The 69798-nt window shown below is 50.0% G+C and overlaps 5 protein-coding genes across 11 annotated transcripts; 3 read left to right on the top strand and 2 right to left on the bottom strand.

The window, feature by feature from the left end:
* Positions 1-209: 209 nt before the first annotated feature.
* Positions 210-3853, bottom strand: LOC124648466. Its single transcript, XM_047188232.1, has 3 exons — positions 2852-3853; positions 2383-2460; positions 210-1946 (listed from the first exon to the last, which is right to left on the bottom strand). Exons 1-3 carry the CDS (start codon positions 3851-3853, stop codon positions 450-452), a joined length of 2577 nt encoding a protein of 858 aa, XP_047044188.1. The 3' UTR covers positions 210-449.
* An 11801-nt stretch (positions 3854-15654) lies between these two features.
* Positions 15655-23358, top strand: LOC124707368. 4 transcript variants are annotated; one of them, XM_047239027.1, is made up of 4 exons: positions 15655-15987; positions 21150-21217; positions 21348-21423; positions 22058-23358. In XM_047239027.1, the coding sequence occupies exon 4, from the start codon at positions 22361-22363 to the stop codon at positions 23351-23353; it is 993 nt and encodes a 330-aa protein (XP_047094983.1). In that variant the 5' UTR covers positions 15655-15987; positions 21150-21217; positions 21348-21423; positions 22058-22360; the 3' UTR covers positions 23354-23358. The 4 variants fall into 4 exon arrangements, 3 of the variants coding, with proteins under 3 accessions (XP_047094983.1, XP_047094985.1, XP_047094984.1); XM_047239028.1 differs by lacking the exons at positions 15655-15987; positions 21150-21217 and adding exons at positions 20253-20349; positions 20487-20710; XM_047239029.1 differs by lacking the exon at positions 21150-21217.
* Positions 23359-25767: 2409 nt separating this feature from the next.
* LOC124649970 lies at positions 25768-27536 on the top strand. 2 transcript variants are annotated; one of them, XM_047189542.1, is made up of 2 exons: positions 25768-25897; positions 25975-27536. In XM_047189542.1, the coding sequence occupies exon 2, from the start codon at positions 26056-26058 to the stop codon at positions 27334-27336; it is 1281 nt and encodes a 426-aa protein (XP_047045498.1). In that variant the 5' UTR covers positions 25768-25897; positions 25975-26055; the 3' UTR covers positions 27337-27536. The 2 variants fall into 2 exon arrangements, with proteins under 2 accessions (XP_047045498.1, XP_047045497.1); XM_047189541.1 differs by having other exon boundaries at positions 25972-27536.
* Positions 27537-54183: 26647 nt separating this feature from the next.
* On the bottom strand, positions 54184-61150 carry LOC124707366 (putative disease resistance protein RGA4). 3 transcript variants are annotated; one of them, XM_047239023.1, is made up of 3 exons: positions 60776-61150; positions 55052-56277; positions 54184-54470 (listed from the first exon to the last, which is right to left on the bottom strand). In XM_047239023.1, exons 1-2 carry the CDS (start codon positions 61027-61029, stop codon positions 55059-55061), a joined length of 1473 nt encoding a protein of 490 aa, XP_047094979.1. In that variant the 5' UTR covers positions 61030-61150; the 3' UTR covers positions 54184-54470; positions 55052-55058. The 3 variants fall into 3 exon arrangements, with proteins under 3 accessions (XP_047094979.1, XP_047094980.1, XP_047094981.1); XM_047239024.1 differs by lacking the exons at positions 54184-54470; positions 55052-56277 and adding an exon at positions 58735-59447 and having other exon boundaries at positions 59523-61150; XM_047239025.1 differs by lacking the exons at positions 54184-54470; positions 55052-56277 and adding an exon at positions 58735-59929 and having other exon boundaries at positions 60059-61150.
* Positions 61151-66893: 5743 nt separating this feature from the next.
* On the top strand, positions 66894-69088 carry LOC124707367 (disease resistance protein RGA2-like). Its single transcript, XM_047239026.1, has one exon. The coding sequence runs from the start codon at positions 67017-67019 to the stop codon at positions 68484-68486; it is 1470 nt and encodes a 489-aa protein (XP_047094982.1). The 5' UTR covers positions 66894-67016; the 3' UTR covers positions 68487-69088.
* Positions 69089-69798: the final 710 nt, after the last annotated feature.

The raw sequence follows: 69798 nt of genomic DNA, 5'->3' as shown, positions 1-69798 counted from the left end.
TTGATATTGAGATTTAAAAAAAAAAAGATAGCAGCACGCCTGCAGAAATGCTGCATGATCTCAACAACTGGATACATCAACTGAAAGATACAGCCGAAAGAATGTATAGCAAATTCTACTTCCTCTGATACTGATGTAAGACGTTTTAGATGTTTCAAAGATGCACGCATTTACCAAAAAAAAAACTAGAATGTTTTACATTAGTGAAACGAGTGAGTATATAACCAAGGCTTGTCAAGAATCCAATCTCATATGAGAAGGAAGCCAGGATACAGTGCTGCTGCTGCAAGCACTATAAGTGGATTGATGGGCACCACAACAGAAAACAACATGCATATTACAGCAAACCGGTTACACATCTCTTTTGGGAAAAAGCAGCATACTTGAAATAAACGAAGTTCATTCAACATGAGTCAAAATTACACCCGGCGTAAAAGTATCACCATTAACTACCTACGATGCCTGCCACCACCAGCACCACCACCTCTCCCAGGTGAGTGTCGGCCCCCACGCTGCTGTGGCCTTCTGCCGCGGAAGGATGAGCTCCCTTGGTTAAACTGCCCAGAATTGAATTGCATAGGAGGCTGAACTCCATTGGCTCCATCTCCCTGCGGTGATGGGAGGGAATTGAATTGCATAGGCGGCTGTCCTCCATCTCCATGTGGTGATGGCATGCGCCCATATCCTTGCATGTTAAATCCAGGAGGCTGGTCTCCACCATCTACATGCGGTGATGGGAAGCACCCAAACCCCTGGGCGTTGGGAAATCCAGCAGGCGGCCCTTGGTCGCCTGTCATGTGTGGTAGCTGGCCACAGTTACCTTGCCCCATAGGCAATTGAGATGCCAGACCAAATGGATGATTTCCTGGCTGTCCACCAAAAGGCATCGGGTTTCCAGGCATTCCATTACCTGGCATAAATTGTGGTGGGGCCATGGGCATTCCATTTGGGAAGCCACCAAAATTCTGATTCTGTAAATACTGCTGGTATTGGCTGGCTCCAATAAGTATATTTTGCATAATATTGGCTGCAAGAGCAGCTCCGTCAACTCCCATGTTTGGCTGCGGTGGATGCGGAAGACCGCCAGGCCAAACCATGTTTGGCTGCTGATGAGAGAACTGTTGTGATGGATTGATGAAGCAACTACCCATCTGATTGGCAAGTTGAACAGCTGATGGCATAGAATGATTCATTGAGATCGGTGGCAACATTGTTGGTGCACTCATAGGGAAGTTTTGAGGACCTGGTGGACGTGTCATGCTATCAGCCCCAGTAGGAGCCATATCTGACCGATGAAAATGATATTGTGATCGGTGATCTGGTGTGGGTGCATCATGGATCCTTGGTGGCATGTCCCTTGATGGTGTACCCATAGAGAAGTTTTGAGAACCTGATCGATGAGTTGGGCTGTCAGCAACAGCAGGAGCCATATTTGAGCGCTCGAAACGACGCTGTGATTGGTGACCACGTGTCGGTGTATCGTGGATCCTAGGTGGCATGTCATTCCGGAATCCGGTATTTCTGGCCTGCCCCCTCTTCTTATCGCCAGAAGGTTTTTTAGAATCAAGCTGCCTATCAGTCTGCCTTTTTGCTAACCGTAGTGATCTTTTGTACTCAGCTTCCGCCTCGTCATCAGAGAATTCAGGTTCATCTGCCTCCTCGTCATGGTCTGCAGATTCATCGTAGCCTTTGGCATATAACTCCTTCATATTTAGGATATGATCTGCAAACTCCGCAACAAAAGAGATGGTCGTTCCTGCACTGATCCCACCAGGTACTTCTTCCACGGAGTTGTACCGCACAAGATAGTATGGGTTCTTTACAGGTCCAAATATATCATCGACAATGCCAAGTGGTGTCCTGCTTTCAGTTATCCAGAGTATAGAACCCTCAGTCAGGGGACTGTGTTCCACTGACCCTTCAACAACCACCCTCTCGCCCATGATCTGGATGAACAGCAAACAGGCAAACATTCAGAATATGGATCTAATAATAGGAAATATACTATGTGTATTTTAACAGTCATAAATGAGCCTGTTCACAAAATCTCAAAACAGCATAACGGAAAAGTGTGCTTCTCAAAACAATAACTGCGGTAAAGGAAATATATATCACCCAAAAAACTTGCAAATTCCAGAACGAACTACTAATAAAGTACAAACAAATCAGGGTGAATACAAGTTCTATATAGGGCATTTTTTAGTTCTTACATTCAAATTATACTGCTTTTAACACCTATAAATGACGGGAACTGATAGTTTCTTCACAGATGTCATCTAGAAAAAGCAGGTATTCATAAAGTGCTGGAAAACCCCAGTTTTTGTTCACCGACAAATGCTAATAAAAGTTGGATGAAAATTCAGAGTTCAATACAAGACTTACAGCTGAAATTGTTCCCACTGGGAGTGGCTTATGATGTGGTTCCAACTGCACTTGAATCTTTGGAACTGGAGGAAGTACCTGCAAGGTATGATGGTACATCTACTTCAGAATATATACATAGAAACAAGTAACACTGAAATTTAACAATTAAATGTGTGGTTTTTGGCAACTGAGCACAGAAGTGCATGGGTGTAGCAGCTTCGTAGTAGTAGAGAATATTTTGTTGCTATAGTGCAGCTACAGAAAGTGCAGGATTTTTCACAAGAGCAAATGAATAGGTGGGTATTAACTTTTAATGGACCATGGATTAAAAACATTGAGCATGAAAACGGACATTTATACAAGTCAGTGGAACTAATTAGAACCGAATACTAACTCACTAGCAAATGATTCACACTATGACATGCAAGAAAAGACACCTAGAAATACTTGACAGGCGAGCTGCAAAGCGCGGGATACAATTTAATACCTCTACTTCATGTTTGGACTTGGCAGGACCCTTTGGTGTCTCATCCTCGTCATCATCGTCGGCTTCAGCCATCAACTCACCCTCTTCCATGATGGCCTCCAGGTCAATAACTCCACCCTGTTTCTTGGGCACCGGCTCTTCCTCATCACTGCTCGACGAGGCTTCACTCGACTCCTCGTCACTGCTCGACGAGGCTTCGCTTGACTCGTCGTCGTCGCTAATCTCCAACACTTTGTGATTGCTGTCCACCTCACCCTTTCCTCCTACACGCCCCACTTCCTTGTTTAGCGAGGCCCCTGAACTCATCTCCGCATCAACCGCGGGTACGGTACTAGTATCAGCATCGGCATGGGCTATGGTACTGGTATCAGCATGAGCAGGAGTCAGTGTTCCCATCTCTGCATCAACAGAAGCTACGGCACTCATAGCAGAATCAACAGCAGCTACGGTACTCATCTCCGCATCAACAGGAGCTGCGGTACCCATCTCGGAGTCGACAAGAGGTACAGAACGCATCTGGGCATCAATTGCTCCCTCCAAAGTATCCCCTTTTGCAACCGAATCGCTATTCCCCAACACCGGGAGCTGATGATCCGGGCCGAGCTCCCCGCCCAATCCAGCGCTCAGCATCACAGCCTCCTTCTTGACCTCCAATTCGACGCCCCTCGGGGCATCGAACGGGCCGAGCATCCCGTCCTTCTCCGCCGTGGCCTCCAACTCCTTCACGGGGTCCACACCCAATCCGCCGCCTCCGGACACCGAGCCGTGTTCCTCCGGGACAGGGACAACAGCGCTGATGGGGCCCACCGGCTCCACCGCGCCCGGAACCTCGTCGCCGAGATTGAAGGTCTTGGCCAGCTCGGTCGACATGGCCTGGTCGAAGTCGAAGTCGAAGTCGTCGAGGAGCCACGCGTCGACGGGGTCGAAGTCGGCTGGCGCGGGCGCGGACGGCGGCGGCGGTGCGGAGGGGGAGGGGGAGGGGGGCCTAGGATGCCGCGCCATGGGTGGTGGGTGGGGGCTGGCAGGGGTTTCGGGGAGGCGGCGCCATGCTTGATTTTTATCTGGCGCTTGCTCGTGCGTGCGTGGGGGTTTAGGGTTTTAGCGTCGCGGGTCGCGGCGGCGCGGGGTGCGGAGGAGGAGGAGGAGGAGTGTGGAAGCGTCCGCAGTCCGCAAATCGGGCGATGCAGGTCCGACGTGCACGAATCTCAACGCTCCGAGACGGGCCCGTTTGCTGCAGCCACATTTCGCAAAAAAAAATTTCTCAACTGGCAAATTATTATTCGGTAGAACCAGGGCTGGATCTATAAAGAATTCTGAGCATGTCACTGGGGGCACATATGAGTAATGCTACACCTACGGATAACACTTACGGAAAAAATCTTACGGACTCAGCAGGCAGAGGAAAGGATGAAAACGTGGCCCGATTTTTTAGGGCGGAATCAAAACTGAACCAATCAACAGGCTACACATTTGTCCATGTACTTTCCGTAAGGCCAGACGTAAGTGTAGGATTATTGGGCACATATATAGTGTAAATTCTCATAATTTAAACATTTTGCATTCAAATATGAACAAATTTTAGAGGATTTGAAAAAATTGGGTGGGGGGCTATGCCCCCACAAAGCTATACCTGAGTCCGCCCATGGGTAGAACCCATTTCAAAAGTGAAAAGACGTGTCGCAAAAACAAGTACGAACCGGTACGTGCCCAGGAGGCGGCGGAAAAACACACAAACCCATCTAGGGTTCTGTCCTCCTCGCCGGCGATACCGCCGGTCCGCTCCGTCTCCGGTGGCCTTGGGGCCTTGGAGGTGTGGTGGACCACGGTCCCTCGCCAGCGGGGAGTTCCTGTTCTTAATTTAGTTTGTTTTTCAGTCTCTTTTTTGGGATGGTGAGGCGGCGGCTACCTCCTAAGTTAGAATAAGGTACTCCCCGTCCTATCCTCGCTCCGGTGGTGCATCTAGCACTGACGGAGGGCGCGTGGAGTTGTGTGCCCGTCGGATCTCCTGGGATCCGGTCGGTTTTCGTGTTTGTTAGTGTTGTTTCATGACAGTCTCTTTCGATATACGGTTGTCATTATTGGCGATGGTTGATGCTCTGGTGCGCTGATCCTTTGGGACCTTAGCACGATGACTTCCCGTCTGTCTACTACGACAAGTTGTACCTGACTCCGGCGATGGAGGGGCGAGGACAGCGGCGCGCCTTCGGCTCTTGCTAGTGTTTCTAGTCGTCGCTAGATGGTCCGAGTACCAATTTGTAATTTTCTTTACTTTTTGGATTATTTGTACTATTGTTGATGATTATTAATAGATCCGTGGATTTCTCTCAAAAAAAAATGAAAAGACGAAATTACACATGCATGCTTGGCAAAAATCGACTCCCTTTCCCCTACAGCCGTTGGTGGCTCGGTGTGGGCAAATCTAGATGTTTGCCCGTGTTCTTGTGAAATACATCAAAGCGAGAGAAACAATTTTTTTTATTTTGCGAGAAAGCGACCGTGAAGGATAGATAACTAACCTGTATTTGACCAGGCGGATCCAAGAAGATCTAACCCCACTTGCTACACGACGAGCCTACATTGGCTGACATGAACCAACTAGCCAAAACACGAACACCACCTACAAAACGAGAACACATCGATCTAAGAGCGCGACAACTTGACGATTGGACATGTAGCCTTCGCTAGTGGGCAGTGGTTGAACGGATCACCTCTTTCGCCTGTCTCAGAGAGAGAGAGAGAATAGCCAACTCTTATCACGAGTTTGGGTCGCAACAGGACATCTCTAGTTTTAGATAGGATCAGTTACATTGGGCTAATCTTGGCCTTTCTGGATGAATTTGTCACACTTTGCTCATGCAACTCCAAAGTGAATAACAAGGAAGACGGATGGATAACTAAACAACTCCATTGAGCTTGAGTAAGTGTATAGATTCAGGGATGGGTTGGCAACTATTGTACAAGAGTACGTAGAACTAGCCCACTCTATACAGTCATGTGTCGTAGTATTTCTTGATAAGCATTGAGATACCAATCACCAACACTTCAGAATTTTATGATGACTAGTTGAGCAGGATGCTGCAACGTAAGCCTCGACACTTATAACACCCGGCTTGTTTCTTATGCACTTGACGGTCATCTTGGTCCATACTTTTCTATTTCTTTAATTCCTTTGTTGGCAAACACGGACTTACCGTTCGGGCACCTAGGCACGTCCCCAGGATCGACAACGGCGCTTAAAAGAACTTCGGCGATCTCTTGGTGCAATATGCTGCTGGAACGGCAATAATCAGGTGAAAAACACACTGAAAATCACGGGTATCATTTTAACTATGCCAGAGCCCTACAAGAAAGCTCAAAGTGTCCAGTTTTAACTGAAAAAACTTTCAATTATTACCACACCTACTCTTATTTGGTGCATTATTTCCTAGCTTCACACGGCTACACATTTCTATCTCTATATACATCTACTATCTGCATCTGTTCGGAAACCCAACGAAAGTCTTTCATGTGTAGTAAGTTAAGGTAAAAAAGAGAACGTGTGCTTGCATGCGACTAGACTTCATCTAGCAATTAGTAATGAGAGGTATCCGGAAAAATACCTTGGGCCTCGCCCGTTCCCTAGCAGCAAACTGACTTGGCCCATTACGTTCCAATGTCCATACTTTGGGTTGATCAGATTCAAGAAGCCACATCCATTGATTGAATCGATCGGTTCGTCTCCAGAGTCCACACTCCAGTCCCGTTTGAGGCACCGACTTTTCCCCTGCTTGCACTCTGCAGCGAAGATCATCTCAAAAAAACAAAACGACAAAAAACTTGGCAGCGATGATCGAAAGCGCAAGCGGTGGGAGTTCCAATATGGGGGACGGTGGTTCTGTGGTAGACCAAAGTACTGTAGTTCTTTTTTTTAGCCTTTAGACCAAATTAAGTAGTTTGCAATGTGTATAGGCTTCGAAAAAATTCTAGATCCACCAATGTTGACAACCAGTTCAAGATTTGATCTGCCGGTTTTGCTTCCGGGCCATATGCTTTTGCACTCTTTGGCGGACAGACTTTACACTAAAGTTTGTATAACCGCACCAAAAAGAAAAAAATACAAAAGGTCCGAGTTAATGGAAAACTCTCTGAAATGCAATACTTCTAAAGGACTCTTGGAAAACTTAGAGCATCTCCAACAAACGATGTATAACACGGCGTTGTAAATCGGAATTAGAGCGCGCGCTGCGGATGCCGCGCGCGACGCCGGCGAGAGCTTCGCCGGGTGTTCTAAACCGCGGCCCCAAAATCCAGCGTTGAAATGGTTTTTTTGCAGATGCGCTGAAATGCAGCCCCAAAAACCACATTTTCACACAATTGCACATCTAAATGGATCAAACAAAACTCAAAAATAGACTAAAAATATAAATTCGGCGACGGTGGCGGAGACACCGCGGGCAGGGTGTGCTCGCGGTGACGGCTCCCCGGAGAAGCCATGGCAGTGGGCGACACAAACTCAGGCCATGTCGGGCGATGGAAGGCGAGGACGGTGTGGATAGGTTCCGGCGTTGCGCCCGTCCGCCCTGGCTCGGCGGAGCTCCTGGCGTGGTGGTGTGCAGCGGTGATCTGGCCTCCTTGAGTTCGGATCAGGGCAGGGGCCCTAGGCCCGTTTCAAGTCCATGTTCGCCCAGATCTGCAGACATCCGGCAGCCATGGGGGCTGGAGGTTTCACTCAAGTCCTCGTCATTCTTGTCTTGTTGTTCTTCCTCGTCACTGCTTTTTTTTTGCGGGCTTCGCTTGACTCCTCATCGTCGCTAATCTCCAACACTTCGTCCTTGGTCTCCACCTCACCCTTGCCTCCTACATGCCCCACTTCCTCGTTTAGCGAGGCCCCCGAGATCATCTCCGCATCAACCTTGGCTATGGTACTAGTATCAGCATGAGCAGGAGTGACTGTTCTCATCTCTGAATCAACAGGAGCTGCGGTACTGGTATCAGCATGAGCAGTAGCTGCGGTGTTCATCTTTTTTTTTTTAGATGGAAGGCATCCGCCCTGTTCCATTTCATTGAAATGAAACAACGTCTCCAGTCACAGATTTTTAAGCCCAGGTTCTACACTTTTGTCTCTAAAGAGACTGAACAGTCTACCAAAAGGACCAAAAAAAGGCATTACATATTAAGTTGCTGCTCCAACATAACATAACTGACTTATATTCTTATCTAGACAACTGCTGGGTGCACCCTAGGTCTTGAGGCGGTTCTCAAAGCGAGCTTCCGGAGTCCCAGGGCCATTAGCCACCAACATCTTCCTTCTCTTCAACGCCATCCTAGCAGGGGAATCTCTTGCGCTTTTTTGTCCAATGCCAGTATCCATTCTTCCAGCATCAGTTTTGCCTGGGGAGAGCATAATGGAGTCCATTTCATGAGTAGTTGTACCACTCTCCTCCACATCATCTGGATATTACTCCAAGTTAGTCTTCCAAAAAATATTTCATTTCGCATTTTCCACATATTCCACATAATAGAAGAAGCAATCATATTAATTGCACAATTCTTCTTGTTACTTATCCAGAGTCTAGCAACATTTTCATAGCTAATGCCAACAATAGTTTTAACAATATCAGACACATTTCTCCATATTAATCTAGTAACATCACAACTAAAACATAAGTGTTCAATAGTTTCAGTTTCTCCACAGAAAAGGCAACTAGGATCATTAACATGTTGACGTTTAGCTAGATTTTCTCTTGTCAAAATCTTGTTATGAGAAACTAGCCACAGAAACACTTGTACCCTGGGGGGAATGTTTAACTTCCACACCGCTGGTACGAACACATGGGTAATCCCTCTAAAATTCAGTAACGCATATAAGGACTGAGAACTATACACCCCTGAATCGCTCATCTTCCACACCATTTGATCTTCACCATCAGATAAGGTAAGGCCCTGTACAATAGCTACCAAATCTTCCTAGAGGCTCACTAGTTTTTGATTAAAACATCTCCTAAAAGAGAGCTTAATTTGTCCATCAACCCACACCTCGCTAATTGTCTTGTTCTGTTCATTGCAGATTATATAAAGATCCCAAAAGTGAATCGCTGGGCTAGTGCCTCTGAACCACTGATCTTCCCAAAACTTTATTTTTTTTTCCATTCCCCACTAACCATAAGTAACCAAATTTAGCAGCATTCATGGCCCACAATACTCCTTTCCAAAACGGAGAGGCTTGCACATCCCTACAGGCAAACAGATTTGGGTTTTGAGTGTTGTATTTAAATTGGATAATTTTTTTCCACGTTTTATGTTCATCAAGATTGTATCTTTTAATCCAGGAACAAAATAAAGAGATATTTAAATCTCTTATGCGGTGTTCATCTCAGCATCAACATTAGCTTCAGTAGCCATCTCGGCATCAACAAGAACTACAGTACCCATCTCGGCATCAAGCCATCAACTGATCCCCCCCAAACTATCCCTTTTTGCAGCGGAATCGCTATTCCCCAACACCGGAAGCTGATGACCCAGGCCGAGCTCCCCGCCCAATCCAGGGCTCAGCATCACAGTTGACAGCCTCCTTCTTGACCTCCAATTTGACGCCCCTAGGGGCACCGAACAGGCCGAGCAGCTCGCCCTTCTCCGCCGTGACCTCGACCTCCTTCACGGGGTCCACACTCAATTCGCCGCTTCCGGACACCGAGCCGTCATCCTCCAGGACAGCGACAACAGCTCCGATGGGGCCCATCGGCTCCACCGCGCCCGGAACCACCGCCGCCTCGTCGCCGAGATTGAAGGTCTTGGCCAGCTCGCTCGCCATGGCCTGGTCGAAGTCGAAGTCGAAGTCGTCGAGGAGCCACGCCTCGACGGGGTCGAAGTCGGCTGGCGCGGGCGCGGATGGCGGCGGCGGTGCGGAGGGGGGGGGGAGGGGGCCTAGGATGCCGCGCCATGGGTGGTGGTGGTGGGTGGGGGCTGGCAGGGGTTTCGGGGAGGCGGCGCCATGCTTGATTTTTATCTGGCGCTTGCTCGTGCGTGGGGGTTTAGGGTTTTAGCGTCGCGGGTCGCGGCGGCGCGGGGTGCGGACTGGAGGAGGAGAGTGTGGAAGCGCCTCCTTCTCGCGGTGGGGAACCGGGGTTGTGTCTTGGTCTGCAGATCCGACGTGCACGAATCTCAGCGCTCGGAGACGGGTTTTTTTTTTTAACTTAAGACGCCCACTTTATTCATTGTTCAAACAAAGAAACATCGTCAATTACATCACTTAAAACCCACGGTGGAGGTTCACCATCCCACATGAAAGAAGAATTCGAATCAAAACTACGCCTAGCTAGCTTGTGCGCCGCCTTATTTGCCTCCCTCGGACAATCCTGAAAAGATATCTGATCAATTCTGCTTGCAATCTGGAAACAGTCCAACAATATCGGCGTGAAAGGGCTCCAAAGCTCGATCTCACCAGTGCGTGCTTGAATAACTTCCATATTATCTGATTCCACTATCACCGGAACGCAACCGATATTTTCTAGGAGTTGCAGACCATATTTAAGAGCCAACGCTTCAGCATATGTAGCATCAACGAGATTTACCATCGGTTTAGCACTCCCAGCAACAGCTTCCCCTTTAGAATTACGGAGTATGGCTGAAGCTGCGCCGTTACCATCTGGAAAGAAAGTAGCATCCACGTTTAGTTTGTACTATGGGGGAGAGGGCTTCGTCCACGTGACTACCTTTGGAATCGATTTAGCAGAAGCCGATCCATAATTATGTGTTAAGACCTGAACTGAGAAGGCAGCACTTGTTGGCGATGACACATGCTCGTGCTCCACCTTCACAGCTTCCCTTCTCTGCCACCATATAAACCATGCAGCAACAACAATAGTCTCTTGCAATCCCAAATGGCCTAAAACAGGTGACTATCGTCTAGGACTCCTCGAGATCTCTTCTAGTACGACTGAACCCAATCTGTCATTGAAGAAGCTTCGTTTTGTTGCAGACGCATTTGGCAAATTATTTGGTACAACCGTCTAACAATTGTTCATATATACACCTCTGATTCATGTTATTTGTCACTAGTAAGATGTATCTGCAACTATAATAAACAGGGTTGGCATTTGGCAAGCGTTTGATTTTAACCTATACTAATAGTTAACACTTTCCTAGTCTCTTCCCGCATTGGCCACGGGCTCTTTCTTTTTCTTCTTCTTCTTCTTCTTCTTCGAAGTAGGCTTTCGCCCCGCTATATTAATATAGCAAACGACCCGATACAACGAACGCGCTGGGGCCGCAGCACAACCAAGCCCAAAAGAAAAGAAAAAGAAAGGAAAGAAGAAAAAATGCCGACACCGGCAGATCGACGAAAACGAAGATGACCCGCAACCGCTGCGCCCTCCGGAGAAGTACCACCACGCTCCTAGCACGCCGAGGCACCGCATACCAAGCAACACCTTCACCAAGGAGACGACGATGACGCCGCTGTTGCCCGGACTAGTCCTAGGGTTTCCCCTGGTATGCGGAGGGGATTGGGGAGGAGGTACACCCGACGCCCTTCAGGAAGGAAAGGTGACACCCGTAGGCGTCACCGCGTCGGTGTCGAGCATGCCGACAGGGATTTCTCCCGACCACCAAACCGACCACCCCAGACGCTCCGACGTGCTCCACCTAACATGCCGCCCACCCGCACACGCCACCACGGTCTTGTAGCCATCCTCGCCGCCTAACTGTGGTCACCGGAGCAAGGCCTAGACGAAGAAAAGGGATGCAGCGGGGACGGGGTAGCAGCACCGCAGCCACGCGGGAGGGAACTGCCTCCACCGCTTTCGCGGTAGCCGACCGGACGAGGCTACGAGGCGGACCAGGCCCGGACCGGCCCGGCCGGACCCAAAAGGGCCCGTAAAGCCCCGCTGCTATGCTGCAGCTGGCCGGCCGAAGTGCCGCCGCCGCCCACCCACCGCCGCCCTGTCTTCTCTTCCTCCAGGGAGCGCCACCGGCGTGCCCCTCCGGGCCCCGCCTGGGCCCAGATCTGGGCCGAGCGGCCCTGCCATGGCGCCGCCTGTGCAGCTCCGCCGCCAACGGCCGCGCCGCCACCCTCCTCCCACCCGACGTGGGGATCTCACCCCGCCACGCCGGACCGCCGCCGGCCGAGGAGCACCTCCCGGCCGCACCTACCCCGCGCGCAGCGCCGCGCCGAGAGGGAAAGTCGAGGGCCGCCGCCGCCGGCGCCGCCCGGGCCTTGCCCGGCGACGCACGCCGACGACGGCGGAGGAGGAGGGGAGGAGGGGGGAGCTGGACGAGGGGGAGTGGCGGCGCGGCCCCGTCGCCCGCGGGGGACGATGCGGTCGCGAGAGCGTTTTCGGTTTTTTCGCTCTTTCTTTTTCATGATCAACCTTATAAGTGAAAAGGAAATTACAAGCTTGTGCTCAGAGAAAATCGACTTCCCATCCTCCTTTAGCCATTGGTGGCGCATTGTGAGCACAGGTTGCATGTGTTTCTCTGAAACACATCGAAGCGAGAGAAACACTGTTGACGTGGTCAATCGCGGTCCTGGAGAAGAAAGCGGTAGCGAAGGCTAGACGACTAAGCTGGATCTGGCGAGATAGATCCAAGAAGACCTAACCTCACTACCTCCACGATGAAGCCTAAATTAGCCGACATGATGAACCAAGACATTTGCTGCAACGTATATAAGCCTCGACATTTGCAACATACCGCTTGTTTCTTATGCACCTAACAATCATCTTGGTCCATAGTATTGTTGATTTCTTTAATTCCTTTGTTGGCAAACACGGATTACCGTCCGGGCACCTGGGCGCACGTCCACAGGCTCGACACCGGCGCTTAAAAGCAATTCGGCAATCTCTCGGTGCAATATGCTGCTGGAACGGCTATAATCAGGTGGAAAACACACTGAAAATCACGAGTATCATTTTAGCTATGCCAGAGCCCTACAAGAAAGCTCAAAGTGCCCAGTCTTTACTGAAAAAACTTTCAATTATTTGGTACCACACCTACTTTTATTTGGTGCATTATTTCCTAGCTTCACACGGCTACACATTCTATCTCTATATATACATCTACTATCTGCATCTATTCGGAAACCCAACGAAAGTCTTTACTATGGGTTGCATGCGACTAGACTTCATCTAGCAATTAGTAATAAGAGGTATCCTGAAAAATACCTTGGGCCTCGCCCGTTCCCTAGCAACAAACTGACTTGGCCCATTACGTTCCAATGTCCATACATTGGGCTGGTCATGTTTCCCAAGCTCCACACTCCAGTCCCGTTTGTGGCACCGTATGCTCACGTGCTTGCCCTCGAAGATCAGAGTATTCCTATGGCGGTTGGCACAACAGTCTCTTCCATCGGCGGATATTCTGGAACACCGCAATATGGCTGCATCTAATTCATGTTCTCTGTGCGGAGGTGCTGATTCGTGCAGGTACTCCTTGATAGAATGCAATATGGCGGCCAGTGTTTGGGCCCTGACTAACCATGAGCTGGTAGAGCACATGATTTCTATTGGAGAACCAAATGCAAAAAATTGGTTGTTCAAGATGATCGAGACTATCCCTCACGAACAGTTCATCAAGGTAGCAATTACGCTTTGGGCTATATGGACAGCGAGACGTAAGGCTATTCACGAGGAAATCTATCAGAGCCCTTTGTCGATTTTTGGGTTTGTGAATTCTTTCATGGATGAACTAAATTGTTTGCCTCAACCAAGGGGAACTGTCCAGGCCCCAAGACCTGCTGCTTGCCGGAGATGGATTCCCCCTTCTATGGCTATCCCAAAAATCAATGTAGATGCTGCTGTGGGAAAAAATTCGAACAAAGGAGTTGCAGTTGCGATCTGTCGGGATCACACGGGTCTTTACCTTGGAGCTTCTGCGGTTGTCTTCTCAGGGATTACCGACCCTGCTAGTCTTGAAGCGTTGGCGGTTCGGGAGGCTTTGGCGCTGGCACAGTTAATAGTGGCCTCCGACTGCAAATCTGTGGTGATCGACGCAAAAAGGGGCTCTCTAGGGAAATATGGATCATTTATAGTGGAGATAAGTTAGGTCGCGTTCTGCCACCTTCCATGATTGCATGGTGGGTTATGAGAGTCGAGCAACAAATTTTGAAGCACATGATCATGATCTAGCTAGGCATTCTATTTCTTGTGATGTAGGGCGCCATTTGTGGCTTGTTAATCCCTACTTAGTTTCTATACCTGTATAAACATTTTAATGGATCAATAAAGGATGGGCGGTGTTTTTCTCAACAAAAAAAAACCTGCTCCGCAGCGGCGATCATCTCAAAAAAACAAAACAACAAAAAAACTTCGCAACGATGATCGGAAGCGCAAGCGGCGGGAGTTCCAATCTGGGGGACTGTGGTTCTGTGGTAGACCAAAGTAATTCCTTTTTTAGCCTTTAGACCAAAGTAGTTTGCAATGTGTCTAGGCTTTGAAAAATTCTAGATCCGCCAATGTTGGCAATCAGTTCAAGATTTGATCTGCCGGTTTTGCTTCCGGGCCATATGCTGTTGCACTCTTTGGCGGACAGATTTTACACTAAAGTTTGTATAACCGCACCAAAAAGAAAAAAAATACAAAAGGTCCGAGTTAATGGAAAACTCTCTGAAATGCAATACTTCTAAAGGATTCTTGGAAAAATTAGAGCATCTCCAACAAACGATGTATAACGCGGCGCTGCAAATCGGATTTAGAGCGCGTGCTGCGGATGCCGCGCGCGACACCGGCGAGAGCTTCGTCGGGTGTTCTAAACCGCCGCGCCAAGTCCAGCTTTGAAATGGTATTTTTGCAGATGCGCTAAAATGCAGTCCCAAAAACCGCATTTTCACACAATTGCACATCTAAATGGGTCAAACAAAATTCAAAAATAGACTAAAAATATAAATTCGGCGACGGCGGCGGAGACACCGCGGGCAGGGTGCGCTCGCGGTGACGGCTCCCCGGAGAAGCCATGGCAGTGGGCGGCACGAACTCAGGCCATGGCGGGCGATGGAAGGCGAGGACGGTGTGGATAGGTTCCGGCGTTGCGCCCGTCCGCCCTGGCTCGGCGGAGCTCCTAGCGTGGTGGTGTGCAGCGGTGATCTGGACTCCACGAGTTCGGATCAGGGCAGGGGGGCTAGGCCCGTTTCAAGCCCATCTTCGCCCAGATCTGTAGACGTCCGACAGCCATGGGGGCTGGAGGTTTCACTCGAGTCCTCGTCATTCTTGTCTTGTTGCTCTTCCTCGTCACTGCTTGACGAGGCTTCGCTTGACTCCTCATCGTCGCTAATCTCCGACACTTTGTCCTTGGTCTCCACCTCACCCTTGCCTCGTACATGCCCCACTTCCTCGTTTAGCGAGGCCCCCGAGATCATCTCCGCATCAACCGTGGCTACGGTACTAGTATCAGCATGAGCAGGAGTGACTATTCTCATCTCTGAATCAACAGGAGATGGGGAGATTTTATAATATACCACGCTTTACTTTGTTCCTTTACTATTTACCACACATTACTTGGCTATTTATTATTTGCCACACATTAGACCAATTTCTTTATAATTTGCCCTGTTTCTCCTTTTACAGAACAATTCATTTTTTTAACACGAAAATACATTGTGAAATACACTGCGTGTACGTCTTTAGCTGGACCGGTACCTAGTCGGACATAATCAACCAACCAAACAGAACACCAAACATCTGGCCAGTGCTATTCCCCAATCTATGCGCGTCCAGTGAGTTCCAGCTGAGAAAGTGAGAACGCGCCAGGATCCGCACCGGCCGGCCGCCTTGCCCACGCTCGTTCTTGTGGCTGGCCGAGCCACGGCGAGCTTGCCAAGGGTAGGTGCGAGGGAGCCAAGGCAAGGGATGCAGTGCTGAGCTCTTGAATGGGTGGTCGTGCGGCTGGCGGGGATGAGCAAGATGGAGCTATGGTGGCACTCGGCGGCGGGCGCGACCGAGGCTGGTGGTAGGAGCTTGCAGCGGCGCTGGAGTGGCCGCGGAGATGCACTGAGGAAGAGCTGCGGGTCGCCTGCCTTGAGGTTATTTTGCCGGCGTTCATACAGAGATGCTACCGGCGACTTCCGACGACAATCCCAAAGCTGGGTGGCGACGCCCCCGAGCTCCTGCCGTCGGCTACCTCTCCGTCATGCTGCTCGTGGCCACCTGCCCGACCAGCTACTGATGGTAAGCTCTCTCTTCTGCTCCTCCATATGCTCTGGATAAAGTTTGTTTACTTTTGCTGTTGAACTGAATGTCCATATGACTTTGTATACAAAGTATGACTAGAGTTAACTCATCTGGCTTGTTAATTCGCATGCCACACTAAATACTTCGTCAATACTATAAAACTACTCTGAACCTAGTAGCCTGAAGGTTTCATGGAAACAAGTTTAATTGTCAAAACTGAATATGTATGGTATAGGACTCCTCTGAAAATTAGGTGTCAGGTGTAAATTGGGTTGTGGTACTGAGGTACATCTACTACTCTGAATACTAAAAGCCTTGGTTTGATTGCTGATGAATTTCGTATTAAGAAGATCCAATTTAGCAATTATCTGCACATGGATGAAATACAGTTCAGATTTGCCAGGAAACAAGCAAGCATTAATTTATTAGACAGCAGCATAGCATTTACAGCTACAGAACAGAGCACACCTTGGTTTACAAATTCAAAGATATATATCACCTAAACATGATAGGTACTGATTATGATCAGTTGTGCCTTTAGATATCCCAAAATTTAGGATTACATGGAATTGACATAATTCATCATACGATAGATCACCAACTCATAATTCAGAGTTTAAAATAGTCAAAATAATAAATTTTGTGTGCATTATTCAATAAATAAAGAAAGGCAACACATCTATCTTAGAATTGAAAACAGAGTCTTGACTCAATAAAATCATTGTTTCCTCCTCCTTGGAGTTAATTTTTTCTTGGATGCATTGGAACTTGAAGGCACATCAAAACTAGGCGCAGCCGGAGATGTAGTAGTTGTCACTGGTGGTGGTGATGCGCCACCTTCGGCCATGGCCATAGAAAGTCTCCTACAAATTATACATGATGTTAGAAAACAGATTTTCCCCATAATTCTGTGCATATGAAAGCAAGTAGAAGGATTACCTCCTCGTAACAGGCCAGCGTGTGGGCGGCGCGGGCGGCGGCGGTGCGGATGGGGAGGGGGAGGGGGGCCTAGGATGCCGCGACATGGGTGGTGGTGGTGGGTTGGTGCTGGCTGGGGTTTCGGGGAGGCGGCGCCATGCATGATTTTTATCTCGCGCTTGCTCTTGCGTGGGGGTTTAGGGTTTTAGCGTCGCGGGTGGCGGTGGCTGGCTGCGCGGCGCGGGGTGTGGAGGGAGGAGGAGAGTGTGGAAGCGGCTCCTTCTCGCGGTGGGGAAGTGTCTTTGGTCCGCATCCCGCAAATCGGGCGATACACGTCTGCAGCAGGTCCGACGTGCACGAATCTCAGCGCTTCGAGACGAGCCCATTTGTTGCATACGCATTTGGCAATTATTTATTTGGTACAACCGTCTGGCAATTGTTCATATACCCCTCTGATTCATGTTATCTGTCACTAGTAAGATGTATCTGCAACTAAAAAAAAAAGTTATAGACGTCACAACTGCTGAGGCTCAGGCGGTGAGAGATGGCCTCCGTCTTGCGGAGCGCATTGGCTGCAACATTATTGAGGTGGAGTTGGATTTCCTTGGTGTGGTTACGGCCTTCCAATAACCTCTGGAGAATAGGATTGTGGGCACGACCTTTCTGGATGAGTGCCGGACGATGATGGCGGGGTTCAACTCGGCCGTCCTAAAACACTGTCCAAGAGAATCAAACAGAGCGACGGATCTTTTAGCTAGTTCACTAGAGGATAGAAATTGTAATGTTTTGGCTCGAGAGCCTGCCTGTCTTTCTCTACCCACAAATTATGGACGATGTAACTCTACTATGATAGGGGCAGCAAGTTCTTGATGCACTCTTTTCCTTCCGAGGTACCTAGGGGGTCGGTAGGTTTTTAATGAGACGGCTTGCTTGCATGTAATAGAAAATGTTTCAAAAAACAAGGGGTTGGCATTTGGCGAGTGTTTGATTTTCAACTATAATAGCTTAACACTTTCCTAGTCCCTTCCCTCATTGGCCACGGGCTTTTTCTTTTTCATGCTCAACCTTATAAGTGAAAAGGAAATTACAAGCTTGTGCTCGGGGGAAATCGATTTCCCTTCCTCCTTTAGCCATTGGCAGCGCGTTGTGAGCACATGTTGCATGTGTTTCTCCGAAACACATCGAAGCGAGAGAAACATGTTGATGTGGTGGATCGCGGTCCTGGAGAACAAAGCGGCTGTGAAGGCTAGACGACTAACCTGCATCTGGCCAGATAGATTCAAGAAGACCTAACCTCACTAGCTCCGTGATGGAGACTAAATTGGCAGACATTATGAACCAAGACACAAACACCAACTACAAAACGAGAAGATATAACAAGATCCGCCACTCCAAGAACGCAACAACCTAACGACTAGACATGTGGCCTTCGCCAATGCGGAGTGGTTGAATGGATCGCCTCTTTGGCCTTTTTTTTTCCTCTCGAGAGAGAAACAATAGCCAACTCTTGTCACAAGTTTGGGCCGCAACAAAATATCTCGAGTTTTGGGTAGAATCGGTTACATTGGGCTAATAGTGGCCTTTTTGGGTGAATTTCACACCTTCTGCTCATGCAACTCAAAAGTGAATAATAAAGGAGATGGATGAACAACTGCAACTCCATTTAGCTTGAGTAAGTGTATGGATTCGGGATGGGTTAGAAACTATTGCACAAGAGTACATAGAACTAGCCCGTTCTATATATACAGTCATGCGTCGCAATATTTCTTGATAAGCATTGAGATGACAACCACCAACACTTTAGAATTTGTATCATTGTAACTATGCCAGAGCCCTACAAGAAAGCTCAAAGTGTCCAGTTTTAACTGAAAAAACTTTCAATTATTACCACACCTACTCTTATTTGGTGCATTATTTCCTAGCATCACACGGCTACACATTTCTATCTCTATATATACATCTACTATCTGCATCTATTCGGAAACCCAACGGAAGTCCTTCCTGTGTAGTAAGTTAAGGTAAAAAAAGATAACGTGTGCTTGCATGCGACTAGACTTCAGTAGCAATTAGTAATGGGAGGTATCGGGAAAAATAACTTGGGCCTCGGCTGGTCCCTAGCAGCAAACTGACTTGGCCCATTACGTTCCAATGTCCATACATTGGGCTGACCATCTTCAGGAAGCCACGCCCATTGATTGAATCGATCGGTTAGTCTCCAGAGTCCATGCTCCAATCCCTTTTGTAGCACAGTCTGTTCCCATGCTTGCACTCCGCAACGGCGATCGTCTCAAAAAAACAAAACAACAAAAAAAACTTTGCAGCGATGATCGGAAGCGCAAGCGACGGGAGTTCCAATCTTGGGGGACGGTGGTACTGTGGTAGACCAAAGTAGTTCTTTTTTTAGCCTTTAGTTCAAAATAGTTTGCAATGTGCCGAAAAAGTTCTAGATCCACCAATGTTGGCAACCAGTGGTAATTTTTACGGCTAGTCTGTTTTGTAATAGTGCTTTGCTGAAAGCTCAAGAGGTTGACTTGGAGTCATTTTATTTTGCACGGTGGGGCAATATCAAATTGTAAAGTTTCTTGTTAGCCCCGGCACACTATGTCATAATTGATTTATAGAGGCACTTTAGTTGAACCACTTTTCAAAAATGCCTAGTAAAATTATTTTTTGAGGAATTTATAATTATTGCCTAGAAAGATACAATTTTTAGAGACACTTTTTAAAGTGCACGTAAAAATATAATATTTAGATGCAATTTTCCTAAAGTGTCTATAGGAATATTGATTATTTAAGATGCCTTCCAAAAATGTATGTAATCTATGTTTAGGCACATTAAAAAGTGCCTAGACAAATGGATGTGACTAGTTTCTGGTCGATCGAGAACTAACTTCGTTCTTCGTGAGATGGTGTCATCAAATCTTTTCAACCCACATTATAACTGATGATTAGAATGAATCACGAATTAAATCTAACGTTTTGGTGCATTTTTCTTAATTTTTAACTAAAAAAAATCTCATATGCACCTTGCAAAACCGTAGAAAAATATGTAGCTTTCAAAAAAAAAAAAAACTTATACTCCGTCTCGCACGCCCCCGCCGCTTGTCCCCGCTTCTCTCGGATTCCCCCTCCTCCTCATGATCAGGCGTCGTCTCCGCAGGATCGGAAGAGGCGTTGCGGTGGTCTTGGTCCTCCTACGCGCCGCCCGGGCACGGTGCTCCAGGCGCTCCACGGCGGCGGCGGCGGCGACTGAGCACTACCTGCACATGGCACGCCTCGCGACCCAGTACCAGGACGCGGCCGACGCCCTCTGCTACGTCCACCACGCCCTCTCCCCCCTGCAGCGACCTCCGACCGCAGCAGACCTCGTCGTCGCCTCGCGCAACCCCGCCGGAGCACGGTCCAATGCACATCGACACGAGGGCTGACTAAACCCCTTTGGTAAGCACCCCTGCTCGACTGCTCCTCCTCTGCGCCCGCCATCTGCTCGATGGAATGCGGCGCCGACTAGCCAGAGACAAGCTCGCTCGTAATTTTCTGTCCATAGTCTCATCCCGCCTGTGGTTCTGCTGCTGCAGTGTTACTTAGCGAAGCTAATGAGTTTCCACTTACCGCTACGGGCCCTCACTCCTGGACTCCCTATGAGGTGAGGGAGGTCGTCGATGCGGTCGCCAGTTGCCGCTTCGAGGTCAGGGAAAATGCCGCCACTGAGGAGGCCATCCTCATGCAGGTGCTGCTGCTGCGCTTGGACTTAGCAGCGCGATAGGGACATAGGGTGGCGTCATGAAGACATGCTTGCAAGGTAGGGAACTTGAGCGGCATGGGAGATGGCAACTCCATGGCTTCCTCCCGTGCACAGCTCTACATTCACGGTACTTGCTATATTCACAGCTCTAATTTTTACTGTACCGTCATTGCATCGTGATAGTAATCAGGGATTGGAGCAGCTTGCATGTCGGTTTGTGAGATCAACTATCTATCACGTTATGTTGTGCTGTTGACTTGCAAAATAAATTTGGACTGATGCGACTCTAGTTAACCATTGCCATCTACTCTAATTATGTTCTGAGGACTATAATTCTCTGTAATGACTTTGTTCAGAATATAATATAAGCTCTCTTTTCGTCTCATTTTTTTTTGTAATTGTTTTGCCCTGATGGGATATAAGGAAATAGACTTCCCCACATATATTAATGATGCACTTTACATTGTTGCGGCCACTGAAACTTTTTTTTACATAGCTGCGTATGAACTATGAAACAACAAGGCCTTGAAGGCCATAAAGACCTTAATTTTGCTTCATTTCCTGGTGAGTTTGCCTTGCTACATGTTAGGTAGTATACCTAATACTCTTTCTTGGTGCATTTCTAGATTACCATTTAGTGTTTAACGATCCATCCTGTACAACAGTTGTGTTGTTCATGCTGTTTTTCTTACAGCTCACTGGAAGGCTTTTGTTCAAGGAGGTACTTCTGTCCTAAGGTGACCGGCTGCCTTTGTTTGCCGCAAATTCAGGTTTGCTTCCTCCCTATCTATCAATATCTTTCATCCTAAATTCAAGCAGCCATCATTCAAAGTCCACATGGTTGATCTACACCTTAGGAAAGATGCACATTACCCTAGACTTATTGTATCTTCTCCAAGTGCAGTATCAGTTCTTATCCAGTTTCAGGCAAAGCTTTATACAAATGTTTATATGGTATCAGGATTTAATAAAAATAACAGTAGAGGGCTTTGTCCTACTGTTTATGTGTCAAAAAGATATATGGTATCAGGTCATTACGTTTTCAGAGCTAAACAGAGACAATTTATGTACTGGGCAAACTACAGACTCTTTTCCATGTCAACTTCATTTGCAAATAGCAGAGGGGCATGGTTCCTTATAGCTTAACATTGTTGTCAGCAACCCAATCGGAAGTTGTAACTACTGATGTGCCTGTTCCTTATAGCTTAACATTGTTGTCAGTTTATCAGCAACTAAATTGAAAAGCCATAATTAACACAGTGATGTGAATTTTCATGCATGTTCTAATACTTCATCTTTTTTTGCTAGTGTAGCAGGATATCAGTTATTTTTTCACATAAAAATGTTTACTAGATCGTATATCTATTTCAGTATTCTTATGTTTTCTTAATTGCAAAACTGCAGATGCATCTCACCCTGGATTTGTAAAATGGGAATGTAGTAAGTGGTGCTTGCTTCCAGCTCCCGACTAGAGGATGGCATGCCAAATTTCTAAAGCCATGACATCTGCAGCATTGAGTTAGGTCTCCAAATCTTCCGGACTACCAGGTGCTTTATTAGGTAAACTCCTCTAAAGTTCAGTGTATACCCAGCATACTGTAGTGTTCCCAGCAAAACCCTGAATCCACCTAGAGCATGCTTTAAAATGAGAATTCATGTTCGTTCTGGGAAAGAAGTTCACATACAGCTCAGGTTCCACTAATCCGCATGCATGAGAATCTTATAAGAACACTTTTGTTCTATGCAAGAGTAGTTGGAAGATTCAATTTGTTTTATGGGAACAATTCTCTAGCTGTGCAGTCCAATTTGATTCGCCGAGGTATGGTGTTGGAAGATACTAAATGCTTGGTCTGTCAGAGGATAGACGAGGATGGTTGTCACCTGTTTCTTAAGTGCAAGTCAGGTAAGGAGGTATGGAAAGAACTGAATATGCTAGAAATCAGAGGAAAATTGTTACAGTGTAATGGTGTTCAGGAAGTCTTGGACGAGATTTGGAGATTGGATGAACGCAAGTGTGTTGAGATAATAGCCATGTGGTGGATTTGGTGGAATCAGCGGAACAAAATCCGTGAAGGAGGGGAGAAGGTGGCTGCAGCAGACTTGGCATACCGTGCTAGGTGTTTAACGGCTGATTGTTTAGAATTTTGCAAACCTGCTCGACAGGATATAACCTTTTTACCAGCCAAATGGGAACCACCAGATGCTGGTTTTCTGAAGTTCAATATAGATGGGTCTTTAAAAAAAGGAAACTATCATGGTGGCTGGGGTGTCATAGTGCGTGATGAGGAAGGCCATGTCGTCTCAGCCGCAGCTGGTGGAGCCGATGGAATACATGATGCTTTTAAGGCTGAGCTCAAGGCGCTAGAAGTTGCCATCGATCTGGCATCAAGTTTGGGGGCAATAAGGGTTATCTTTGAAACTGACGCACTGTTGCTTATGTATGCTATGAACAACCCAAGTGTTGATTTTTCTCCTGCTGCAGCTATCATTGAAGACCTGAAGATCCAATGCCGTACCTGGTTTTCCAAGTGCTCTATTTTTTCATGTAAGAGGGAGGTGAATGGAGTCGCTCATGAGTTTGCCAAGATAGGTGCTTTGTGTACAACTGGTACGATGAAGGTGTGGGAATCTGATGTTCCAGCTGATATTGCTGTTCTTGTAATAGGCCCAATAACATGCATACTTTACATTGTTAAATAATAATAATTAAATCCCACATAATAGCCAATCTAATAGCCAACCTACTACATGAGTGGGCTTTATGATGGATGTAGATGACATGGAATATCTATATAACCAGTATCGAGCTCTCTTATTAATCTTGCTCTAACAGGATAGGCGACTGATGGTTTGTCGGATCCTCCTTTTCTACTTCTATTTATCTAGAGCCTTCTCCTGCCCTCTCCACCAATTATTTCTCAATCAAGCTTCCATTGCTGCCAACCTCGTTTTTTTCTTGGCACTGCACACAAATTCTTCAAGCCCCGCCGGTTCCTACCACACTTGGCTTGGTTTCCCACTCCGCATCTAGTTGGTTGTCCTGGCCATGCCTTCCCACTCATCCTCAAGCTGCCCAGGCCAATGCCCCTCCAATGAGCACGGACATGCCCTACGAGCGCAAAATAGCAAACCAAACAAACTGCTTCTCGTTTCTCCACTCAAGCCCAAGTAAAATTATTGGCATCCAACATAGTGCCAATTCTAGTCCAAGTCAAGTTTCTACTCATATGATACCTGTTGGACCAAGTTGCATTAGATGGGCAAAATTTTTTATTGGCAACCAATCAAGCCCTAAGTTAACCTCATGAGCTTTCACAGCGTTGCAAACTTGGTAGTCCAATCGATTTGTGCTCCGATAGACGATGCGGAACGATGCCTAACGTATTTTTCAAGGCATGCACAATTCCTAAAACAAATAAAAGACAAGGCAAATATCTTCCCTCTCTTTCCTTACTACACCGTAGCTGTGTGTACTTATTTAACATGTGGATCCCACGGAAAGTGCAAACGGAACATGTGTGCGCAGTGCCTGCACCCAGTTTCTTAAAAAAATGGAAAAAATGTTATTCAATCTTACTCGTGTAATTTTTCACTGAAAAATACGATTGTATGTGGCCTACATAAGAATGACAAAATATCCAAAAAAAAATCATTTTCTCATTTTTGTGTAGGTTACATATAATCTTATCTTTTCATGAAAACTTAAACGAGTAAGTATCAACATAGTATATACATGCGTGCATTATTTCAAATTTATCTAAAACTTTAAAATATAATTTTTCATAACCAGATGTCGCGCGCACCCAGGTTTCAAAAGCACCGGTCGATGGATCCCAATACTCTTTGCCTATCGAAGTGCCTCAAAAATTAATCTAGGCATCGGTGATGAGGTGGCTACCTTTCTGAGGTATTGGGCACCGATGACGCTGGTCAAGGTGTTTTTGGCCAAGCACTTGCACGGTTGTTAGGGGAGGAATTAGCCATTGTTTGAAAGGAGTCTCAATCCTGTCTATCAAGGATTAAACCTCACGTTCTGTGCGTCTCACTTTCACGGCCGGACCTCTCTGTGTTCGGGAAGAACAAGGAGTGGCGTGGCAGGGTTGGCACAGCGATTCTCAGTGTAAACTGAGCATGTCAGGCCATCAGCCCCTCAGCCCCTCGAGCTTCGTCATGGCTACTCTCTCCTGTCTTCAACAATTATGTGTCGCTTGCTCTCTCACCACGAAAGCAGGACGCTGGGGAGAAGGTGGCGCCGTACTGGCGCCCGGATGGTGTTCGACCAAATGGATCTGTGGGCAGCGTACTGTTCCTGAACACTTCTCAGCCTACCGCACCAATGAGGTCAGTGTACTGTTCCTCATCTTGTATGAATACGAATGGGAACTAGTAACGCCATGCGACATTTGTTGCCTGACTTGGTTAGCCCATAGACTCTCACTTTGTTAGCTGGTAATTTAAGGCTTTTGGTTGGCTGACTTAACCTTTTCTCCTGGACTTTTATGCCCTGGTATTTTTTATTGGCTGCGGCTAGTTCTTGATTGATCTAGAATTAGCTTAATTCTCGGTCATCCAGTTTCATGTGTAATTTATGTGCAACACGGGTAAAATATGCAATTGCACACCTATGTGTAATTCTCATATGCAAGATTCACAAAGCAAATCTAACGGTCATATAGTCAATCTAGAACTAGCTTAATTCTCGGTTGATCTAGAATTAGCAAAAGTTTTTTTTTACTTCTTATACCCATTAACAATTAGGAAGAGAGAAGAACATGGTCTAGACAAGTATGACCCTCCTTCACATGATTCTGGCTTTTCCATCGAATATGTTTTCTGGACAAGTAGTCTCCTAGTTTGTCCATACTACTGTCTTGCTGAGCAAATAAAAGACTCGAAATCACCATCATTTTCCCGTGGTGCATGAAAAGTTCAGCTAAAGCACCGTTTCCAGGACCAATCTAGATCAGCGTGGAACGATAAGGACAAGCTAGAGGTGGAGTAGTTGACAACTCAGACAGTGACGGTTTCCTTCCAGTATGTGCGCTTTGCCTGCCTGTTAGCAATACAAAGTTGCTCTATGTGTAACATCCGGTCATTGACTTGTCAAGCAGGAAACTCCAGCAGTCTGCTATTTCCTTCTTCCTCCTATCCTCTCTTGGGCTCCATGATTGGTTAGAACTTAGAGCTCCGAGATAATTAGATTGGAGGAATTCAAGATGGAGCTTGCCATATCTGCAGTAACAGGTGAGCTCGTGAGCCGGTTCGTTTCATTCCTTATCAACAAGTATCACTCAGGCCGCGCATACTCTGAAGAGAAGCAGGTGGAGAGGCTACAACAAGTTCTCTTGAGAGCTCGAATAGTCGTCGAGGAGGCGGACGGCCGGTACATCACAAACTCCGGGATGCTGGAACAGCTTAATATGCTCGCAGAGGCCATGTACAGAGGCTACTGGGCACTAGGGGCGTTCAGGTACAGGTCGCTTCAAGAGACTCCAACGGAGGAGGAGCAGATTAGCTACTCATCCTCTAAACGTTTTCGCACGGTTCATGGCAGTGCTAGAAAGAATACGGCCACGTATCTTGTCGACTTGCAAGGTGTGTTGGAAAGCTTAGAGTATGCGGTTTCTAGCATGACGGAGTTTGTTGTTCTCTTGGGCGGATGCGACCATATGCTGCGTCGACCATACGATGCATATCTTTACAATGACAACATCATGTTTGGACGTCACGCCGAAAAGCAAAAGCTCCTGAACTTCGTGTTGCAGCACGGCCCTCACTGTGGTGCACCGGCTGTCCTCCCAGTCATCGGTGGTCCTGCGGTTGGCAAGAGGACTCTTGTTGCCCATGTATGCAAGGATGAGAGGGTTAGCTCACAGTTCTCTTCGATTTTGCACCTGAATGGGGATTCCATTTGTGGAATAGCAGACCATGGCAGTCTCTTGTCGGGGAAAGTATTGGTAGTTGTTGAGCTTGTTTCAGATGTTGACAAGGAGGACTGGGCCAAGTTTTGTTCCACCCTGGCAAGCATGGACAGTGGAAGCAAGGTAATCATAGTCAGCCGGTGTAAAAATTCAGAGAAACTGGGAACAGTCAAGCCGATCTTCCTCAATACCCTGCCATACGAGGAATTCAGCTACCTCTTTAAGACACTTGCTTTCGGGAGCGAAGACCCAGCACAGCACCCGCACTTAGCACGAATAGCAGACGAACTGGCCAGGGAGCTGCAGTCGGATTGGTCGCTCGTCGCCGCAAACTTGCTCGCTGACATGATGAGAAAAAATCTAAGTCTCCATTTCTGGCTCTGCACGTTGAGCAGGATGAGAAGATTTGTTGAGAGGAACTTCTCCCTGTTCGGGGAGCACCCGCAGTTGCTGATTCTGAGACGCCATCAGGTAGATGTTTCAGACTTCATCTTGCATTCTGCTTCTCCCCTCCGCATTGTACCGTCTTGTGCCGCTGGCAGCAGCCGGACTGAGGTTACAGAGCAAAGGGCATTGCTACCGAAGGTGAGGGTTGGGGATCTGCTGGTGGATCCTGGACTTCGGCCACAAGGGGATTTCAATGTCGTTACTTGGGAATCAAGGTTGCCACCATACACTTCGTTTGTTCATTTCGTTCCAAATGGTGCCCCAGGTGTGCCTGAAGATACTCCTCTGTCTGGGAGGAAGCGCAAGTCCATTTGACTCAAAGGATCTTCTACAGGGATTTAGTAGAGTTGGAATCTTTAGTGCCCCATTCGTTTGTAAATAAACAAAGATTTAGATATTGACACAGTGTTCCATATGTACTTCAGTACCTGTAACCATCATCTTTGTACATGTATGCCAATTGAAACTCGTGAAATTTTAGGTTAGGAAGAAAATCCTGAAAATTTTAATTTTCAGTCCTCCATTTTTTATACCTGACTTACAGTATTGCGAGTTACAGTATAGCGTTGGTTGTAAAATTTCAATTCACACCCAAGATTTGGAATATATTTATACATGACTTACAGTATAGCGAGTTATAGAGCGAAAATCCAATATGGTTCACGGGTGCATATGAACCCATTGTGTAAAAACATATTTTAAAATATGTAAAAAATCTAAAATAAGACAAATTTTTGGGATTTTTTATGTGATATGTTTAAAAAGAGGAATTCGGGAAAACGCCTTACATTTGTGGAGGCCTTGGCAGTATACACGCCGACTCTGCGGCTCCCCTACCTCCGCCTCCGAGGCCACACGCCCCATCTCCCAACGGCCGACGGCCGACGGCCGACGCCGCTCCGCTCCCCTCACCTCTACAGCACGCCCCCGCCGCTTGTCCCCGCTTCTCTCGGATCCCCCCTCCTCCTCAGGATCGGAAGAGGTGTTGCGGTGGTGTTGGCCCTCCTAGGCGCCGCCCGGGCATGGTGCTCCAGCCGCTCCACGGCGGCGGCGGCGGCGGCGAATGAGCACTACCTGCACATGGCACGCCTCACGACCCAGTCAGTAACAGGACGCGGCCGACGCGCTCTGCCTCGAGAACAACGAGCTCCGCCTTCGCCCTCTGCTACGTCCATCCCCCGGCTGCGACCTCCACCGCGGCCGCAGCCGACCTCGCCGTCGCCTCGCGCAGCGCCGCCGGAGCACGGTCCAATGCACATCGACACGAGGGCTGACTAAACCCCTCTGGTAAGCACCCCTGCTCGACTGCTCCTCGTCTGCGCCCGCCATCTGCTCGATGGAATGCGGCGCCGACTAAAGAGATGAGCTAGCGAGCTCGCTCCTCTCCCGCGTGTAATTTTCGGTCCGTGGTCTCATCCGGGCCTGTGGTTCTGCTGCAGCGTCATTACTTAAGCGAAGCAAACGAGTTTCCCCTTGCCGCTACACGGTCCTCACTCCTGGACTCCCCTCTGAGGGAGGTCGTCGATGCGTTCGCCAGTTGCCGCTTCGAGGCCAGGGGAAAGGCCGCCATTGAGGAGGCCGTCCTCATGCAGATGCTGCTGCAGCGCGAGAGGGTGGTGTCGTGAAGACATGTTTGGAAGGCAGTGTCGTTGCCTAATCGACGGTACCTCGGAGGAGGGATCCTCACGAGGGGGAGAAGAAGTAGGGGCCATAGGGCGGAGCGCACACGGGACGGTGGTACGCGAGTTACCCAGCTTCGGAACACCTGCACGATGACAGGGCCTACTGCTGCTTGTCTGGAATTATCTGGGCGCTTTCGCGTTGTTACAATGAGTTGTGGTTGTCGCTCTAGGGCTCCCGGGATCCGGCTTATAAAGGCGCACGGATCTAGGGTTTACATGGAGAGTCCTAGCCGGATTACAGACAGTCTAAATACGGTACAATATCTTGCCGTGCACGTCACGGATCCGCCTTCCATATACGTCGATCTTGGATCCGGGTTCCTCATGGGCTTCCATGGATCCGGGTTACTCCTATGTCGGTACGGATCCGGCCTGCCGATCTGGGGCTGGACTTCTTCCTTCATGATCAACGACAAGCCGGGCCGCCCGATGGGCCACATGCCTCATCACCGTCCGTGGGCCACCCGGGCTTGCCGGATCTAGGCACCTGTCGATGGTACACCTATGAAGTATACCCACAACGGTAGCCCCCGAGTTCTCCGAGTTTCGCCTGCAGTTTCCGCCTTGCTAGTCCATTACAATCTCCGGCAAACGTTGGTAACGCGGAGAAACTTGAAGAGCTCCAACTTTGCATTTTCTTCTTTTTTCCAACTTATAGCCGGAAAATGCTCCCACCCGCGGGACTTCATCCATCGACATTCAAAAGGACATCTCCGGGTTACTCCCTGCTCGAATGAGAGAACTTATCTTCACGCAACTACCCGGAATCTTAAAAAGACTCAAACGGTTCCGCCAATTACAGGCGCCATTTTTGCGCGATTCGCGCGGTAACTTATCTCTAGCCATTTTTACTGCTAGGGTTCGGGACACGTGGCACACATCCAACGGCGCGACGCTTGCGTTCCGACCACGGGATGCGGAACACGAATCTCATCCCCTCGGCCTATAAATACCGGCCGTCGACCCCTTTACCCCTCATTCACCCCCTCCTCTCGCTCTCGCCGAGCGCCGCCGAGAGCTTCTCCGCCGCCGTGCCGGAACCCACGGAGAACCGCCGGAGCATCACCGGAGCACACCCGCCACCGCGGTGTTCTTCGTGTTCATAACTCCGACGAGCTTCCGCAACTCCGGCCACCGCACGCCATTACGGTAAACTTCGAACTCAACTTTCGCACCGCGATTGGTAGGGATGAACTTGGGGAAGATGAAGTGGGATCCGACTAAAGAAAGTTTCCGCCAACTTTTTTCTTCGGATGTCTTCAACGACTCCGCCTCCGAACTCGGAACCGATCATGGCGACGCCAATCTCCTCCGCCCCTCCTCCTTTCGTTCCCATCGAGCTGGATCCTTCAAAGGATTCCGGCAAGGAGACCGGGGAACTTCTGCCCACCCGGAAAAAACCTCCGGGGCGGGCCAGTCGGAGCAGCAAACAGAAGAGGCTGCCAAGAAATCAAAGGCTCGGAAGCGCGACTCCGAAGCTAAGGGGAAATGGTGGCCCTGTACCACCACCGAGATGGAATTGAAGAATCTCGAGTCGGAAGGCTTCCTGCAACCCGGAAGCTGGAGGTCGGTTCCGGATGAACCAACTCCGGCTCCAAGGGACGACGAAATGAGTGGCGACGAAGGCACGGTGGAGCGTGGATTTTCATTCCCGCCTTCGGATTTCTTCGGGAGATTCCGAAGACGTACGGACTCCAACCTCATAACATATCTCCGAATAGCGTGCTCGCCATCGGCAACCACGTCGCTCTCTGCGAAGGCCACCTCCGGGTAACTCCGGAGCTTCCCTTGTTCCAATACTTCTTCAGCTGTCAAGAAAGAAGATCCGCCAAACTTCCGAGCGCCAACTTGCGGATCCATCACTTTCCTCCTCCGCCCGAGTCGCGTCTACCCCCACACCGATCGCCATGAATCCGCGAGGTATTGGTCGGAGGCTTCTTCTACTCGAAGGACGTCTCCGACCCGGCGAGCGACAAAAAACTTCCAACATTCAAGAACAGCCCCGCCAACGAGACTCCGGCATGGACACGGTGCCCTCACCTCTCCAGACTCGCCTCGGCTGAACCGCGCGATAAGGCGGATCCGCAAGCTTACGGAGGAGGGGCTCACGAGGAAGGATTTGACCCTCTCCTGGTTTACCAAGCGGATCCGGCCGCTTCAACACGAGGACCGATTGATGTTTGAATACACGGGCGCGAAGACTCAATGCGCGCCACCAAAGATAACACTGTCCGCCGACGCTATCGACAAGAGGATCCGGCTCCTCCTCAAGATCCCGCGTGAACTCCATGTTCACGTATGCAACAAAGACATCCACACGGAGGGATCCGGAACCGCGGTACGGCATCCGGACTTGATCTATTGTTTTTCTTCAAACTTTGCCTAAGTTTTTATCTTTGCACTAGCTCGAAGCGCTTGAAGAGAGTGAACTCGGAAACCTCCTCCGAGTCCCATCTACCGGTAACCCGGATCCAGAAGCCGCATCGGAGGCGGAAGCTCTGAAGCCGGCCGCCCCGCGAAGAGGAAAAGGCCAGCCCCTTCCGGCTCCCCGAGCGAAACGCCCCGCGAGACACTTAGTATCGCGGCTACTCGAAAGGCGAGGCGGAAAAGAAGCGCCTCGCGGCGATCAATACCAGCAACAAAGGGCAGCCCTGCCATCCAGGCACTTTTTCAAGCCTTCGGGTAAGCGTCTCCCTTCGAGATCCAAGTTCCGGTTTAACACTTGTTCTTATGTTTACATGCTTTTCCTGTAGCTCAGGAAGCCAACCTCCCAAGGCCCCAAGGGTCACCAAGAAGAAGGTCAAGCCATCTCCGGCCTGTCCCTATCACTCCCGAGGTGGAAGTTCCGCCGAAGGCCTCATCTGCCGACAAGCCGGATCCGAAGGACGTCATTGACCTTGACGACATTCACGAAGATCCCGTTTACCGGGCGACTCCGCCAAGGGGACCTCCTCGCCCATTCCTCCGCTTCGATCGGCCAAGCTCCGCTTTCGCGGGGCCAACCGGAGAAGAGCAGGAGCAAAAAGCCAAGCTACTTCAAGTCACCAACGCGACCCGCGTCAACCTTCAACCAACTCCGTCCCTCCAAAAGCTTACTCTTGCGAACGTCACGCGAAGGTTTCCGTCATGCGTGAACACGGTATGGGGAAAACCGGAGGAGGAGGTGCGCGAACTCGCCGACACGGAGGAGAACACGAAGGATTTTTCGCCAAGCACGGGGAAGTGCGGCGAGGTAATACTAGCCCCCAAGCATTGGGTGATATAGTTCCGAATAACATGTATTATCCGATGCTTTCCCAAAATGTACTTTAGACGGAAATTTAAAATTTTCATATCCCAAAGCTGAACTCCTCGCTAGCCTCCAAGATTTTGAATATCCGGCTAACTCCCTGTCGCTTCACGGACCACACGGAAATTGCATGAAGATTTGCGCATCCATGTCTTTGGAGCGAGATCACGGAGATCGAGGGGCTGCGCCGAACGCGGAAAACAGCCAAAAGGCTATCCAGTTGCTTGAGACCCGCTGAAAGGTACAAGATCCGGATTTTTTACTTTTTGTGTTAAGTCATAATGCATGATGCATAATACGTGCAACTTGTACGCCTTCGAGAAGAATGCGCTAAGCGCTCCTCGCTTGATGAGCTTTCCGCCAAGGTCACGGTGCTTGAGGCGGAAAACGAGTCCCTCCAGAACTTTATGAAAGAATCCTCAAGCAAAGAGGCTGAAGCAAGAAGAGAACTCTCGAGAAGCATTCCCGCGAGAAGGCGGAGTTGATCGACAAGGCTGGAGAGAAGCCAAGGCCGCGTGATCTCCACACTCGCCAAGAACAAAGCCACAGGAAACGGAGGCGGAAGCCATTGACAAACTTATCTTCGTAAGCACTCTTCGCGTCGTTGCTCAGACCATCTTTCATGTTTTCTCGACGGAACTGAACCTCTTTTCTTCCACGAGCAAGTCTTGGCTTTGAGTGGACGAAAGATTCAAACTGACGAGGACGGAAGCCTACGAGGAAGTGCGGAACTCCATTGATGCCTTGTTTGGAGCTCGTCGCGGAATTGCCACGGCTCTATCGCTAAAGAAGGCCAAAACCTCGGTCATCGATACGATGACCAATCTTATGCGGCAGTGCCGGAGTTCATCAAGGGCTGGCAAAAATCTTCGGCGCGGAGCCGCCTCCTTGGTCTGGCCACCTGCAAGGCTTTCTTCCCTCGCTCAATCCGGCGCAAGTTGCCCGCGGAGCCCCGAGAGTTCCGACATGAGCGCCCTTCTCGCGGAAACCGAAGGCTATGAAGAGCTGTTTGTCGAGGCGAGTGGATCACTCGTTACGGTACAACAAGCACAACCTGCCCGAAGGTTTTTCCGACGCGGAGGAGGAAGCAAGCGAGCCGAGTTTTATGGGGAAGGATCCGGGTCCGAGCAACGAGCATTCGGAGGAAACTGCGGAAACGACTACGAGCCGGATGCGGTGACGGTGACGACGGCTCCGGCTACCGACGATCGCGAAGAGGAGGACTCCGAGTAGAGTTCTGTTTAAAACAATGAAACAAGTTGCATCATTTTGGCCCCGAGCGAGGTTTGTAATAAGACTTTAAATTCTTAAGTAGCTAGGAACGAAACAATTATGCGTGGGGCGGAAACACTTATCCTGCTATCCGTTTAATATTATGTGCATGTTTCGTTTTTTGTCGGAAAGCAAGTCTTGATCTCGTTATTCTCCGGCTTGCCCGCTTGACCTTCCGCGAGCCGGAAAACCTTAGCCGGAGACGCTCGCCGGCGGCAGCGAAGCCCAATGGCAATCCGTCCATAACCGCGGAAACAAGCCCCCGAGGCATAGGTGCCGGAAATCGCTACTAGGAATCCACGAGTTCGCAACGAGATAACCACTTAATCGGAAAACTTAAGCTTACGTCCTAAAGGACGATTTTAGAAATCACAACTTTTATACACGCCTAGGCGGAAAACATCCAGCTCTGCGGTTTTAGTCGGAAAAAACATACATGATCTAAAATGAACAAGTAAAGGAGGTAAAAGACTCAAAGAGTGAACCATAAGCTTTATTTCATTGATCATGTATAACTATTACAGAGTTTGTAACTCGGAAAAATATGCTAAGTGTAGAAAGGACGTAGGCTGTGCTATATTCCAAGAGCGATCTGTTTCATCGTAGATGTCATCCGGATCCTCACGCTTGCGTTTCCGGCGCCGGTTAGCGGGTCTATCCCTCAGCTCACGGAAATCGACAAGGTAGTACGATCCGTTATGAAGCACTTTGCTAACGACAAAGGGTCCTTCCCATGGAGATTGCAACTTATGGTCTTTCACTGTCGAAGGCGGAGGACCGGGTCTCCGGCCATAAAGGAGCGTTTCCGAACTCGACGGCTGTGATAGCGTCGGAGCCTCGTCGGTAGATGGCGGAACGGCTGGTCGGCTAGATTCCGAGCTTCTTCGATCAAGTCCACGAGATAGGCATGCGGCCTCGTCGAGCTGTTTCATCGTTATAGGCGGAAACTCGCGGTGAATCATGGATGATGTCGGAGGGAATCACGGCTTCGGATCCGTATACCGGGAAGAAAGGGTAAACCACTGTTGACCTGTTAGGGGTAGTTCGCAAACTCCACAAAACGGCGTCCGGTTCGTCGGCCCAAGCTCACGGTTGCTCTTCGCAGCGGCTCTTCGAGGCGTGGCTTGATTCTCGATAATATTAGACCGTTAGCTCTTTCGACTTGACCATTGGATTGTGGGTGAGCCACGGATGCAAGGTCCAATCGAATCCCCATTGTCTCACGGTAATCCTTCAATTCTCCACTGAGCGAAGTTTGTGCCATTATCCGTGATTATGCTTGTGTGGGATGCCGAATCTCATTACGAGGCTGATGACAAATTTTAGTGCCGTAGCACCGTCGGCTTTTCTCACGGCTTGGCCTCGATCCACTTGCTTGAACTTGTCAACGGCGACCAAGAGGTATTCGCAACCACCGGAGATGATCTTTTTAATTTACCAACCATATCAAGCCCCCGGACCGCAAATGGCCGGGTGATAGGTATGGTCTTCGGCTCTTGAGGCTGGAGCGTTTGGTTGAGTAGCGTAGTGCCGACAACCTCGACAGGTCTTGACTATCTTATCGGCGTCTTCTTTAGGCGCGAGCCAATAAAAACCTAGCCGAAAAGCTTTTGCAACGAGTGATGCGGGAGCGGCATGGTGCCCGCAGTCCCTGCGTGGATCTCTTCGAGGATTTCAATGCCATCCTGATTTGATACGCATTTGAGAAATACCCCTGTTGCACTTCGTTTGTAGAGCTGTCCATCGACAATTGTGTAGGATCGTGCTCGTCGATGATGCGGCGTGCGAGGACCTCGTCCTCCGGCAACTTCGATCGATGAGGTAGTCCGAGAAAGGCTGTGTCCGGGCCGGAATGATAGCTAATACCTCTTTAGCCGGAGACATCTGCCATACTGGGTTTTCCGGGTTAGCGCCCTTCACCGAGGGTATCCGGAGATGCTCTAGGTAAATTCCGGGCGGAATTGGCTTTCTGCCGGATCCGAGCTTGGATAGCATATCTGCCGCTGTATTGTCGTCTCTTCTGACGTACTTGACTTCGTATCAGGAAGCTCTTGGCGATCTCGTCAACTTCGTCTCCGTAGGCCGCCATGACGGAATTTACGGCGTTCCGGGTTACGGCTACTTGCTGTGTGCCACCAGGTCGGAATCTCCGCAGCAAATGATGTGCTTGATCCCTAGTTCCTTAGCGATGCGCGATCCGGTGTAATAGAGCCTCGTATTCCGCCATGTTATTTGTAGCTTCGAAGTGGATGCGCGAACATCCTGCGGTTCTTCTCCGGTAGGGGACTTCGGGGTGACTCCGGCTCCACGAGCCTTGATGCTTTGCTTGGATCCGTCGAAGTGCATGACCCATGTTTCCGGTTCCGGCTCCGGACTTGCATCCGGAGCTTCGTCCAATCTGCAACGAAATACGCCAAGACTTGGGATTTGACCGCGGTCCTTGGCTTGTAAGCGATGTCGAAGGCGGATAATTCGATGCCCCACTTAGGCTGTTCGTCTGTTGCGTCGGCGTTGTTGAGAATTGTTGACGGCGGAGCTTTGCTCACAGCTATTCTTGGGTGCTCTTGAAAGTAGTGTCTCAACTTACGGCTGCCTAGGAATACTCCATAAGCTAGCTTCGAAAGTGAGGGTATCTTTGCTTTGACTCCGTCGGCACCTCGCTTATGTAGTAGACGGGTCTTTGGACGTCATATTCATGACCTTCTTCCTTTCGCTCCACCACGATGACGAGGCTGACGACCTTGTTGGTGGCCGCCGGATAAAGGAGCATTGGCTGCGACTCTCTTGGGGCTGCCAAGATAGGTGGGGAGGTAAGTATTTCCTTCAACCCACGAAGAGCTGCGTCGGCTGCGTCGTCCCGGACAAATTTGTCTGCATTTTCTTCGACAGCTTGTACAGAGGTAGCGCCTTCTCGCCAAGACGGCTAACAAACCTGGCTGATTCTTGCAACGCAACCGGTTAGCCGTTGCACATCTTTGAGACAAGTTGGTCGTTTGATGCACGGGATTGCCTTGATCTTTTCCGGGTTCACCTCAATGCCTCCGTGAGAGACTATGAAGCCAAGAAGTTTTCCGGCTGGCACGCCAAAGACGCACTCGGCGGATTCAACATCATCTTGTACCTGCGGAGGTTGGCGAAGGTTTACGTGAGGTCGCTGATCAAGTCGGATCCTTTCCGGGTCATGACCGCGATGTCGTCGGCGTAAGCGTGCACGTTCGGCCTATTTGGTCCTTCGGGCACCAGCTGCATCGTACGTTGGTAAGTAGCACCTGCGTTTTTCAAACCAAAGGGCATAGTAACATAGCGGTAAGTACCAAACGGGGTAATGAATGAAGTCGCCTTTTGGTCGGATTCCTTCATCCGGATCTGATGGTACCGGAATACGCATCAAGAAAACATAGAAGTTCCGCCCTGCCGTCGAATCAATGACTTGGTCAATGCGCGGCGGGGAACGGATCCTTCGGGCAATGTTTGTTCAAGCAGAGTAATCGATGCACATTCTTAGTATTTCAGTGTTCTTTTTGGGTACAAGGACAGGATTCGCGACCCAATCGGTGTGGATAACTTCTACTACAAAACCTGCTTCTAGTAACTTTGCTAGTTCCATTCCTATGGCGCGGCGCTTCTTATCTCCAAAGCGTCGCATAGCTTGCTTCACCGGTTTAGCCCCGGATTTATGTTGAGGTAGTGCTCGGCGAGTTCCCTAGGTACTCCGGACATGTCGGAAGGTTGCCATGCGAAGATATCCATGTTAGCGCGGAGGAACTCGACGAGCGCGCTTTCCTATTTGGGGTCCATGTTTGCCCCGGTCGAAACCTGCTTGGAAGAGTCACCGGAATAAGGTCATGCTTCTTAGTTTCTATCGCGGGCTTGAAGGAGGTTTTACGCTCGGAGATGCTGCTTCTTGGTGGTGCGCATCTCGGTCGGATCCACCGCGGCCACGTAGCCTTTCGGCTCTTCTCCGGATATGACGGACTCTGCGAAGGCGGCTTCGCCCAACTCGCACTCATGAGCCTTCTTATAGTCTCCGGTTATGGTGATCATACCGGTTGGGACCCGGCATCTTGAGCTTGTTGTAGATATAGCACGCCCTTGCGTGGAACTTGTGGTAGGTGGGCTGCCGAAGATGACATGGTAGGAGCTCTTGAAGGGCACAACTTCGAACGTGATCTTCTCTTCGCGGAAATTATGAACATCGCCAGAAGGCTACGGGAAGTGTGATCTTTGCTGAGGGAGTTCGCCTTCTTACCGGAACCACGCCGTGAAACTCGGTTGTCTTGTGTTTGAGCTGTTCCTTGGTGAGGTTCATCCGCTCCGAGTCTCCGGATACATGATGTTCAAGGCGGCTCCACCATCCATGAGGCATTTGGAGAAGTCATACCCGTCTATGCGGGGACTCACAACCAAGGCGTAATATTCTTTTGGCACGAGGCGGGATGATCCGCCTCGTCAAATGTGCACGGAACTTCCGACCACCGACATCTTGCGGCACGGCCGGAGCCGTAGCGTTCGGGAGCCGGGTAGCTGATTTTGCGGCGCGGATCTGTGGGGGTTCCGAGGAAGGTGTGGTAAGCCCCACGCTCTTCTTCTCGAAGGGGTTGGATTTTCCTGCGGTTCCGGCTTTGGGATCCGGCGAGTTATCATCCTCGTCCATCGCCTCGGAGCTGTCCTCCTCCTTGTCCTTGTTCTTGCCCTTGCCTCCTTTGCCGCGTGGGCGGTGCTTCGGGCTCGTTTGTATCCCTGCCTCCGGGTCATTCTTGAGGTCGTTGACCCACTTGCGGTTGCGGTTGGTGTGAGTGGACTTCCTGTAGCCGGATCCAAGTGGGCCGGGCGGGGGCATGTCTCGTACTCCTCGTAGGTTTGCGGAGCGCGGGATCCGCCGGCGGTGACCTCGGTGCCATGCTTCGCTGACCCCTGCCGGCTCCGCCTCCACGGCCGCGTCCTCTTCGCCTCCCGAACCTCCGCGTTGGAACGCCATGGCGACCATCTCGGATCCGCCACTCTTACGGTCATCGGGGTTTTGCGCTTGTGGCCGCTGTTGTTACCGTTATCACGGTTCTTCTTTTCTTCGGTGCGGGGGATTGCTTGTAGGCTGCGATATCACCGCCTGCGTCGTCATCGGCGGCGGTGTGATCAGCGGCAATGGAGATCATCTCATCCAAAGTCGGTTTGTTGGCGTTAGCCAAACATGTAAGCTTATGCCTCGGCAATCCTCCTCTCTGCCGAGTCCACCAATAAAGGCGTACATGGCGGTGGTGTGATCGACGTTTTCGCACTCGTTCCTGCATGCCAACCATCGTGTGAGGAAGTTTCTTGAGGTTTCTCCCTTCTTACGGATACAAGCTTGTAGAGTCAGCTTCGCTGTGGCGGGTCTTTTGTAGGTGCCCACTGAAGTGTTTCTCAAAAGCGGTCTTCGGAGTCGAACCGGCAAAAGATGGAGTTCTTCTCGAGGTCGGCTGAGCCGGATCCGGGCTGGTCCTACAAGGTACAAGCTGGAGCATGCGGCGAGGCGATGTTAGGGGTTCCTCCGGCGAAGGTTCTTGCATTGTAGTAGTCCTCAATCCGGGTATCCGGCCTTTCGGTGCCATCATAATGCTTCGGATTTCCGGGTAGCTTGAGGGAGCTCCTTGGCTTTGGTTCCTCTCGAATCATTACGCCAAAGCACTTCGGACCAATGTAGTCGGTTCCGTACTCGTTAAGGCGGTCCCGTGCGTCGCGTGAGCCGTGGCGGGGAGACTTTGAGCGAGAGCGAGATCTCCGGCCATTGCCTCCGTCTCCACCTCCGCCGCCACCGCTAGGTGGTGGTGAGGAGACTGCGAGGTGGGCGGTTTGACTTCTTGCTTCCGCCATCTCGAATCTCCGCGACCTTCCTGGTGCGACTCCGGCTCCTGTGGCTGCCTTCGCCTTGGCGGCTGGCTGCCCTGGTCATGCTTGGCGGGGCTCCGAGTCACGGCTCGACGAGGCTGCGGGTCGCGGCTCCTACGAGGTTCGGGATCGCGGTTCCGGCGAGGTTACGGGCCCCGGTCTTCATTCCGACTCCTCCTAGGCTCGGGCTCACGAACATTGTTACGGATTCCGGCGAGAGTTCGGCGAGCGCTCCCTGTTCTGTTTCTTGGCAGCACGTTGTCGCGGATAACAATTGCACGGTGCCCTATGGGCCTGGTGTTTCCGAGCTGGACTACGGCGGCGAGGAGGTCGCGGGTAACCGTTGGGCGGAGGAGAGGGTTGCGGTATCTGTCTCGTCCGGAATACATCGCATCCTTTCCCTTTCTTGGATCCGACGGAGGCGTACGTGACGGGACGGGGATCGGATTTGGGTGTTCCACTGGCCCTCATTCGCGCTCACGAGGATCCGGTGTGTGATTCATCATCGGGATGCCGATCGGCGTGGGCGTCCTTCGCGCGGTGGATGCACGGTTATCCGGATTGGATTCCAACTGCGCGAAGTATCACGCCTTGCTCTGCTGCTGCATTGCTTTGAAGCGACAAGTGTGCGGAGATGGTTGATATCAACTTCTTCGTCTTTCTTCTTCGACAATTCCGCTGCTTTCGGCATGTTGTCCTTTGGAGTTTCCGGCGAGCTGGTGAGCTGCGGGCGTGTTGAAGGCTATCTGCGAGGCGGAATTGCTTCTCGACAATCCGATCCGCCTCCGCCTGCGCGTAGGTCATCTTTACTTCCCACTCAGCCCTCATGCTCTTGACGTGCTCGAGTGTGTTAGTAATCTCGCGGTCCTGTGCTGTCGAAGTTTTCCGGCCGGGCTGCATGATCTGCCCTTCCTATCTTTAATGCGGCTTCGGCGTCGGCGAGCCTCTTGGGCTGTGGCCGGCATCTCCTTTCGGCGGTTTCTAGAGCCTCCGGATCCGCGGCGTGGCCCGGAGTTATAGGTGTGTTAAGGACTGCTCGCGCGGCCACCTCTTCTGGCGACGGGATTTCCTCCGAAGGAGAATCCCTTTGGGGTCGCACCCGAGACATTGGAGATCCTTGTTGGGATGGCTCGGATTGGCTAACTTGGTCTCCGGATCCGGTTTGTCCCGGCCGCTGCTACCGTTGCGAGAACACCGCTTCGGCTGGGCGGAGTTGACTTCGAGGCTGATCGCCGAGACCATACTCCTCCAACTTGCGCACGAAGTCATCGGATTCCATGGACGGAGTGTCTCCGGAAATTGGGCTCGGATTGCCCAAGATCGACTCTTCGGCCGGAGCTTCGCTTTCTCGACGAGTGAGCACGATCCGGGTCTGCGTTGTTTTCCGGTGCCTCTTCCTGCTCGGGACCAGCTCAGACTTCATGCGGGCGGTTCCGGCGGTATGGGCCAAGAAGTGTACGAAGTGACACCTTTGCTTCTCTAACACCAGGAGACCCGGGCGGATGCGCATCGGTCTTCCACCTTTGTTTCCTGCTCGGGGGCGGATTGGGTGGGCTTTGATTTTCCGGATCTAAGGCGGAATCTTCGCTAGGAAGTTCCGGCGTCTCGGATCGGATCTTCGCGGCTTGCGTCCCGCTCGGCGGCGGTCGCGTCGGCGCTACTTACCGGTGGGTTTCCGTCGGAATCGACGGTTTCCCCGATGAAGATGTGTATGCCGCCAAGCTGGGACGATGGAGAGCTTGATGGGGTCGGTTTTAGCCGGAATCCAACACTCATCCGGAGGGACGATCGGCAGATTTCCGGCGTAAAGGACACGCCCCACAGCGATGGTGTCGTCGTAGCTTCCCATGGCGGAACCCTCCCGGTTCCGGCCTCCAGACGCCGCGAGGCCCACGGTGGGCGCCAAGCGTCGTTGCTTAATCGACGGTACCTCGGAGGAGGGATCCTCACGAGGGGAGAAGAAGTAGGGGCCATAGGGCGGAGTGCACACGGGACGGTGGTACGCGAGTTACCCAGCTTCGGAACACACCGCACGATGACGGGGCCCTACTGCTGCTTGTCCGGAATTATCCGGGCGCTTTCGCGTTGTTACAATGAGTTGTGGTTGTCGCTCTAGGGCTCCCGGGATCCGGCTTATAAAGGCGCACGGATCTAGGGTTTACATGGAGAGTCCTAGCCGGATTACAGACAGTCTAAATACTGTACAATATCTTGCCGTGCACGTCACGGATCCGCCTTCCATATACGTCGTACTGGATCCGGGTTCCTCATGGGCCTCCATGGATCCGGGTTACTCCTATGTCGGTACGGATCCGGCCTGCTGATCCTGGGCTGGACTTCTTCCTTCATGATCAACAGCAACTGGGCCGCCCGATGGGCCACATGCCTCATCACCGTCTGTGGGCCACCCGGGCTTGCCGGATCTAGGCACTGTCGATGGTACACCTATGAAGTATACCCACAACAGGCAGGGAGCCTGAGCGGCATGGGAGATGGGCCTGCAACTCCATGGCTTCCTCCCGTGCATAGCTCTACATTCACGGGATCCTCAGAATCATGTACGTACTATATTCACAGCTCAAATTTTTATTGTACCATCATTGTATCATGATAGTAATCAGGGTTTGGAGCAACTTGCATGTTGGTTGAGTTGTTGCAATAAATTAGCTGCGTATGAACTATGAAGCAACAAGGCCTTGAAGGCCATAGAGCCCTAAATTTTTGTTCATTTCCTGGTGAGTTTACCTTGTTATATGTTAGGTAGTATACCTAATACTCTTTCTGTCCTAAGTTGACCGGCTGCCTTTGGTTGCAGCAAATTCAGGTTTGTTTCCTCCTTATCTATCAATGTATTTCATCCTAAATTCAAACAGCCACCATTCAAAGTCCACATGGTTGATCTACACCTTAGGAAAGATGCACATTACCCTAGACCTAGCGTATCTTCTCCAAGTGCAGTATGAATTCTTATCCAGTTTCAGGCAAGGCTTTATACAACTGTTTATATGGTATAAGGATTTAATAGTAAAAATAATAGTAGAGGGCTTTGTCCTATTGTTTATGCGTCAAAAAGATATATGGTATCAGGTCATTAGGTGTTCAGAGCCAAACACGAGACAGTTTATGTACTGGGCAAACTACAGATTGTTTTTCATGTCAACTTCATTCGCAAATAGCAGAAGGGCATGGTTACCGTAGTTAAGTTCGAGCACCCCAATTGGAAGCTGCAACTACTGATGTGCCTGTTCCTTTTTGCTTAACATTGTTGTCAGTTTATCAGCAACTAAATTGAAAAGCCATACTTAACACAGTGATGTTAATTTTCATGCATGTTCTAATACTTCTTGTTTTTTCGCTAGTGTTGTAGGATATCAGTTATTCTTATGTTTACTAGATCGATATCTGTTTGAGTATTCTTATGTTTTCTTAATTGCAAAACTGCAGATGCATCTCACCATGGATTTGTAAAATGGGAATGTAGTAAGTGGCGCTTGCTTCCAGCTGTCAGCTAGAGGATGTCATGACAAGTTTCTAAAGACATGACATCTACAACATAGAGTTAGGTCTCCAAATATTCCAGAGTACCAGGTGCTTTCTTACATAAACTCATCTTAAGTTCAGTGTATACTCAGCGTACTGTAGTGTCCCAGCGTACTGTAGTGTTCCCAGCATGCTTTAAAATGAGAATCCATGTTCGTTCTGGGAAAGAAGTTCACATACAGCTCAGGTTCCACTAATCCGCAGGCATGAGAATCTTATAAGACCACTTTTGTTCTATCGAAGAGTAGTATGTATTTTTTTTTAAACGTGGAACCGTAGGGGAAAAACCCCTACAGTATATTTTTCATTTTATATATTCACAACCCAGCATTACAAAGAGGGACAAGTTACATCAAGGAGGATAAAACTGAAAGAGAGACCATAAAAGCTTAGACATGATTTAGGTGGCAAAGGTTGCCAGCCACTCTAGAAGAGGCAGAAGTGAAGAGGTTTTCACTCTAAACTGATGCAGAGATAAGTCGCTCTGAAATCTCACTCTCCAACGCGCAACAGAAGGGTCATGTTTTTTGAAAATGTGGTAATTTCTTTCCTTCCAGATGTTCCAGGCAGCGCAAACTACAATTTCCACAAAGCATGGTCCTCTAAAATTATTTTTTGCTTGACTGAAGTGTGGAGAAATCTGGAGAGAGTAATCCCACTGAATTTGTAAGGTCTCCCAACAAGCAAGAGCGAAGGGGCAACCAAAGAATAAGTGATCTCTTGTTTCGCTCTCCTCATTATCACAGAGCATGCAGTGCCTTCCTCCCTCAATCTGCCAATTTTTTCTAGTCATTAGGTCTTTTGTATTTAGCCTGTCCATAAGAAGCAACCAATCAAAAACTCTCAGTTTTGGTAGGCATTTGGATTTCCACAAAGCCTGCAATGCTTGGTCAACTGGTATAGCACCATAACTGAACTTGTAAAACTTGGCAGAGGCGTATGAATTTCCCCAAGGAAATACTCTAGTGTTTGGGACATGTTGGTGAAGCTGCACCAGTTGGAGAAGATTCTGAATTTCCAAGAGCTCATCATTGGCTTGTACCGAGAGAGGTAGGGAAAAAAAGGAGTATCGCTAGATCGTCTATGCGCTACATCGTCTCAAATTAGATTTGACTATTTCTTGGGGAACCTTTCTTTCTAAGAAAACACGCTACGATAGATAGACCCGAGGAAGGCAAGTTTTGTTCCACTTCCTGGCGCAGAAAGAACTTTGGTGTGTCTGCTTGCTTGTGCGAAGGCAGCAGGAATGAGCCTTCGCCAGAGTAGGTTTTGAGACGAGATCTTGATTGATCACTTAGTCTACCTTTTTTGACTCATTTCTTCAAACCTTTCCTCTCGACAAAACGGAACCCGCAACCGTGACATCTTCATTCAATGAGTAGTAGTATTACTGCGCCATCCTGGTACCACTACCACCAGGCCATCTTCTTTGCCGTTTAGGAGCAGGTTATAAGTCGATGCTCACGCGTATTACAGACTACTATGTCAAGTAGATCCCAGACATATTAGCAGCAAAAAACACTATGTAATCTTGTAAATAGTGCATTTGGTGAACCAGAACATAAACTGCCTCTTTGCATATATAATTAGTTGACTGTGAACAACACTAGTGCCATTATCGTACGAGTTAAGACATAGCAACCCAGTTTTATCTCAGTTGTACTTGGACTGTGTATTATTAACACTATTTGTTATGGATTTACAGCTTGCTATGCTGCTATGGCGCGAGTCGACTGATTGCTTTTCTGATGAACAAGTACACATCACGTATCTTCCTCGGAGGAGAAGGTGGAGAGGAGAGGCTACAGCAACTCTTGCTGAGAGTTCGCCTGGTCATCAAGGAGGCGGGCTTGTGGTACATCACCAAACTCTTGTATTCTCATATAGCTGCAGGCGCTAGCGGTAACCATATCAATGTCCAAGACTGTACTGGATGGAGCAATAAAGATTCTAACCTAAAAAATCCATAGAAATCCTTTGAATTAGAAGGCCTTAATTACAAATGGACTGCTGAACGTTTCCTCCCAGGCAGAGGGGTATCTTCAGCCACACCTGGAGCACAACTTGAAACGAAATGAACAAATGAAGTGTAAGGTTGCACCCTTGATTCCCAACTAACGACGTTGAAATCACCTTGTGGCCTAGCTCCAGGATCCGCAACCAGATCCCCAAGCCTCACATTCGGTAGCAGTTGCCTTTCCTCTGTAATCTTAGTACGGCTGCTGCCAGTGCTACAAGACGGTACAATGCGTAGTGGAGAATAAGAATGCAAGAAGTCTGTAATATCTATCTGATGGCGCCTCAGAACTAGCAGCTGTGGGTGCTCCCCGAACATGGAGAAGTTCCTCTCGACAAATCTTCTCATCCTGCTCAACATGCAGAGCCAGAAATGGAGATCAAGATTCCTTCTCATCACATCAGCACGCAAGTTTGCAGCGATGAGCGACCAATCCGAATGCACCTCCCTAGCCATCTCGTCTGCTATTCGTGCTAACCCGGGTGCTGCGCTGGGTCCTCACTCCCGAATGCAAGTGTCTTGTAGAGGTAGTTGAACTCCTCGTATGGCAGGGTGTTGAGGAAGATTGGCTTGACTGTTCCCAGTTTCTCTGAACTCTTACATCGACTGATGATGATCACCTTGCTTCCACTGTCCATGCTTGCCAGGGTTGAACAAAACTTGGCCCAGTCCTCCTGGTCAACATCTGAAACAAGCTCAACAACTACCAATACTTTCCCCGACAAGAGACTGACATGGTCTGCAATTGTACTAACAGAGTCCCCATTCAGGTGCAAAATCGAAGAGAACTGTGAGCTAACCCTCTCATTCTTGCATACATGGGCGACCAGAGTCCTCTTGCCAACCGCAGGACCACCGGTGAGGGGGAGGACAACCGGTGCACCACCGGGAGGGCCGTGCTGCAACAGAAAGTTCAGGAGCTTTTGCTTTTCGGCGTGCCGACCAAACATGATGTTGTCGTTGTAAAGATACGCGTCGTATGGTCGACGCACCATACGGTCGCATCCACCCAGGAGAACAACAAACTCTGTCATGCTAGAAACCACATATTCTAAGCTCTCCAGCACTCCTTGCAAGTTGACAAGGTACGTTGCTTTCTTCTTTCTAGCACTGCCATGAACCGTGCGAAAACGTTTAGGGTATGAGTCGCTAACCTGCTCCTCCTCCATTGGAGTCTGTTGAAGTGACCTGTACCTGAATTCCCCGAGTGCCCAGTAGCCTCGGTACATGGCCTCTGCGAGCATGTCGAGCTGTGCCAGCATCCCGGAGTTTGTGATGTATCGCCCATCTGCCTCCTCGACGACTGTGCGAGCTCTCAGGAGCAGTTGCTGCAGCCTCGCTAGCTGCTTCTCTTCAGAGTTTGCGAGGCAGCAGTGGTACTTGTTGGCGAGGAAGGAGACAAATTGGCTCGCGAGTTCACCTGCTACAGCCGATATGGCATGCTCCATCTCCAATTCCTCCAATCGATTTGTGCTAATTAATCAGGCAGTTCGAAAGAGGGGCAGTAGGCTGGTGGAAATAGCATACCACTGGTGGTTGCTGCCCTGGAGAACGTCAACAGCCAGATGTTGCAGATAAAATGTTCTTATCGCCAACATGGAGAGGGCACGTGCTGAAAGATATCGCTCCACCTGTAGATTCCACACTGATCTAGACTGCTCCTGAAAGCGAAGCACGGAATAATGATGGGGTTTCAACTAGTATTACATTTGCCCAGCAACTCAGTAGTATGGACAAACGTGGAGACTCCTTGTCCAGAATTTTTTTTTTTGATAAATTTGTCCAGAAAACTTTTTTTTCCGACAAAATTGTCCAGAAAACATAATAGCTGGAACAGCCTATCTGCCTATGGCAACTGGTAGAACCAACAGCTCTACCGGGCCTAGGGCGTAGTTTGTAGGGGAAGGAGGGAGAGGTGTGCGGACGAGGCGGCGGACGCCGGCGGCTGGGCGCCGTCGTGCGCGCGGGAGAGAGAAAGGCGGCGGCTGGGTTTTGGGAGACCGACTCCTCAGGGAGTCGGCAATAATGAATCTGATTATTGCTTGATCCTTTTGCCTCGTTACATCTGATATATAAAGAGCTAAACCCTAAACCGACCTAAACTGATAATGGGCTAAGCCCCTAGTTGGGCCCATGGTTGGGCCCCCTCCTAACATAACCAATACCGGTCATAACATCTCTCCCCGCTCGTGCAAACAGCTCGTCCTCGAGCCGGTAGTCGGGGTAGTGCTGGCTGAACTCCTCGCGCTTCTCCCAAGTAGCCTCCTCTTCCGGAAGGCCTTCCCACTGCACCAGCAAGTACCAAATGCCGCGACGGAGCTGAGCACGTAACACCTTCGCCGGACTCGGAAGAAGACGACCATCGGCGATTGGCGGTAACGCCGGTGGCGCCGCCGGCGGCTCCCCACGGTAAGGCTTCGGCAGACCCACATGAAAGACATCATGGATGCGGGAACCCTCCGGCAGGCTGAAGGCGATATGCAAGTGTGCCCACGCGCTCCAAGATGACGAAGGGGCCAGCGTAGCGAGGTCCAAGCTTGCGCCTCGCACGCGGGTCGAGGGACCGGGTGGAGCGATGAAGAAGGCGCAGCCACACCCGGCCGCCCACCGCATAAGCCACCTCGCGATGATGACCGTCGTAGTAGTGCTTGGCGAGCTGCTGCGCCCGAACGAGACGTTGCCGCACCTCGGCAAGAATCTCGTCGCGGTTGCGGAGAAGCTCCCCGCAGCCTCCGTCCGGCGCGATCGCCGGATCGACCGGCAAGATAGGCGGTGGAAGCCGACCGTAGACCACCTCAAATGGTGTGGCACGCAGGGCGGAATGATAGGAGGTGTTGTAGCAATATTCCGCCCAAGCGAGCCAATCCACCCATGCGCGAGGACGATCACCAGTAACACGGCGTAAGTACATGGCGATCACTTTGTTAACCACCTCGGACCGGCCGTCCGTTCGAGGATGGAATGCCGTGCTGAAACGGAGCTTCACGCCCGCCATCCGGAAAAGATCACGCCAGACGTGCCCCGTGAACACCGGATCCCGATCACTGACGATCGACGTGGGGAACCCGTGGAGGCGAACGATGCCGTCAAAGAAGGCACGAGCGACAGACGCGGCGGTGTACGGGTGTTCAAGCGCGATGAAGTGTGCATACTTGGAGAAGCGGTCGACCACCGTGAGGATGACGGACTTGCCGCCCACCTTGGGGAGGCCCTCAATGAAGTCCATGGAGATGTCGGCCCGGACACGGGAAGGCACCTCCAATGGGCTGCAGCATCCCCGCCGGTCGCGAGCGTCTCCGTCTTGTTGCGCCGGCATATCTCGCAAGAGCGCACCCGAGTCCCGGACCAAGGCCCGATCCCCGGGGATGTAGAAGTCGGCGCGGAGACGGTGAAGAGTCTTCGGACACCCTCATGGCCGGACGAGTGGGCCGGCAGGAGCACTTGGTGTCGCGGATCATCGTGGTCGGGCACAAAGATCCGGCGCCCGTGCAAGAGTAGCCCTTCCGCCAAACGCCATGGTGCCTCCAACTCGCCCGCGTCCAGCTCGCCGCCGCGGAGATCGGGCGTCGGGCGCCGCCGCGTAGCTCGGCGGATGGTGTCGAAGAGGGCGAAGGAGGGGCCCGAACGGATGCACAATGCCATCCCTTCAGGTGCGCCGTCCTCATCGACAGCGTCGCGGCGAGAGAGAGCGTCGGCGACGGTGGAGGGCTGGACACTTGGTATCAGCTTTCCCGGGTTCGATCATGTCCAGCCCTCCACCGAGTTCTTCCCACCCGCCGCCGCCGCACTCCGACGTCCCAGCCGTTCTCTCCCCGGCGGAGATCACCGCAGCCTCCGCGATCTCATCACCGCTGTCCGGGAGATCCGCCTCTTCTCGGCCGGTCCCTACGGGACGCCGCCGCGGCGGCCTGGCCGCCGTGGCGGCCCGACGCACCGGCGGCCTCCGCCGCGATCGCCGGGCAGCTGCAGCCGACGCCGCTGGCTGCTGTCGTCGCCGCCACCCGACGCCGGGCTGCTGCAGTCCCCGCCGCCGCCGTCCACCATCTCCGGGCCGGGCCCTACCTCGGTGCCGGGGTCCTCTTCTCCGACGGCCGGCCGCCTTCTTCCCCACCGGGACGCTACGAACAACGCAGCGACTGCCGCCGCCACCAACGCCGCCGCTGCAGCTGCTCGTCCTCACCGACGCCGTCACTCGCCGTTCGGTGAGCAGCCTGCGACAGCGGCAGCAGCCTGCCGTCGCCACCAACACCGCAGCGGCCAGGCCGCCGCCGCCACCCACGCCGTCCTGCGCTTTCGGCGGTGTGGGAGAGACTTGGCCCCGGGCTCTACATTGACACCGCCCGGGATGCCCTTCCACCAGGTCCGTTTCCCTCCGTCGCCGTCACCGCTTCCGGCTTGGATCGCTATCCGCCACGTGTCGGCGGCGGTGAGGCTGCAGGCTGGCCGGCCCCTACGGGCCGCCGCCGGCCGCGCCACCAGCCGCCACCACCGGGCCGATGCTCCTGCCGTGGCAGCCGCCGCATCTGGCGATCTCCACCGCGGTCGCCGCCACCACTCGCGCCCGGTTACCGTGGCCGTCCCAGCCCCTCGCGGGCCCCGTCGCGGCCGTGGCCTCGCTGCGCAGCAGCCGGCGCCGCCGCCGCCTTGTTCCCGTGGCCGTCCCGGCCCTCGCGGGCCCCGTCGCGGAGCCGGCCGCCTTCTTCCCCGGCCGGGACGCCGCAGCAACGGCAGCAGCCGCCGCCGCCACCAACGCCGCCGCTGCGCGCCGCTGTCCTCACCGACGCCGTCCCTGCCGTTCGGTGGCAGGCCGCAACAGACAGCAGCAGCCGCCGCCGCCACCAACACCGCAGCAGCCGGCCGCCGCCGCCACCGACGCCGTCCCCGCTTTCGGCGGTGTGGGAGCGACCTTGGCCCCGGGCTCTACACCGACACCGCCCGGGATGCCCTTCCACCGAGTCCGTTTCCATCCGTCGCCGTCACCGCTTCCGGCTTGGATCGCTATCCGCCACGTGTCGGCGGCGGCGAGGCTGCAGTCGCTGCGCGCGGCCTCCTAGTGCGTCGGCATGTGCGGGAGATGCGTGATCTGCAACTGCAGCTCCTCCAAGTTGCGCTTCGTTGCGCAACGGACCTCGATCTCGTCCGCTTCGTCGGGGATCTTGGGCGTGCGGTTTCCCCCACGGGCGGCGGACATGCTGTTTTTCCCGCGGGCAGCGACCATCCGGCGGGGAGAAGGCATGGTGTCACCGACAGGAGCGCACCGCGTAGCACCACTGCATTCCGCCGCCGGCCGCCGCACGGGCTCCTTTTGCCCCGCTGGTTTCCATGGGATCCGGTGGCCGCATCGGTGCACGTCCGACGGGCGGATGGTGTCCACTTTATGTTCGGGGGTCAACAATAAAGCGTCCCGGTCCATTTCGGGTTGAGAGTAATAAAACAAGCCGAGATGTAAAAGGCTCGTTTTTAGGTGTTAGGTTTGTGTTGCGTCGAGTCATGGTTTGTTTAGGTTGCGGCTCGAGGACGAGCCGCGTGTCCAGTGGGGTGTAGTGTTAGAGTACGTAATGGGCTTGGGCCGGCGCTATAGCCCATTAGTATTAGGGTTAATTAGAGATAAGGGTAGCTTGCTTAGGGGTCAAGTAAACCTCTCTATATAAGGAGAGGAGATGTATCAATCTAATCAAGCAAGAATTAAGAAGGAAATCCCTTCCCTCTTGCCCGGCCGTGGGCAAAAGGCCCCCGGCCGGCCTTCTCTCGCCCTCGCAGCCCTCTCTCTCCCTCCCAAACCCTAGCAGCCACATAACACTTCGTCCTTCTGCAGCTGGGGGTAGCGGTAAGGCCGCACGGCCACCGGCGCCGTGTCCGGGGCGAGGTGGATGCGGTGATCGTACACCCGTGTAGGCGGAAGGCCTCGCGGCTCGGCGAAAAGGTCGCCGTGCCGCCGCAGAAGGCGGGCCAACGCCGGGTGCTCGGAGTCGATGTCGGCCGTGGTGAGCCGGAGCCGCGGGGCCGGGCGGCGCCCCCAATGCCCGTCCAACGCACGCGGCGGCCCCGGCGCCGAAAGTCATCGTCAAGGCGGCGAAGTCCCACGGTATGGGACCGAGGGGCCGCAAGAAGTCCACGCCGAGGATGAAGTCGAAACAGCCCAAGTCGATGCCGGCGCATGCGATGGTGAAGTGCTCGTTGCCGATGGAGAGCGGCACCGCCGCGCCACGCCATGGCGGCGAAGGCGGTCGCCGTTGGCCACGGTGACGCGGAGGTGATCGCCTCCGTCGGTCGGAGGCCCAAACGACGCATGGTGGCCTCCGGCAAGAAGTTATGTGTGGAGCCGGTGTCGAGCGAGGGCCACCGCTTGCTCGCCGTGGATCGTCACCGGCGGTGAGCATCGTCTCGCTCGTTGCGGATGCCCGCCAACGCATGGAGCGAGACCACGCAGGCCGTGGCTGGTGCGGCGTCGAGGTCGGTGTCCGTCGCCGTGTCGACGCTCGTGTCCGCGTCGTCGTCGTCGACCGTCTCCAAGTAGAAGAGGCGCGGGCAAACGTGACCCGGCGCGTAGGGCTCGTCGCAGCTAAAGCACGAGCCGAGGCGACGGCGCTCCAACCGCTCCGCCGGGGCGAGGCGCCGAAAGGTACGCCGCGTCGCTGCCGTGGGCGGCCGGCGCGGCCGCGTGGCCGGCGCCGCGGCCGGCGGGGGCGGGCGGCTGGCCGGGCCCCGCGATTCGGGAGAGGCGGCGGCAGCCGCTCGGGCTCGACGCTCGTACGCCCGAGCGTAGTGCATCGCCGTCCGCAGGTCGCGGGGGCCCGGAGTTCCACGTCCACCCGTATGTGATCCGGGAGTCCGCCGACGAAGAGGTCCGCGCGCCGCTGCCCCGTGACACCCGGCGCGTGGCGGTGCGAGTGCCTCGAAAGCGATCGGCGAAGTCCCGCACCGTTGACGTGAAGGGAGGCGCCCCGGCTCCGCGAGGCGGCTCCCACGGACCGGCGGACCGAAGCGAAGGAGGCGCAGCTCCCGAAAACGGTCCCGGGGAGGCATGCCGCCCTCGTCTTGCTCGAGGGAGTAGTACCACGTCCGGGCGGCGCCCGGAGGTGATAGGAGGCCAGCCGGGTGCGATCCGATGCCGTGGTGCGCCGCCCGCGGAAGAATCGCTCGCACCGGCTAAGCCGGTTCGGGGGTCCTCCGACCCATCGTAGGTGGCGAAGTCGACCTTGGTGTAGCGGGGCGGTGGCCGGGTTACCCCGCCGGGGCCGTGCGCGTCGGGGCGCGCCTCATAGGGGCGTGCATACCCCCCGTGGGCGGTGCCCGGGAGGGAGGGCATCGGCGGCTCGGCGGCGGTGGTGTAGACCGGGCCGAGTCGACGACGCGGTGAGCCACGCCGGCAGCGGGGATGGTGACGGTGGAAAACGGATCCGGTGGATGGGGACGCCCCCGTTGCCGCGGTGCTTGGGCCGGCGGGGGCGGACGGTGGCCACCGCGGCCGTGGCCGGGCCGGCGCCGGCGGAGGCCGCAGCGGTACGCCCGTGAAGGGCGAAACCCCCGATGCGGGTGCCGGCACGGGAGAAGATGGTCGGCCGCGGCGGCGTCGGGGCCCTCGGGAACCGATCAAGTAGAGGCGGATGCCTTGAACCGCGGTGACGAGGTCATTGACGACCCCGCTCAGCCGCTCGGGCGTGTAGACGACGGACGCCGGCGCGGCGGAGCCCGCCGTCGTGGCGGCCGGCCGGAGAACCCGCCGTGGTGGCGGTGGCCGAAGGAACGGGCGGCGGCGCGGACGACGTGGTGGCGGGCGGCGGAGAAGACATGATCGCAGCCGAGCTAGCCGATACCAAATTGGTAGAACCAACAGCCTCTACCGGGCCTAGGGCGTAGTTTGTAGGGGAAGGAGGGAGAGGTGTGCGGACGAGGCGGCGGACGCCGGCGGCCGGGCGCCGTCGTGCGCGCGGGAGAGAGAAAGGCGGCGGCTGGGTTTTGGGAGACCGACTCCTCGTGGAGTCGGCAATAATGAATCTGATTATTGCTTGATCCTTTTGCCTCGTTACATCTGATATATAAAGAGCTAAACCCTAAACCGACCTAAACTGATAATGGGCTAAGCCCCTAGTTGGGCCCATGGTTGGGCCCCCTCCTAACATAACCAATACCGGTCATAACAGCAACCATCCAGAACCATGTGAAAAGGGTCGTACTTGTCTAGACCATGTTTTTCTCTCTTCAGGAAGGCTGGCAATATGGCCTACATAAATAGTGGATATAAGAAGTGAAAAAAGCAGAGCATGAAAGTCCATTAGAAAAGGTTTAGTGAGCCAACCAAATGCCCTTAATTGCCAGCTAACCAAGTGAGACCCTATGATTGTTCAAAAAAAAAAGTGAGAACATATGTGCTGACGAATTCGTATCCAAACACGATGAGGAACAGTACACTGAGCTCATTGGTGCGGTAGGCAGGAAAGTGTTCAGGAACAGTATGCTGGCCTTGCAAGCATTTCATCGCGAACACCATCTGGGCGCCAGTACCACCTTCTCCCCAGCGTCCTGCTTTCGTGGAGATAGAGCAAGTGATGCATGATCATCAGAGGACATGCAGGAGAGAGTAGACATGGCGGAGCTTGATGGCTTGACCTGCGGCATTATGAAGAGTGTCACTCCTTGTTTCGAAGTTCCAAAGATGACGTCTCCAAAGAGGAAGCAACATCAGAGACGTTGCCTTTATCCAACCTGGGGTAACCATATATGCACTTTTGCCTGGAGAGAGACTCAAATATTGATTTAGATTTCATGGCCTGGCCTGGAAAAGAAAACATGTAAACTTGCATGGCCAGGAAAAGAAAACATGCATGAAGAAATATTGATTTAGATTTTAGGGCTATTGTAATTTCCTCTACAAACTTTCCTGCTTTAGAAACGCCATTCGTCCAAACTTTGTGTTCTAGGATTAGCATGTCATTCTACCTTTTTCTCTCCAATATCTGCTCTACCTTTCTCGGCAACATCAACTGTTTAATGCCTACATCAAACCTGCAGAAACAGGCAACAGTACATAGGTTGCTAACCTTTAGGAAATAGTCATATATGTTGTGCTAAAAGATGTACCCAGCTAATTTTTGGACAGAGAAGGCAATTAAAAATGCCAATAGAAACTGGCAACAGTACATAGGTTGCTAACCTTTAGGAAATAGTCATACATGATAGGTACTGTTATCTATCTTGTATATGAAAGCCAATATAAATAAAGAAATAATTAAAGACCTGCAAGAACTATACCTTACCCTCTCTGTATTCAAGTAATGTGGACTAGTCACTCAGTATACTGTGCAATGCACTCAACTGTTGTCGGGTACCAATGTAACATGCCCCAGGCTTTGTTGGTTCTTCCTTGATGGAATGTTTGGCCAACATACAATAAATAACAATGTTCGTGAATATAACCATTCTAACAATTCTTTATTTGATGCCAAGCATAGGAAGTGGGATGATTATCAGATTTTTGCTGATCATAAAATCGAATATTTCAAAAGCAGGGCGCATTACAATGTAGCAGAACATCCAAATTGTCAAGCTTGGACACATGGCATAATACTCAGAAAACAAATAGCACACATGAATCTGCATTCAACCGTCCTTTCAAGTAAAGAGTCCAGGATGAACTGTAACAGAAGCTTGAATTTATAAAGCTTTCATGTATGAGAGGTACAACACATCATACTGAACTACCAGTTGTGTACATGTTCTTGTTTCTTTGTCCTTCTGAATTCCATGACCAGCTCCCCTTCTGGATCTATTCGGCTGAAGCTTACTGAACAATATATAAAACATGACACAAGTTATAACAGCGAGAGAAAAAAATGGGCACTTATTCAGAAACTTCAAACAAATCAGAGTGAATCAAAAATGGAGAAGGAAAACATTTCACTCATTCTCTCTGTAAGATTGAACATGCAACGTTCACCTAAACGCAAGAATCATTACCACAGAACTTGCAATCCAATAACATGCTCCACGAGTAAATCAGCCATAGAACAATCAACTCTTTAGATAACAAAATCCAGAAGCTATTACCAAGTAGAACTAAATCTACCTGGCATCAAGGACCTGTAGCTCTATGTAGAACTAAATGTCATACACAGATGCGAAAGTTGACCTGATTCTGATGCTTCCCTCAAAAGAACTAAATGTCATAGACACATGAACGGTAGATGAATTGATGACAGGCTGAGAAAGTGTACAACCTTAATATATCTATCTATCTATGTATTAAGATGACGATTAAAGATACATACTGAAAACCGTGTGAATATCTGAAATTTACTCTATTTACAATTTACAAACGGATGGAGCAATAAAGATTCCAATACTACAAAATCCCTACAGAAATACCTTTGAATCAAATGGATTTGCGCTTCCTCCCAGACAGAGGAGTGTCTTCAGCCACACTTGGGGCACCATTTGGAACGAAATGCATAAATGAAGTGTAAGGTGGCATCCTTGATTCCCAACTGACGACGTTGAAATCCCCTTGTGGCCTAGCTCCAGGATCTGCTACCAGATCCCCAAGCCTCACATTCGGTAGCAGTTGCCTTTCCTCTGTAATCTCAGTTCGGCTGCTACCAGTGGTAAAAGAAGGTAGGATGCGGAGTGGAGAAGCAGCATGCAAGAAGTCTGTAACATCTATCGGACGGCGTCTCAGAACGAGCAACAGTGGGTGCTCCCCGAACATGGAGAAGTTCATCTCAACAAATATTCTCATCCTGCTCAACATGGAGAGCCAGAAATGGAGATTAAGATTCCTTCTCATCACGTCAGCAAGCAAGTTTGCGGCAATGAGCGACCAATCCGACTGCACCTCCCTGGCCACTTCGTCTGCTATCCGTGCTAACCGCGGGTGCTGTGCCGGGTCCGTGCTCCCGAATGCGAGTGTCTTGAAGAGGTAGCTGAATTCCTCGTATGGCAGAGTGTTGAGGAAGATTGGCTTGACTGTTCCCAGTTTCTCTGAACTTTTACACCAGCTGAGGATGATCACCTTGCTTCCACTGTCCATGCTTGCCAGGGTTGAACAAAACTTGGTCCAGTCCTCATCCTGGTTAACATCTGAAACAAGCTCAACAACTACCAATATTTTCCCCGCCAAGACACTGACATGGTCTGTGATTCTACAAAGGGAATCCACATTCATGTGCAAAATTGAAGAGAACTGTGAGCTAACCCTCTCATTTTTGCATACATGGGCGACCAGAGTCCTCTTGCCAACAGCAGGACCCCCGATGATCGCGAGGATAGCCAGTGCACTACCAGGAGAGCTGTGCTGCAACAAGAAGTTCTGGAGCTTTTGCTTTTCGGCGTGCCGTCCAAACATGATATTGTCGTTGTAAAGATACGCGTCGTATGGTCGACGCAGCATACGGTCGAATCCACCCAAAATAATGACAAACTCCTTCATGCTAGAGACTGCATGCTCTAAGCTCTCCAACGCACCTTGCAGCTCGAGAAGGTATGTTGCCTTCTTCTTTCTAGCACTGCCATGAAACGTGCGAAGACGTTTGGGAGGAGATGAGTTGCTAAACTCTTCCTGCTCCTTGATGGGACTGTCTTCGAGTGACATGTACCTGAACGCCCCTAGTGCCCAGTAGCCTCGATACAGGGCCTCTGCGAGCATGTTGAGCTGTTCCAGCATCCCAGAGTTTGTGATGTATCGCCCGTCCGCCTCTTCGACGACTGTGCGAACTCTCAGGAGCAGTTGCTCCAACCTCTTCATCTGCTTCTCTTCAGAGTATGCGCGGCTTGAGTGATACTTGTTGACGAGTAAGGAGAGGAATCGGCTCACAAGTTCACCTGTTACTGCAGATATGGCAAGCTCCATCTTGAATTCCTACAATTCAGAGTTCTAAGTTCTAAGCAATCATGGAGTTCAAGAGAGGGTAGGAGGCAGGAGGAAGTAGCAGGCTGCTGGCCTTTCCTGCCAAACAAGTCAATAGCCTGTCGTTGCTAGACATAGACCAACTTTGTATTGGCAACGGGGAAAGGGCACGTGCAAAGTATCACTGTCTCCACCTCTAGCTTGTGCTTACCATTCCAAGCTGATCTAGATTGGTCCTGGATGGTGATTTCGAGCCTTTTATTTGCTCAGCAAATCAGTAGTAGGGACAAACTTGGAGACTCCTTGTTCAGAAAACATAATCGACAAACAGTTACACCCTCGGCAAAGCGGTAAAAGGTGCACACTTATGCACGCTGAGGCATGAAGCGGAGGGTCTCCTCCTCGATTAGGGCATAATCGCCTAATTAAGCCCTAGGGCCAATTATCAGGACGCATGGGATCTTTGGCGCGAGTGGGAAATTATCAGTGTTTAAAGCGGCGCTGCAGCCTGGAGAAAGCGCTCCCGAAGCTGTGAGAAAGATACTACCAGGTTCCTGAATGCACTGCTTTCATCAGATCCTAAACCCCCTGAGCTGAATCCGATCTATCTCCGAATATGGTCGCCCAATCCAATCGATGGCGCCAGAAAACGAACGAAGAACTAGAAGGGCAGGCGGGTGCAGCAGTCTGCAGCCAGGGGTGCGGCAAGCAGTCCTGCCGGCGACGGGAGCGAGCGAGATAGACATTAAGGGCCACACTCCCGGCGTGCAGTTTCCTCTCATCTTTTGATCTTTGATCTCTCTCTTTGACCAGGTGAGGTGCTAGGTTCTACCCCCATGCCTCTTTTCTTCTTTAATTTTGAGTTTATTTTCCATGGTAGAATTAAGATACCAATTCATTAAGGACTAATAAGATAATTGATAGATTACTTTGTATTTTTGCATCGTTGAACTGTTGTCAGGAACGGATGCATTGCATCGATCTACTCTCAAAAACATGTACTTTGTGCGAATATTCTTATATGCAAATTTTAGAAGTAATAATTGAATTAATGCTACTTTTACAAACATATGAATCAACTTCTATTGTAATTTTCAGTAATTTATATATGTACTTTTTCATGCTATATTTGTGCAATTAGAAAAAAAATTAGTTGTCCCACCCTAGCCTAAAATCCTAGATTCGCCACTGGAGACCGCGCCGGACAAAAAGAGTGTAAAAAAAAGAGGCCCTTCCTAGCCGCGTCCCTCAAACAGCGTCCCTCAAACAGCGTCCGGATGCATGCATTTTAATAGAGGGGACCACCCCATGTGGGAAAAGTAGGTGAGAGAAAGTGTGAGAAAAGAGAATGATATGTGGGGAGTAGGGGCTGCATGCATGCGACCAGCCGCTGTTTTTGTGTCTGGTGTCGCCGGTGTATAGGGTCTCTACTGGGACGCCGGACATAAAATGAGGTGCTATTTAGCTTTGGGGACGCTACTGGAACGCGTCTTTCTCCATTTCTTATCTTCCAAAGCTAAATAGCGTTTTATTTTGTGTCCGGTGTCCCCAGTAAAGACTCTATGAAAACAGCGTCCGAACACATGCATGCAGCCCCTATTACCCATATTTCATTCTCTTTTTCCACATTTTCTCTCACCTACTTTTCCACATGGGGTGGTCCCTCTTATTAAAATATTAAAATGCATGCATCTGAACGAGGTTATTTGAGAAACACGGCTGAGAAGGGTCCCTTTTTTTATAGTCTTTTTTTGTCCGATGTTGTCTGCCCCAAATCGTCATGCCGGACGGACGCCACTCGATGTGTGCCCCTCCCTTCGCCTCCGACGCCACTGTGTCTGTGTGCCCCATGTCCCGACGGCCGACGCTGCTCCACTCAGAGCATGTCTAATAGGCCCCGTATATTTTCAGTGTATACCCAACATACTGTAGTGTTCCCAACAAAACCCTGAATCCACCTAGAGCACGCTTTAAAATGAGAATCCACGTAAGTTCTGGGAAAGAAGTTTGCATACAGCACACATTCCACTAATCAGCCTGCATGAGAATCTTCTAAGAACACTTTTGTTCTATCAAAGAGTAGTAGTATTACTGCGCCATCCTTATACCACTACCACCAGGCCATTTTATTTGCCGTTTAGGAGCAGGTTATAAGTCGATGCTTACGCGTATTACAGACTACTATGGCATGTAGATACCAGACATATTAGCAGCAAAATACACTATGTAATCTTGTAAATAGTGCATTTGGTGAGCCAGAACATAAACTGCCTCTTTGCATATATAATTAGTTGACTGTGAACAACACTAGTGCCATTATCTTACGAGTTAAGACACAGCAACCCAGTTTTTATGTCAGTTGTACTGTGTATTATTAGCACTATTTGTTATGGATTTACAGCTTGCTATGCTGCTATGGATATACATGCACATGTTGTAGTCATTGTTTTGAACGTGATGGAACAGCTGGTGTAGGTACTATGGTAGTCTGTTCATTTCACCCCAGGATACTTTGTAGGCACCGCAGTACCAAAAAGCTTGTTCACACGAAAGGAGAAATGTCTTTTCTCCTGCCACATTATAAAAAATCGTCATGTCCCTGACATCACCTTTGATATGCTGTAGCTGACCAGGGGGTATTTGGCTGTGCAGAATATCTATATATACCCTTGTAGGATAAACTGCATCTTTTCCTCATACACCACATCTCAGGAGATCTCAGGATGGAGCTCGCCATATCTGCTGTCACGGGCGATATCGCGAGTCGACTGATTGCTTTTCTGATGAACAAGTACACATATCACGTATCATCCTCGGAGGAGAAGATGGAGAGGCTACAACAACTCATGCTGAGAGTTCGCCTGGTCATCGAGGAGGTGGACTTGCGGTACATCACCAAAATCCTGTATGCTCATATAGCTGCAGATGCTAGTGGTAACCATATCAATATCCAAGACTGTATTTACAAACGGATGGAGCAATAAAGGTTCTAACCTATAAAATCCATAGAAGTCCTTTAAATTAAAAGGCCTTACAAATGCACTGCTGAACGTTTCCTCCCAGGCAGAGGGGTATCTTCAGCCACACCTGGAGCACCACTTGGAACGAAATGAACAAATGAAGTGTAAGGTGGCACCCTTGATTCCCAACTAATGACGTTGAAATCACCTTGTGGCCTAGCTCCAGGATCCGCCACCAGATCCCCAAGCCTCACATTCGGTAGTAGTTGCCTTTCCTCTGTAATCTCAGTTCGGCTGCTGCCAGTGGTACAAGATGGTAGGATACGGAGTGGGGAATAAGAATGCAAGAAGTCTGTAACATCTATCTGATGGCGTCTCAAAATGAGCAACTGTGGGTGCTCCCCGAACATGGAGAAGTTCCTCTCAACAAATCTTCTCATCCTGCACAACATGCAGAGCCAGAAATGGACATTAAGATTCCTTCTCATCACATCAGCGCGCAAGTTCGCGGCGATGAGCGACCAATCCGAATGCAGCTCCCTGGCCATCTCGTCTGCTATTTGTGCTAACCTTGGGTGTTGTGCTGGGTCCACGCTCCCAAATGCGAGTGTCTTGAAGAGGTAGCTGAACTCCTCATATGGCAGGGTGTTGAGGAAGATTGGCTGGACTGTTCCCAGCTTCTCTGAACTTTTACACCAGCTGGTGATGATCACCTTGCTTCCACTGTCCATGCTTGCCAGGGTTGAACAAAACTTGGCCCAGTCCTCCTGGTCAACATCTGAAACAAGCTGAACAACTACCAATACTTTCCCCGACAAGATACTATCATGGTCTCCGATTCTACAAATAGAATCCCCATTCAGGTGCAAAATCGAAGAGAACTGCGAGCTAACTCTCTCATCCTTGCATACATGGGCAACCAGAGTTCTCTTGCCAACCGCAGGACCACCGATGACCGGGAGGATAGCCAGTGCACCACCGGGAGGGCCTTGCTGCAACACAAAGTTCAGGAGCTTTTGCTTTTTGGCGTGCCTACCAAACATGATGTTGTCGTTGTAAAGATACGCATCGTATGGTCGACGCAGCATACGGCCGCATTCACCCAAGAGAACAACAAACTCCTTCATGCTAGAAACCACATACTCTAAGCTCTCCAGCACTCCTTGCAAGTCGACAAGGTACGTTTCCTTCTTCTTTCTAGCACTGCCATGAACTGTGCGAAAACGTTTAGGGTATGAGTCACTAACCTGCTCCTCCTCCATTGTAGTCTCTTGAAGTGACCTGTACCTGAACGCCCCTAGTGCCCAGTAGCCTCGGTACATGGCCTCTGTGAGCATGTCGAGTTGTGCCAGCATCCCGGAGTTTGTGATGTATCGCCCATCCGCCTCCTCGACGACTGTGCGAGCTCTCAGGAGCAGTAGCTGCAGCCTCTTCAGCTGCTTCTCTTCAGAGTATGCGCGGCTGGAGTGGTACTTGTTAGCGAAGAAGGATACAAATCGGCTCACGAGTTCACCTGTTGCTACCGATATGGCAAGCTCCATCTCCAATTCCTCCAATCGATTTGTGCTAAATTAATCAGACAGTCCAAGAGAGGGGTAGTAGGCTGGTGGAAATTGCAGACCGCTGGTGTTTGCTGCCCTGGAGAACGTCCATAGCCAGATGTTGCAGGTAGACTGTTCTTATCGCCAACAGGGGGAGGGGACATGCTGAAAGGTATGGCTCCACACTGATCAGATTGGTCCTGAAAGCGAAGTACGAAAAAAATGATGGGATGTCAACTAGTAGTATTTGATGTGCCCAGCAACTTAGTAGTATGGACAAACTTGGAGACTCCTTGTCCAGAGAACATTTTTCTTTTCGACGAAGTTGTCTTGAAAACATATTCGTTGGAACAGCTACAACAGCCATCCTTAAGTATGTGAATGAGGGTGGTACTTGTCTAGACCATGTTGTTCTCTCTTCGGAAAGGCTAGCAATATGGCCTACATAAATAACGGATATAATAAATGAAAAAAACAGAGCATGGAAGTCCACAAGAAAAGGTTTAGTGAGCCAACCAAATGCTCGTAATTGCTTGCTAACCAAGTGAGCGCCTATGATTGTTCAAAAGAAAGTGAGAGCATATGTGCTGACGAAGTCGTATTCAAACACGATGAGGAACAGTACACTGACCTCATTGGTGCGGTAGGCTGGGCAGTGTTCAGGAACAGGCCTTACACCATCCGGGTGCCAGTACAGTACTGCCTTCTCCCCAGGGTCCTGCCTTTGTGGAGATAGAGTGAGCGACGCACAATCATCAGATGACAGGAGAGAGTAGCCATGGCGAAGATTGAGGGTGTGTTTGGTAGGCCGGCCCAGCTGAGAATAGCAATCTGTCCTCATACAAGCTGCCCCTAGCTAAGCTGAGCTGAGATTTTGCAATGTGTTTGGTAGCCCGGTCCTGTTGAGATATGCTGAGCAGAGATGTTGTTTGGTAGGTCTGGTCTGTTGAGATATCTGAGTTGAGACTTTGTTTGCTAGACTGCATCTGTTTTAGATGTGGTTACCCATTTCTTAGTTGGTGAGATTACCACCCAGTACATTACATCATATATTGTAGTACATAAATAAGATTCGATGCATATGATCAAAAGAAAATAAGAAAAGAATCAATGATATGATCCAAAGCATATACGTACTCAATAGTAGATCCATTTTACAAAGTCTACATCCACATAAATTTGGAATTCATAAGTTCTACTTAGCATTACAAAAGAGACTTTCAAGTTGCATCAGCAAATCACAAGTCAAACGAGATCAGGATTTTTTGCTATGATACGCCTGAATGCGGCTTCGCGGACATCAACTTGCATAGCAATGAAATTAAGGCCTTTGCCCTTGTGCTCTGTCAAATAATCTAAAACAGCCAACCGTTGATCCATCTCAAATCCGGTAAGTTCCATAACAGTTTTGCACAAATCAGGATGCGTTTCAGTATGGCAAGTGTTATTGATAGCACTAGCCACATTACGCAATGCGTCAGACATGTTGTTAACTTGAACTGCATCTTCCTCACTCAGATTAGAAACCCTCTTCCTCTTTCTATTTGAGCTAGAAGGAGAAGGAGTAGTAGCATCAGTACCTTGAGTAGCAAAGTCAAATGTTGGGTGACCTTCCACAAAACCTTCTCCATTTGTTTCTTGGTTATCACAATCAATTGGATTCCCAGTATGCTCCACTTCAATGGGTTTTCCCAATGGCTCATTAGACCCCATTGCAAACTTACCCGTGGCTAGCTTATCGGCAAAGCAAGCTTCCATATATTCAAAGTTGACAAGTGGTGTGTTCAAAAATTCAGCATCTTTAGGAGTATTCTACATATATCATCAACAATATCACATTTCAGCAATAAAGAACAAGTTCCAGCAACAGTATAACAGATTTGAGCACAAGAAAGAACTGATTTCAGCAACAATATTTCACATACATACCTGAGTGTGGCCGAGGTAATGCTGCTCTTCTAGAAGAATCATTTTGCGATCATTATCCCAAAGTGCCCCACTTAACAGTCTCAATTTTTCAATCCTTTGATACCGAACCTTCCACTTGCGAAGATGATTGGTCACTTGGGTGGTAGTCACTTCGTACCCGACAAGCTCGGTCAAAGCTTTTGCAGCTTTGGTAATATGGATCTCTTTGAATCCTTTATCTGTCTTGACACCTTTCGCTGCTATATCCGCCAGAGATCGCAGCATGCATGCTGACATAGGAGGGGTCCAAGTCATCACCTTCGGGGGCTTCTTGGTTGTGGCACCTACATCCGGAACTTCCTCCACACTTTCAGCCATCTGCACAAAACAATACCATGATTTCAGCAACAATATGGCAGATTTCAGCAAGAAAATACAGATTTCAGCAATAACATGACATATTCCATCAAGAAAATACATGTTCCAGCAACAATATGGCAGATTCCAGCAATAAAATACATGTTCCAGCAACAATATGGCAGATTCCAGCAACAAAATACATGTTCCAGCAACAATATGGCAGATTCCAGCAATAAAATTCATGTTCCAGCAACAATATGGCAGATTCCAGCAATAAAATTCATGTTCCAGCAACAATATGACAGTTTACAACACCAAAATGGTAGAATTAAAAGTACATTCCAGCCAGCAATCAAGTCACAATTCGCAGATTACAACAAGACACAACATGATACATCAAATGTGTGCTGCACCCCTATTTGCCCACATGTTTAGTGCAAATTCATTTCTCTTTTGTTTCCAAGAAGTATTATCATAAGCAATGTCATTGTGCTCCTCATCGATGGGTTCCGGTTCCCATGTCGCCTCCGGTGGGAAATATTCATCCTCCCCAAACTGAAGTATCCAATTATGGAGAATGGCACAAGCTATCACTACTTTTACTTGGGTCTTGTAAGGATGGAATGGTCTATTGTAAACAAACTTCCAACGGTTCTTGTATGCTGCAAAGGCCCTTTCAATCGATATCCTTAGAGAAGAGTGTCTCAAGTTGAACAATTCTTTATAGTTTTCAGGATGATTCCCTCCACCATACTCCTTCAAGTGGTACCTTGTTTTACGGTATGGTGGAAGGAAACCCGGTCTCACAGCATACCCAGCATCGACAAGGTAGAATTTTCCTATCATAATGAAACTATTAGCTACAGCAGAAACTATTGAGAAATAAATAACTATAGGTTTATACTATTACCTGGAGGTAGTGACAACCCATCATCCCTCTCCACAGCATCAGCAAGTATGAGGGCATCATGGGCTGACCCCTCCCAACCAGCAAGTACATAGGTAAACTTCAAATCAAAGTCTACCGCAGCCATGACGTTTTGAGTAGTGCCATCTTTTCTACCCCTAAAGGCGGCTGAGATATTTTTTGGGACTCTAGCCATGACATGAGTCCCATCTATTGCTCCAATACAATCCTAATTCATAAAATACAAGTGTTTATTATTCTCCATGGGTCTTATGAAATAACAATATCCCTAGAGTTTTTAAATAGTTTACCTTGAAGTAAGGATTGAAGTGGACATTTTCCTGAATTTTAGGATGGATATGAGTGGAAGGAGGACGTATCATCTCCTCTCGCAACTCCCCAACAGCATATAGCACAGCCTTAAAATACCTACTAATGACTTCAATAGATCTTCTAAAAATCGGTTGAAGAGCTCTAAACCTTGTGTTGTGGCCAACAACTAGGAGAAACATGGCTACTTGTTCCTCGATAGAAGTATGAATACTATCTTTCAATAATTCCCTCTCTCTAAACAAAGTGCACAAACGAAAAAAGGGAGCCTTTTTCATTCGGAGCTGATTTAAGCAATTTGTGTCGGTAGAATGATAGATAAATCTCATATTTGATTCTCTAGCTATGTCCATATCAATCCTACGACCTAACAACAGTGGTGTTTGTTTCCTAGCTCTCCTTGAGATAAATATCATGTAAGCACCCAAGACGGCTGCGAGACCGGCTGCTTTCACAATTAGTTGTCGCCTCTTTCTTGCCAAATCATCCATCTAACACAAATAAAAACAATTCATTCTTCATACATGGAATGGACATGGAAATGCACTGCCCAGAGCAACAAAAAGCCTCTACATCTACCAATTGTAGTGCCAATAAACATAACAAAAGATGTACTGCCAAGAGAAGGGATGCTACCTCACACAATCGACTTTCTGGTCGATGAGATCAGGAGAGCTGCGGCCGGACGTAGGAGATGCTGCGTGCTGCTGCGGGTCAGAGATGCGGAGGTGCAGGTCACCTGGCCGCTGCTGCTACTAGGGTTAGGGCGGACGTTCTCGACGAGGTCAGCGCGTCGGAGGAAGAGGCGGAGGTCGACGGCCGTCGGAGGAAGAGGCCGGCGCGCCTGCAGAAGGCCGGTGGCAGTGCGGGGTCGAGGGCGGGCCGGCTCAACCTGCATGGACGGGCGGAGATGCAGAGCTCGTGAGCTCCATGCCGGGGATGCCGGGGATGGGGAGGTGCAGGTCGGGGAGGCTGGGCGGAGACGGGATCTTGGGAGGAGGCGGCGCAAGGCAGGCCGGAGATGGGAATTTGGGAGGAGGCGGCGGCGGAAGTCCGGCGATGCGGAAGGAGGAGAGGAAAAGGAGATGCTCGGGGTGGGGGTGAGGGGATTTCGGGTTGACCCCTCGCGGGACGCGCGCGGAGATATTTTCGGAGCGCGGGGCGCTCTCTTTTCGGGATGAGCTCGACCGAGCTCGCTTGCGAAGCTCGATTCGGGCTTCCCAACTCGGCAGGGCTGAGGGGTTGTTTTCGGCTGAGTCGGGCACTGCCCAGATACATAAACCGGGCTAACAAACAACAATATCTCGGTCGGGATGGGAAATTCTCAGCTGGGCCGATCTACCAAACACACCCTGAGGGCTTGACCTGCGGCATCATGAAGAGTGCCACTCCTTATTTGAAAGTTCCAGAATGACGTTTCCAAAGAGGAAGCAACATGAGAGACATCGCATTTATCCGACCTGGGGTAACCATATATGGGCTTTTGCCTGGAGAGAGGCCCAATGGTCTGCTGAAAATCATGCCTCCACGGCAACGCACACCCTTTCTGCAGGGATGGTCACCATGTTCGACATGAGGCTTTCATCAATGGTGGCAGAGCAAACAAGTTCGAATTGTGTCAGTTGTGTCACACATGTGCAATCGTTATTTAGTTGCACAACACTGCTCCTGCACTATATCAGATACAACCCTAACAAATATGACCTGACATGTGTATGTTTCGTCACTTTGAGGAAAATATAAAAATGAGGTAAAACCGTCACGATATTGCAACCAACAATTAGAATATGGCATGCTTTTTCGTTGAGCAACCCGTTGTCGATCGCAAGGTTGCAACTAGGGGCAAAAATGAAATTTACTCTCTTTTCTCTAATGCTGACCCTACATTAGTGGTATTCGCTGGACGGCTGGAACATCCTCAAACGAAACTAATAAAGTTGGAAATTCAGATAGGGGGACATATGCATATGTCACACTGTAAATGTTTTTAGAGACTTTGAAGACCGGAGTTGTGGAGCTTCAAGATATACTGGGTACAACCACCCTTCCGTTCAAACAAGTGCTTGGTCAAGAACACCTTGACCAAGTTGCATCACTTGCTGAAAGCTCAGGAGATTGACTTGGAGTCATTTCGTTTTGCACAGCACGTCAGCACTTGCGGCATGACCGAACAGGAAAGTTTCTTGTTGGCACCTGGCATGTCATAGTCATTCTTTCAAACGTGATGGAACAGCTGGCGTAGAAACTATGGCACTCTGCCATTTCAGACAGGATACCTTGTCGGGCATTGCACCCCAGTACAAAAAACGTCAAAAAGCTTTTTCACACTATAACATCTTTCCCTCACACACCACCTATCTCAGGATGGGTCTTGCAATATAAGCCATAGTTTCCTCCTGCCTCCTGCCCACCTCTGGACGACTCGACTCCATGATTAGTTATAACTTACAACACTGAGATAGTTAGATTTGACGAATTGAAGATGGAGATTGCCATATCTGCAATAACAGGTGAACTTGTGAGCCGATTCGTCTCAGTCCTCGCCAACAAGTACCACTCCGCATACTCAGAAGACAAGCAGCTGGAGAGGCTACAACAACTCTTGCTGAGAGTTGGCATGGTCATCGAGGAGGCGGACTCGCGATGCATCGCCAACTCATGTATGCTCATACAACTGAAGATGCTAGCTGCAGCCATGTATCGAGGCCACCATGTGCTTGACACCATCAGGTACATGAAACACAAGGAGTTCTCAGAGGAACCGGTATGTGACTCGTCCGCGTTATCTGCTTCTACTCCTTACAAACGTTCTCGCACGATCGGTAGTAATACTAGTGCAGGAAGCAAGGTTTTCAGCTCAGAGTTACAGAGTGCTCTGCAGAACCTCGAGGCTGGTGTTGCTAACATGGCAGAGTTCGTCGTGCTTTTGGGCGGATGTGAGCGCATCTCCCTCAGACCCTATGATGCCTACCTTTACATTGACAACTTCATGTTTGGTCGGCATGTCGAGAAGCAGCAGATCATGAGATTCTTGCTGCAACACAACACCACTCCTGATTCTCCGGATGTGCTTCCAGTCATTGGCGGCAATGGAGTTGGGAAGAAAACTCTTGTCTCCCGTGTATGCAATGACGAGAGGGTGCGTTCTCAGTTTTCTATGGTTTTGCACCAGAATGGAGACGATCTTTTCAGAATAACAGACCATGAAAGGATCTCAGGGAGGAAATTGGTGGTTATCGAGTTTGTTACAGATGTAGATGAAGATGACTGGGCAACATTTCATCGTTCTATCACGAAGATGGACAGAGGAAGCAAGGTGATAATCATAGGAAGAAACGCAGGCTTGGAGAAGTTTGGAACCGTCAAGCCTATCTCTCTGATCTGTTTATCATTAGAAGAGTACATCTACCTGTTCAAGACGCTCGCCTTCGGAAGCGCGAACCCCACCGACTACCCGCGACTAGTGGCGATGGTGGAAGAGTTTGCCATAGTGCTGGGAGGTTCACTCATCTCAGCGAATGTTCTTGCAGATGCACTGAGGAAAAACCTGAGTTCCCGTTTCTGGCTGTACAGGTTGAATAGGGCCAGAGATACTGTGAAGAAGAACATCTCTCGTTTTGGCGCGCATCCGCAGGAGCTCTTTAGCCGAGGTCGTCCTGTGCACCTAATCGGCCACTACATCTTGTCTCCAGCTGCTCCATCACGCATCGTAGAGTCTGCTAACGGAGTGACCAGTGTTCTTGAAGAAGGTGTACCTAGGATTATGTTTGGGGACCTGATAGCACAAGAAGGTCATGTTGTTTTGCCCAGAGGTGATTTTAGGCTGATTTCATGGGAATCGAGGCTACCGCCATATACTTCATTTGTCCACTTGGTGCAATCTGCCCCGAGTTGTATCGATGATAAGCCCGAAACACCCTTGTCGGGGAGGAAGCGCCCAGGTCTATTTTGAGACCTCATGAGTTGTGCTATGCTAATTACAAACAGTGCTACGGATGTGCTTAATTCGGTATATTGCCTCCTCATTTGGAACAAAAAAATGATCTATCGTAGTAGCTTCATTTGGCAGTGAGTAAAGCCCAGAATTTATTTGATCCAAACAAAAAGATCTTTCCTTGTCCACAAACATAACTAGTCTCAACCATAGACAGGAAATGGATGCAACGTCTTGGTTCGAACTTACTGAGTTTATTTGAGTGTTAAAATAATGCAATTGTTCTGGTATTAACAGGTAGACCCAGCCCAATCAAAGGCGAAAGGAAAGTATCAATCGCCTTGGCTGACAAACCAAAAATATCACATGTTTTTAAGTTAAGTCACAAAGGCACTTTGCAGGCTCATAAAGCTCAAATAATATGGTATGAGGCTACGAACACATTCGATGTGGAAGTTTCTAGTCAAGAAAGGATTTTATAGATGGAAGATTGACTCCACACTTTTCCTGGTAAATGGCCGACATTGATTATTGGCATGTGAAAAATATAAGAACTTTGATTGAACTAAATATGCATTTATTTTAGAAATCGGTACACTGAATCCACACAAAAAAATACATACTGGAGATTTGAAAATCATAGATTTTCATAATATAAAATTTCATTAGTTTCTATTGACATATACAGTATTAAGATGACAGTTTAAGATCCAAACTGGAAGCTGTGTCAATATATAAATTTTTCTATATTTATGAGAAAATGTAGCAATAAAGATTAGAACATACAAAATCCCTATAGAAATCCTTTGAATCAAAAGGGTTTACAAAGCAGAGTGTTTTTCAGCGGTTCAGCCAGACCTGGAGCACCATTTGGAACGACATGGAACATATGAAGTGTAAGGTTCCAACCTTGATCCCCACGTGACCACATTAAAATCCCCTTGTGGCCTAACTCCAGGATCCACCAACAGATCTCCAAGCCTCACGCCTTCGGTAGCAGTTCCCTTTCCACTGTTACTTCATTCTGGCTGCTCTCACTGGCACAAGAAGACACGATGCGGGGTGGGGAAGGATGCAAGAAGAAGTCCGGAGCATCTACCTGATGGCGTCTCTGGATGAGGAAGTTCGGATCCAGCACCCAAGATATCATGTACAAAATCGCACAGCAACAATTTTAACCATTGGTACTATGGATACAACATTACAAAGGAATACATGGATTTAATCTTCAAAATTGTGAAAATATAGATATGAGATCTACATCAGTTTACAGTTTCCTCCCGCCTGACCGTGTATGGATTGGTGGGGAGGCCGGGACCAGTGGATGCAC

The sequence above is a fragment of the Lolium rigidum genome, chromosome 4 (genome assembly GCF_022539505.1).
Source record: "Lolium rigidum isolate FL_2022 chromosome 4, APGP_CSIRO_Lrig_0.1, whole genome shotgun sequence".
Lineage (NCBI taxonomy): Eukaryota > Viridiplantae > Streptophyta > Magnoliopsida > Poales > Poaceae > Lolium > Lolium rigidum.
The sequence above is the reverse complement of the archived record's forward strand: the minus strand, read 5'-3'. Positions and strand labels throughout refer to the sequence as shown.

What these genes read in the sequence shown, in the direction of transcription:
- LOC124707367 (XM_047239026.1), top strand. Translation starts at nt 67,017, where the DNA reads ATGGAGATTGCCATATCTGCAATAACAGGTGAACTTGTGAGCCGATTC.
- LOC124648466 (XM_047188232.1), bottom strand. Translation starts at nt 3,853, where the DNA reads ATGGCGCGGCATCCTAGGCCCCCCTCCCCCTCCCCCTCCGCACCGCCG. An exon ending in AGTCCAAACATGAAGTAGAG is followed by an intron (nt 2,461 to 2,851) that starts GTATTAAATTGT and finishes CATACCTTGCAG; the next exon opens with GTACTTCCTCCAGTTCCAAA. An exon ending in CAGTGGGAACAATTTCAGCT is followed by an intron (nt 1,947 to 2,382) that starts GTAAGTCTTGTA and finishes CTGTTCATCCAG; the next exon opens with ATCATGGGCGAGAGGGTGGT.
- LOC124707368 (XM_047239029.1), top strand. Translation starts at nt 22,361, where the DNA reads ATGCATGAGAATCTTATAAGAACACTTTTGTTCTATGCAAGAGTAGTT.
- LOC124707366 (XM_047239023.1), bottom strand. Translation starts at nt 61,029, where the DNA reads ATGGAGCTTGCCATATCGGTAGCAACAGGTGAACTCGTGAGCCGATTT. An exon ending in TGGGCACTAGGGGCGTTCAG is followed by an intron (nt 56,278 to 60,775) that starts GTACAGGTCACT and finishes AGGGGCGTTCAG; the next exon opens with GTACATGTCACTCGAAGACA.
- LOC124649970 (XM_047189542.1), top strand. Translation starts at nt 26,056, where the DNA reads ATGCTGGAACAGCTTAATATGCTCGCAGAGGCCATGTACAGAGGCTAC.